This window comes from Cynocephalus volans, chromosome 12 (genome assembly GCF_027409185.1).
Source record: "Cynocephalus volans isolate mCynVol1 chromosome 12, mCynVol1.pri, whole genome shotgun sequence".
Lineage (NCBI taxonomy): Eukaryota > Metazoa > Chordata > Mammalia > Dermoptera > Cynocephalidae > Cynocephalus > Cynocephalus volans.
This window is the reverse complement of record NC_084471.1, coordinates 104,743,466-104,815,554: the sequence shown is the minus strand read 5'-3', so window position 1 is coordinate 104,815,554 and position 72,089 is coordinate 104,743,466. Positions and strand designations below refer to the sequence as shown.

The window sequence follows — 72,089 nt, the reverse complement described above, 5'->3', positions numbered from 1 at the left end:
TTAATTTATTTAAGACTAAAAAAAAAAAAAATTTCACCAATATATCAGGTTATTTCCTGGCTCTGAAAATGTGAAAATGCTGTTTTCTTTGCTTTATCAGGTTGTCCCATTTAATTCCCCCTCTAATCTAGTGAACTCCTATCACCCTTAAAAGCTCAGCTTAGAGGTCATTTCCTAAAAAGGTTTTTTTCCTAAAACCCCCCATCCTATCCTCCGCTGTATGCTCTTTTAGCATACTATAATTCTTCTAACAGTTTCCACAAGATCATGTGTGCTTATTAAATAGTTGCTATAAGTTCACTAAAAAGTGGTTGAATAAATTTAACATTTTCAACATTTTCTTTGTAAAAGAATACTTTCCACAAGAATAATTTATTATAATTAATAAATTGTTAGTAATTTTATAATTCCATCTTACTCTCTATAAAGGATCATGTCTGACTTGCTCAAGGTTTTATCCCCTGCATACAGCACACTGCATCACATCTACTCTGTTCTCAATTAATACCTGTTGATAGAATGAACAAATAGCCAGTTGGTTTTGACTGAATAAATTCATGTGAAAAATTTTTAAAATTCCAATATCATTAATCCTGTTTTACTTTCACTCTTAGACTCTAGCTGGTGTTCTTGCCCAGAGATTTTATTGAACGCAGATGCGACTGTTAGATCTTTGCTAATAAAGAGGGAAGTTCAGCAGTGAGCTGCATTCTCTGCTTCTAAGAATTTCAGTAAGCTTCACCTGGGAAGCAAGAACAACGTACTTGATCCTGATTTCACACATTTTCCTTTAGTAGGCAGCTTGATCTAAGAAACCCACTAGACATGTAAGTTGAATACTTTGACCTAGCTCCTCATTTAGGTATTTTTTAAAATTTTTATTTTATTTTGTCAATATACAATGTGGTTGATTATTGTGGCCCATTACTGAAACCTCCCTCCTCCCCCCTCTCCTCCTTCCCTCCCAGCAACCTCATATCTGTTTGCTTGTCGTATCAACTTCAAGAAATTGTAATTGTTGTGTCTTCTTCCCTCCCCCCAGTTTATTTGTGTATTTATTTTTTTTATTTTTAGCTCCCACAAATAAGTGAGAACATGTGGTATTTCTCTTTCTGTGCCTGACTCGTTTCAATTAATATAATTCTCTCTAGGTCTATCCATGTTGCTGCAAATGGCAGTATTTCATTCGTTTTTATAGCTGAGTAGTATTCCATTGTGTAGATATACCACATTTTCCTTATCCACTCATCTGATGATGGACATTTGGGCTGGTTCCAACTCTTAGCTATTGTAAAGAGTGCTGCGATGAACATTGGGGAACAGGTATATCTTCGACTTGATGATTTCCATTCCTCTGGGTATATTCCCAGCAGTGGGATAGATGGGTCATATGGTAGATCTCTCTGCAATTGTTTGAGGAACCTCCATACCATTTTCCATAGAGGCTGCACCATTTTGCAGTCCCACCAACAATGTATGAGATAATTTATGTATTAAATGGATACTTCTTTTTGAAAGATTACCTATCAATTCCGTGTACTTTGAAATACTCATTACAAAAAATGGCATAAAATACCTCAAAGATTTACGTAATAAAGATAAAAATCAAGATGCCAGATACACTACAGGAAAAATTCAATAACCACTGATAAATTATCATTTATACACATTTAAAGGTATATGACACTGTGATTCCATGAAAGTAAAATGGTCTGTTATTAAACATATTTATTTTATGTCTGCTGATGTTATTGATATGACATGTGAGGAACTTATTAGCTGCATTTTTTTCCTAAGGTGATTATAGATAAAAACGACCACATAATTTTATTTATTTTTTAAATTTTAACGTTTACTTATACATATTCGTGGGGTAACATGTTGTTTCAATACATGCATATACTGCACAATAATTCGCTTAGGGTAAATAGCATAGTCTTGTACCCCTAGTCTACCACTTTTCTTCCCCCTTCATCCCCCCTCTCTTCCAGGCCTCTGGTAACTATTATTCTACTCTGTGGTTCTATTAGAACCACTTTTTAAAATACCATATTTGATTGATGTCATGTATTTGTCTTTCTGTGACTGATCTAATGTTTATAGACTAAGTGGGCTCTGATTCACTCTACTTGTTATTTATCATTTATCTTCATGTTTAGTTTTAATTTTTCTTCTTTATTATTGATACTTTCTCTTTCTAGTCCAAATTCCAGTTTATTGATTTTTTTTTGTCCTACTTCCTACCAGCATATCCATATGTGTTTCCTTGTGTGATTCTATGAGGGCATTTCAAAGTGTTCATGGCAAATGAAATTGAAAGATAAAAATAAAAATATAAACTTTATTTCTCAACATAAGCCCCATCAAGTTCGAGACGCTTTTGAAGCAATGATACCAGCCATTTATTCCAGCCCTGAAGAACTGAGGGTCCTAGGAAATTAACCATGTCAATGCAGTCTTTTTTACATTATTAACTGAAGAAAAATGGGTGCACTTATTTAAACATTTTTTTTTAGATTAGGAAACAAAAAATCATGAGAAGCCAAATCAGAATTATAAGGTGGATGTCTAATTATTTTCCATTGCAACTTCTGCAAAATTGCCCTTGTTTAATGAGAGGAATAAGCAGGAACATTGTCTTGGTGGGGAAGAACTCTCTGGTGAGGCTTTCCAAGGAGTTTTGCTACTAAAGCTTTGACTAACTTTCTCAAAACACTATCATAATAAACAGAGGTTATCATTCGTTGACCCTCCAGAAAGTCAACAAGAAAAACGCCCCCAAACTGTTGCCATAACAACCTTTTCTCTTAACCAGTACACTTTAGCTGGACTGGACCAGTCCCACTCTCAGCAGCCAGGGCTTTCATTGTGCCTGGTCTTCAGGATCATGCTGGTAAAGTCATGTTTCAAGTCCTATCACAGTTCTCAAAAAGTACTTCAGAATCTTGATCCTACTTTTTAAAAGTTTCCATTGAAACCTCTGCTCTTGTCTGTGGCTGATCTGGGTGTAATAGTTTTGGCATCCATCAAGTGGGAAGTTTGATCAACTTTAATTTTTCAGTCAGAAATGTGTAAGCTGAACCAATTGAGATGTCTGTAGTGTTGGCTGTTGCTTTTGCTGTTAATCGTGGGTCCTTTTCAATTAGGGCACAAAAAAGATTAATTTTTTCCTTGCAAATTAATGTGAATGGTCTGCCACTGTGGGCTTCCTCTTCAACATCATCTTGTCCCTTCTGCTGATTTCTTTGGGACACTGTTCCCATAAACATTTTGTAAAGCATCAGTGATTTCACCATTCTTGCACCCAAGCTTCATCTTAAATATGGTGTTTGTTCTTGCTTTAATTTTAGCAGAATCCAAATTGCTCTTAAGGGCTCTTTTCAAATTGAGACCTTATCCTTCTTAGTGCCTCAAGCAAGGCCATGTTCAGATAGTTATAACAAGTTGGTATGAATTTATTTTGGTGCAAAAAAGAAATTGTGATCCATGCAGAATTTTTTCCCTAATGCCCATTTCCCATGAACATTTTGAAGACCCCTCATGCATGTGCAAAAGCAAATTTAGCAAGACTCTGAGAAATACTGAAATACCAGTACCCTGAATTCCAGTTTTAATTTCCACAGTTTAATATAGCAATTAATAGCATAGCTTCTGAAGCTAAACTGCTTGGATTTGAGTCTTGGCTCTGCCACCTGGTTGATCTTAGATTTAGTTATTCAAACACTCTGTTTCTCAGTTTCTGCTCCTTTATCTATAAAATGTGATGAATAATAGAAACTGCTTCATAAAGTGGCTGTGAGCAACACATTAACTGATAAATTTTAGAATGTGCAAGGTGTCTGGCAATAAAAAAAGTCAATAAACGTATTATCCTACCTTCCTTCCCTCTTCCTGTTCCAACCCCAAATCTTAACAGTATACTAACATTAGTTAAATAAGTCCTTAAATATATGAATCCAATTTTAAAATATGATTTCTACTATAAAATCTTTAGAATAAAATACCCCATTTTTTTCCAATGTGCCCACACTTTGCAGACATAATTTTCCGACACAAGTCCTGCACTCAAGTTAAGACTTTAGATTCTCCTAGAATTCTAAGTGATTGAGTATTTCATCATATTTCATAAAACTTTTCCTGAATTATTCTAGTTTTTGTTGATGTATTTAAATATTTGATCTGTTGTAATTATTGCCTATACTTCCTAGTATAGAGGACTCTAACCTTTATTATAAAGGAGCAAGCTAAACTTTTCTAATGAAAGTGTTAATTATTATTGATGACTCCAACAATTTTGTTATACTGTATATACTGTAGAACTTGTTTACCAAAATGCTAATACATAAAAAATACATAGTAAATCCCAGAGAAAATGGGATATATTAAAATATTCCCTGAGATCAGAAGGATGATAGCCACAATTAAAGGCATTGTTATCATTCCCAATCCCAGGTTTAAATTTTGAAAGATACTTAATATATTCTCTATTATTTATATTGTTAGAGAGCTGAGAAAGTGGCATTTCTGCTTCTTTATAATTATATAAAAAAATAATGAATTTTTGAAGTACAAGTAAATTTGGCGTTATTAATAAAAGGTATTTTCTCTTCTAGGCTTCAACTTGCATGAGAACGCTAATAATAAATGAATACATATAAAATATGGTCGGATAATTGCTGAAGATTGCCAACGTAATAGCTATTGTATCTGTAAGAAGACAACATATACAGATTAAATAAAATACATTAGAAAGAAAAATGTGAACAGCTGAGATTTCTTGGTGTGATGACTTCAACTATGTGAAATACTTAGCTAAAAATAGGTATCATTAAACATTGAAGTACATATATTATTCTTTATTCTTTAACTTTAAATATTATTTAAATATGCCAAATTTTTAACAGGAAAATGCAACGAGCAAAATATTAATAATATAGGAAACAATACAAAGAAAATAAATGCTAGGAAACATTACTTGGGCAGAGATATTAAATAAATCTCTTGTAACAATAATTTTCAGAATTTCTAATCTTTCAATACTTTCAAAATAAATTTTGTGACTACAGCCTCATACTTATGTCTAGGTTTATATAAAATACTGTTCATTTTCTCATTATGGTTATCTATGACAAGAATGAATGGTTAGAGTAAGAAGAGAAAGTTGTCCGATAAAATAAATCTCCAAAAATTTTACATTTTAGATAAGATAAAAAATAATGGTTTGAAAGAGGTTATAGATAGCAAGGAAATATTAAAACTTTATTAGGTACATAAGGTGTAGAGAGTGTGAAAATGGGTAGTCCCCACTGGAATTTAATTTATTCAACATCAAGAATTTTTTTTCTTCTCTTGGTGAGGCACTGAGTTTTAAGTGCTGGGGATAAACAGCTGTACGAATCAAAGAGCTACATGTGTTTTTCATGGAGCTTACAAACTAGAGGGGAAGGCAGACATTAATAAGGTAATCACATTAATAAATACACAATTACAAATAAGGTTTCTCACAAAGAAGGACAAGATGGTTATCAGACTATAACAAAGAACCTGATGTAGACTGAAGACTTTCCCAATATAATACTATTTATGGAGAGATATGAGAAATGAACCATTTTATCAGCAAAGTAGGGAAGAGATCTAGGAGGTAGGAGTGTTTCAGAGAAAGAAAAAAACCAAACAATAAAATAACATATGGAAAGAAAGACTTTGTTTCAAAACAAAGATCTAAAGTGATTGGGTCTCAGAGTTGGAAGGAAAATGGTATGATACAATCCTGGATAGGAAAAAAGAAACTAGAAAACAGAGATCTTTGAAAAATGTAAGAAAGACTTTTACTTCTTTAGGGTACTCTGAATCCTTAAACTCACTCAAACTGATATAAGATAAAATTAAGGCTTTATGCTATTCTCCCCCACACAAATCCCAAACAGTGTTGCTAAAACCACCGGGTGATTTTGGGCCACAGACAAAAAAACAAACAACAAAAAAAAACAGCAACCAAAAAACAAACAAACAAACAAAAAATAAAACTACACACCTAAGGAGCACAACTCCTCTCAAAGAAATACAGCAAGATAAATTTTCTATTTTATGTAATGTAGTAAATACTACATATTTAACAAAAATTTTAAATAAGCATTCTAAAAAGTCCTCAGTGATATAAAGAACATTTGTAATATAAAACAGGGAGTGAATCGATAACATTTTTGCTTCTAGATAAAACATGGCAAAGAAAAGTCAAAACAGGAAAAGAAGAATATTTTTTAAAAGTTTTAAAAATTAACTTTTAAGGCATCAAAGGTCTCTCAAACGACAACCACATAACTTTAATTCCAGGGAAAGGAGAACAAACCATCAATCTGCCACTGTTGTTCTTATCGGTTTTCATGGATCAGAGACTGGCCAAGGCAGAGAACCTATGTTTGGGGGAAGAGAATCTGGTAAAGCTTTCAATGGTTATGTAGACTAGAGTGACAATGCTGGAGATTGGTAGGTCCTTGCTATGGTTTGAATGCTTGTCTCCTTCAAAATTCACGTTGAAATTTAATTGCCAATGTAACAATATTGGGAAGTGGGGTCTTTAAGAGGTGATTAGGCCATGAGAGCTCCACCTGATGGTTGGGTTTAATGCCTTTAAAGAAGGCTTCAGGAATGGGTTCCCTCTCACCTTCTTACCTTCCACCATGGGAAATACAGCACGATAAAATTTGCAGCAAGAAGGCCCTCACCAGATGCCAGCACCTTGATCTTGGACTTCCCAGTCTCCACAACTGTAAGCTAATAAATTTCTGTTCATTATAAATTACCCAGTATGTGGTATTCGGTTATAGCAAAACACAAAATAGACGGACATAGTCCTCAAATCTTCACTTTTCCCATAAGGCCTTTGCTAAGTATAAAAAAAGGACTACGGAGGAAGGCCCAAAGATTCTAAAGTAAATAAATAATTAATTAATAAAACCTCCCAAAGTTTTCTGATTTTTAGGAAACAAAGACTAACCAGAAGGGGAGCTATAAACAAACAAAATAAACAACAGTCAGTGAAAGCCATGGATGGAGTAGTGGCTGACACTGGAGATCTAAACTATAGTCACACCTGGTGACAGTGACTGATCCTGGGAATGGCTGGAAGCTATGAAACCAAGTTTAGCCCTTGGTGGAAGGCCATGGTTTCAATACAATCTGATGGATATTTTACTGTTCACCCTGCAAAATCGTGATAAAACTGGAGAAGAGAGGGGACTTAAACACATGGCTGGAATCACCCTCAAGACATTTTCCAAGCTATGTTGCTGTGTGTAGTAAGATGTTAAATAACTAAGATGAAAATATCTCAAAACAAGAACTGAGTTTTCCATATGTTACAGGGCTAGGGTACCTCAGTGTTGCCAAATCTATTAATCCCTCATTTTTAATCCCTCTATTTTCCTCATTAAGTGATCCCCTCCCTCCTTATTCACTTAAAAGGAAAGTACTGTAGGAGATAACTTCATTTGGACCTCTAAAAAAAATGAAAGAATTGCAAAAAGGTAAGAAAGTACTAGTGATAATCAAGGAAAAAAAAAAAAAAACACAAACAAGAAACTTAGATATACATAATATCCAAATAAGGGTTTACCAGACAAGGACGTTAAAATAACTATGATAAATGTGTTCAGCAATTATAGAAAAACAAGGACAAAATAAATATGAGTTAAAAATTTCACTGGAAATTTAAATCTCTATCAATGACAAAGTGGACATTCTAAAACTGAAAAACTGTAATATCTGAAATTAAAATCTCAATGGATATTAAATAGAATGTTGAAACAAAAGTGGTAGTGTTGGTGAACTCAAAAACTAGTCAGTATAAAGATACATGAACTGAAGCATAGAGGCAAAAAAAAAAAAAAAACCAGAAGAATAAAAATATATAAATGGACAAGTGAAATGTGTTGCATACTCAACAGGAAAATGGATGTGTAATTGAAGTCATGGAATTAGAATAGGAAGAGTGGGAACAAAAGAGAAAAATACCTGGAAAACTCAGCATAGGATAAGCAGGAACAAAACCATACCAAGGCATATTTTAGTCAAAATGCTGAAAACAAAGATGATGAGATAATCTTAAAAGTGGCCACAGAAAGAGAAAGACAACAATAAACTAGGAAGCTAACTAATGAACAGAAACAAGGGAAGCTAGAATTCAATAGTATTTCACTTAGAAAATGACAAACAAAATTAACTGTCAAAATAATACTCTTGCCCAGTAAAAACATCCTTCAAATATTAAGGTAAAATGATAGTATTTCATGAAAATAAAAATTTTGTAATTCACCAGCAGCATCAGGCCAGATAGCAATGAAGGTGATAAGAAATAAGTAGACTCTGATGTGTCCATATATATATATATATGTACATATATATATATATATATATATATATGTACATATATATATATGTATATGAACTGGATTTGCTGACATATTGGATGTAGTGCAAGAGAAAGAGAAACTTCAAGAATGATTTCTATTTTGTTTGCATATTTGGACTTTTTATTTTGACATAATATCAGACTTACAAAAAGCTTTAAAAGAGTAGTTAAAAAGGATTATCGTAGGCTTTTGCCTATCTTCTCTCTCTCTCTCTCTCTGTGTGTGTGTGTGTGTTTTGTAATTTTTGTTTTGGTGTTAAGGGAATTTAAAAGATTATTTGTCAAAATTCTTTATGAACTGGGTTGAAGATTTTTTTGTTTGTTTCTTTGTTTTCCTTTCAGAAAGTATGAGTATTGTTAATATACAGACTATTATTAACCTTGTAGCTTTTGGGTGGTCCCAGTTTTAGAAATATAACTTGTGTTTAACCCATCAGGTTAAGTGTTTCCTAGGTTTTATGTGTTCCCAGTGCTCCATTACAACTGTCAAAACAGAAACCAAGGTTCCCCAAATTTATTATAAACTCTCAGAATGAAAGCCAGTTTCTGTTGCTTTTTCTATTGCAATTTCCATTTTTCACTTAATTCTGAGATTCTACAGATTTTTACCTGCTTGTTAGTTTAGCAATGTTTTTCTCCAAGTTTTAATATATTGTACAAAAATATTATAAAACACTATTTGTTATTTTCAATGGGACCAATAGTCAGGTTATCTTCCCCTCCTTACTCTATTTAGGCTACTATAACAAAGTACTATAGACTGGGTTGCTTAGAACCAAGATAAATGTATTTCTCACTGTTCTGGAGGCTGGAAGTCCAAGATTAGGATGTCAGTATTGTTGGGTTATCAAACCAGATATGGGTGAGATTCAAGATAGTTTTAATCCTGAAGCAAAATTCCTCTCCACCTGTGAATATGTGAAGCTAAACAAGTTATGTACTTCCAAAGTACACTGGTGGGAAAGGCATAGGACAGACATTCCCATTTCAAAAGGGAGAAATAAGCAAGAAGAAAAGGTGTTGGGTCCAAAGCAAGTCCAAAACCTAGCAAGGCAAACTTCAAGAGATCGTAAGGCTTGAGAATAATCCTCCTTAGCTTCATACTCTGCCCTCCAGGTCCATGGGAGCAGCATTCCTGTCTTCTTGACTCAGTGTGGGTAGAACTACCACCTTCTGGACCTGTTGGGGTGACATCACCCCCACAACTGGGCAAAGACCTGCCCACGCCCTGGCTTTCTGCCCATGCAGCAACTATCTGTGGAGGTGGGGGTTGTGTCCCCAGGGCTCCTGTAGGGCTATCCCTCCCTCCCTTCTCCTCTGGATGTTGTCCCCAATCCCCTTTGCAACAGAGGCTGCCCTTCTCCACCAGCCACTCTGGGCCTGTGGTGGGAGCCTTGATGTTCCCTGAATTACCTTCAGGGTCCTACTTTGTTTTGTTTTGGAGAATAGTGCATGTTTGCAGCTGAATAGTTCTACGGTCCAGTCCTGGAGGGCCTAAGAAGTCTGACAGTTTTTTTTCTATTTTCTCATGTTTTTTCTGTTTTCTTTAGTTTCAAATGTCAGTGTTTCTGCTGGAATAATTCGCTCTCTCTTTCTGGCTTTTGTTGAGATGGTGAGATGGTTGATTGAGTCCTTATACAATCCTCTGCATGCAGATATACGTGTTTGGATTTAAACAGTTTTCTGTATAGCCTTTAAAACTTGAGCCATAGACTGCACAGGTTCCATTTTGCATTTCAATCATTGTTAGTCTAGATTAGAAAAAATTACAAATTACATTTACAATGTTTAAAGTGCAAGAATATAAAAATAAAATAATATTTATTAGACTTCAAATATAGGAATTTAATATCATTTCAAGAGATTTGGGGGCCATGTCTGACCCTTCTAATTCACAGATATGCAAAATATAGCCAACTTACATAATCAAAGTAAAAATTACATTTTATTGTAAATTCTATGCCACTATTATTTTTCATACACTGGAAATTAGTCAGTTCCAAAGTCTGATATCTCCTGTATATGCATGTGAATGAAATGAAACCTTAAGGTATTTATTTAAACACAAATATCTGAGTCAGAAATGAATTCAGAATTCAACTTAGAATTTAACAGGTGCAATGTTTTGAGCAAAATAAAGAATTTTCTTCAGATACATGCCATTTTATTTGTTGAGGAAATGAAAATAAATTTTAAGATTCTCATATTTATATACACACACACGTGTGTGTGTGCACATGTGAATGTTTAGGAATTTCATGTAGAGATAGTTATGTCTATATCTGTATGTGTAATTTACTCGGGGATCTTGAGTATTTTGGAGTTATATATTAATATAATAAATGGTGATTTGTTTTCTTCCAAAGCAGTGGACTAACAGGTACAAAGCTATCCTGTCTACCCTAAGTGCATCATTGTGCAGCATACGCATGTATTGAAGCAACATACTGTACCCTACAAATATATACAAGTAAATGTTAAAATGTTTTGAATAAAAAAAATAAATTAAAACAAAAAGGTTTAGAGGAAACAGTACCTACATATGGTCTGGAAGCACGCCCATTTTTCCCAGTCATGTTATAAAACCTCATGTTTCACAAAGAGTTGGATAAATCACATAGAATTATCTTGCATCAATAGTGGGGAATAATTAACTCCAGACTAACTGTCCAGATTAATAAAACTTAAAAGTGAGATCAAAACAGATAAGTAAAGCTGCTTAATAGAGACACATAAATAGCTTTGTCCTAGGAAAAAAACTCACAGATTTTTTGAGGAATAAAAAATATAAATCACCAAAGAATGTGAAATTTGTAGCCTATGTAATTCTAAACAATAGTAACTGCTAAACAAAGAAACAGAATAATATGACAATAATGAGGAAGAAAATCAATCAATCAAAATGGATCCATAATTAACACAGATGTTGGAAAGAGCAGATAAGGATATTATAACAGCTATTATAACCACATTTGTATGCTTAAAAATTTAAGCACATACTTAAAATATATAGAAATATCAATCAAATCAAATTCTGAATGTGAAACCTTCAGTGTCTGAGATGAAATATAGATTTACAGGATTACTGAACTATTAGACATTGAAGAAGGAAAAATCAGTGAACATTATAACAGAAATTATCCAAAATGAAACATGTGAAAAGAAAAAAATGAACAGAGCTTCAGTGAACTTTGTCACAACACAGGTGTAAGTGGAATGCCTAAAGAAAACAGAGAAATGGGGGAGGAAAAATATTTGAAGAAATAATAACAGTACCTTTTCTAATTTTAATGAAAAATGTAAAGCCATAGAGTCAAGAACTTCAACAAAACACAAGTAATAGAAAGACAAGAGAGAATGAAGATGGCAGAATAGATGGTCTCCAGCATCACTCTCTCCCACAATCGACCAATTTACTACTATTAAAAAGCAAAGACTGCCAAGCTGGGGCTGCTAGAGCTCAGGGGAAGAGGAAGAGAGACCTACGGAGTGTATGAAGGTGGGAGAAGCCGCAATGAGAGAAAGAAGGGACAGCTCTGACTGTTTTGAGCCCTGGCCATTTCAAGCCTGACCGTGATGAGCACACGGAGCAAGAGCTGGCAAAACCACAGCTGTACCCTTTGCGTGAAGTTGCTTGGAGACTGCAGGGGAGAAGAGGGACTTGGTGGCCCCAGACCAACAAGACAGGACCCACGAAGGAACGAGGGGCCACAGACAACTGAAAAAAGGAGACACTCACAGTAGTTTGGCAGTTTTTTGAAGAGTTAAACACATAACTTTTATATGATTCAGCCATTCCACTCCTAGGTATTTATATAAGAGAACTGAAAGCCTATATTTATATGAAGACATACACAAACATTCATGGCAAACAGCTTTATTTGTAATAGTCAATATCTGGGAACTACCTAAATATGCATCAGCAGGTGAAGGGCTACTGAATTGTACCACTCTCAGGAATAAAAAAGAAATTCTCTTAATTCATGCTATGAGATGGCTAAATCTCAAATAATTCTGCTGAGGAAAAAAAAAAGTCATAAAAGTGGTACATACTGCAGGACTCCGTTTATATTAAATTCTATGCTAGGAATTGCAAACTAATCTGTATTGACAGAAAACAGTAGAGGTGAGTAGGGAGGGTTACAAAGGAGGGATTACAAAGGTAAGATAAAGTTTTGCAGGTGATAAGTATGTTTATTATCTGATGTTATTGATGGTTTAACGGTGTACATATTTGTCAAAACTTTTTAGATTGAATACTTTATATATGCACTGTTTATTGTATGTCAATTATAGCTTAATAATAAATTAATAAAAAGAATATATGTGATGCTTAACCTCCTTGCTTGTCTCCTTACTTGTAAAATTGACGTAATATTAGATCTACCTTCATAGTACTTGGCACATAGAAAACATTTATGTTACTAATTATTATTTGTGTTGGCTGCTCTGCAACAGACTCTCCTAAATTTAGGGTCTAAGAATTTTTTGCTAAGTATTTTAGAATATGGGAGTGTCCTGAGACTGTGTGGAAGGAAATGTCATAGATGAGTGATCGTGGTGATCGTAAGGACAACTTAGGAACAAATCCTCAGCTAGAGACCATTGGGCTAGAAACTTACTGGCTGGGCGAGAGAAAGGACCCATCTTCCCACTGCCAGGATCCATTTGTTGGAATTTGCACTAGTCCCATCCAATGATATGACTTCACCAATTTAAGGAAATCCTGTTTAAAACCACAAATAAACTACAAATAATATCAGTGTTCAGAATTTTAGTAAATACAAGGCCATAACCATTTAATAATTTCTTCCTGCACTTGGGAAAAACTGCATTCCGTTCCTTAACTAGCATTATTCCCACCGAAGCAACACATACATAAAATGTTTAAATTCTGTGCTTTATTTATTTTTTTAGTGAAGAAAGATTTGGGGGGTATTAGAATATCTAAGTCTTAGTGACTCTCTTGTGTTCCAGGTTCATTTTCCATTAAATTGCCTTATATGTTAGGATTAAATATAGGAAGGGAACCAAAACAAATACTCAACCTGTTCCACTCTGCTGTAAATCTTCAGAAGGCTGGAATTTTGAGACATACAAGAAGCTTGGCTCTGGTACCAGTTTTTATTCTCATTAAAAAATTGATAGCAGTTATTTCTATAACATATCCAGTTTTTAGGACATGGGCCACAGTAACTTTCTAGAAAGAGAAATGTGTTATTAATTCTACACATCTCCGAGCATTCTAGCAGATTTTGTCCAGACAAGTTAAATGCCTTTCCCATTCCAACTCTAAAATTCCAGATAATTAAATCTTTATGGTCATATCAAAGATATGACTCTACAATTAATAAAAGGATGCCAAAACTAAATATCTTCTACTTTTTACATGTACTTCTTCATTACTAAAAAAAAAAAAAAAAAAAAATTACAGTGAAATACGAACTAGAATTAATCATTTTTTTTCTCCCTTCTTAACCACATGGGATACATACCTACACCCTAGTATATATAGATACATGCAATTTGTGCTTCAAAATATTAAAAAGCATTCACTTACCTTTCAAAGAAACTGGAACTTCTTGGTTGGATAATGCTATTAAAATAATCATAATTATTAAAAAGGTTTATATTGTTAATAATTTAGATTCCAAGCAAAAGTTGTTTACAAATTTCTAGACTAATAACAAAAATATGATAAGGATACCTATTCAATATTGCTAGTTTATCTTTCTGTGTTTCTGAATACCAATCCAAGTATTGCATTATAATTGCTAAATCAACAATGTTGCACCTTACTTCTCTGCTGTCACTTACAGTGTATGAATATGGCACTCCATATCATTGCCATAACAATGAAACGGATCCCCATAGCCACAGCGATGAAACGGCTGAGATAAAATGAAGATGCTGTCAAAGAAAAAAACAGAGAGAGAAAAATCAGGAAAAGAAGGGTGAATGGTTCCTCTACCTTTGTGTTTAATATAAATGTTACAGTTTTTGTAATGAGGAATTAGTATCAGCTTTTTCTGCTTTGATAGAAATGGTTAATTTTTCTGTGGTTGACTTGATCGTACTTTCCTTTATGGCTTATGCTTTTTATATATGTAAATAAAAATGGCTTCATTATTCTGATTTCATAAAACTAATGATGCCTATGTGCCATTATAATGTTACATATGTTTTTCTTTTTTCTCTTTTCTTTTTTTTTTTAATTTGGTCCATCTGGTGTGCGTGTGTGCAGAAATTCAAATTTATAAGTTTTTCTTTTGCAAACAGGCTCTGGATTTTTTAATCCTATTTAGTGAATAGACTAATGTGCCCTCACTGATATGAAAGGCATATAATACGTTCCTATAAGTATTTGCATTTATTCCTATATTCTCTAATATGTCTTTATATGTACAATTTACCTCGCCTTAGAAAATGCTTGAATATTTGATAGAGCATTATACAGTATTATAGTACTTTTTTTTCCAGAATATTTTGGCTATCATTACACTTTATTTGTGCCTTACGAACTATAAAATGAGTTTTTCAAGAACATGCCACTTCTCAAGTATATGGCATTGGTCTTCCAATAGAATCACATAAAATGCATAGATATACAGAGATAATTTATATCTGCAAAGTGTTGTATTTTATCTTTGAGTAGTTTCTATTTCCAATTGCATATCTTCTGTTCATCCATAGAAATACAAATTAATAAATTTACTTCTAGCTTTTTAATTAAAGTTTATTTCTATTTTTTCCCCCTGATTTTTGGTCTCTAAATATGACATTTTCCTCCCTCACAGTTTCCTTACATTTCTAGTTAGGAAGACAATTGACTTTTATATTTTAATTTTCAATCAAGTCCACATACCAGATTTCCTTCCTGTTTGTAATATTTTGGAGTGATGTGTTTGTGTTTTTAAAAATATTTTAAATCATTTATTTTGCAAGTAATGTTAATTTTGCCTCTTTATTCTGATTTTATGTTATTTATTTATTCCTTATCTTGATTAATAATGTCAGCTAGTACCAGCAAAACAATCAATATTAAGCAACAGTAATTATACTAAAAATGTTTGCCTTTTAAAAAACTATAATACAAATGCTTCTAGCATCTACAAGTGAGCAGAGTGATTTTTTTCTCTTTCTATATGTGTGTGTGAATATATATATATCAAGGGAAATATTTATATTTTAGAGGTTTTTAAAAGTCAGGTATTTTTAATTAAGAATTCATATTGAGTTTTATCCAATGCCTTTTTAACATTGTACATACAATCATGTAATCTCCTTTGATTATTATATACAGCACATTTGCAATTCTACAGTTCCACTTGTATAATGATGCTATTTGTTAGTAATTTGTTTCTTAGTGTTTAATCAAAATTCTTAGGTAAGGGTGGTCTGTTTTCTGAAGTTGTATTATCAATAACATTCAGGCTTGGATAAAGACATGTGAGTCCATATCTTCATCACCAAACTCAGAAACATTTTTGCAAATAATAATCAATTTTTTTTGCTTTTATACTGGTTAAGATCATAACTCAAGGATTTAAAAATTTTCTTTTCTGTTTTCCATTTCTACTTACTCTTACTTAAAGCTAGTTACTCAGTGATCCCTTAGAAACTTCTGTCTCAGCTGTCATCATTATGATAAATAATCTCATCAATTTTTAGGGCAAGAAAAGACCTTAAACAATAGTTCCTCTTAATTTTATTATAGATTCAAATACTATATTAGAGTTTATGTAAATTCAGTTTCCTCATGAAGGTAAAATAGTGAATGATTGTCACTGATTTAATCACAGAGTTTCAAAGATTCATTTCAGTACACCAAGAGAAGACAAATATGATATAGGACTTACAGTTTTCTCTACGTTTGCTTGTAGCTGGTGTAAATCTTTGTTCTCTACGTTTGCTTGTGACTGGTGTAAAACTTTGCTTTTGATGTCGTGTAGAGGTATCACGCTTTGCCAGTTCAAAGTTATAATCATGGGATTTACTCATCTCTGAAGGAATGTAATTCACATCAGTGTGAGTTATGGCCTTCCTGATACTTGGGGAATAAATTTTTAAAAAATCAACCTGCCATTTCCCTGCACTTACTTTCCATGTATAACATGAACTTACTTTTGTTTTATATTACTACATTCTCATGATGTTCATACTTTGCTATATACATAAAATTATATTTATTCCATGGGAAAGTACCCTCTGCAAAATCCCATGCACTAATAAAATTAGTTAATTTATAATATATAATGAAATCTGGCATTAAAAGAAAGACACTTGACATAGTGCAAAAGGTCTAGAAAGACAGACGTGTTTAAGTTATAGATCCGCATTTACTAACTAACTTGATATCTTTGCAAGTAATGTAACTTTTGCATCCCAATTTCCTAGCTTACAAAAAAAGAAAAAAGAAAAGGATATCAATACAATCCATTATGGATATTTAAAATTGAAATGAAATTAAATATTATAAACTCAATGTCAATACTGTCATATACATAGTAAACATTTAGTAAATGCTAATGTGTCTAATTTTCTTTATAGTGAAGAACATACAGAGGCTGAAATAGTAGGATCTAAAGTTTTAAGATAAAGACAAATAAAGAATCTTGCCTCTAATTAAAACAAGTAAAAAATAACTTTGCTCTCTTCATGAAAAATTAGTAATTTATTGAATACTTAAAAGCCTTTTGTAAATAAAATAATTATTTTCATATCTGAAAATTAGACTTAAACATTGCACATATAATATATAACTCAATTATTAAACCTATGAAATAAAAGGAATAGGTATCATTTTATGGATGAAAAAATTGAGTCTTAGATAGGGCCAAAATCATATTGTTTATCTAATATAATGTTACGAACCATGAGTGATTTATAACACTTTTAGGACAAAAAGCACTTTCAAATATATGTCACTTGATTTGAATATTATAGAGATTCACTGAGGTACATATGACATATTTTGTATCTCTGTCTGATAGAAAAAGATACTAAAGTGCATAGAGGCTATGGACTGCTCCCATCTCAAAGCTAGACAGTGGTAAAAAATTGTTAAAATGTAGTTCTTCGGACTCTAAATCCTAATACCATTTTATTATTCCAAGCTGCCTCAAATTGTGAATGACTTCTCTAAGTTGTTAATGAAAAAAAGAAAAAGTTTTCAAAGACTTGATTTAAAATATAACATGAACATAACATGAAATTGCTTTTCTTTGCCTTATATGCTTGTACGAAATTCTGGGTATCTTAAAATTCTTCAGAAGCAAAACTACACATTCGTGGAGAAAGTACATACCGGAGCTGCGATGAGCCTTTCGGTCACGAGTCATCCTGTCCTGTGGTTATGACCGTTCATCTGCTTCAGAGGTGAGTCTAACGTCTACAACTCACAAAGAATTCCTGAGTAAAACAAAATTGGACGTTCATTTATTTTTTCTTTTTTGTTTTTCCTTGAGATGTGATGAAATATTTTGATTGCAAAAGTGAAATATAGAAAAATTTCCCCTGAATCATGTCTTAACAGGCAGAGAGAATGGAAATAACAGTTCACATAAAGCAGGTAAAATTAATTTTATAAATTTCCCTTGGTTGTAAAATAACGACCAATTATTTCAAAATGTCATAACCAGATAATGAGTAATTTTAATTCAGCTACATTAAGATGTTTAATCAAAAATATTTTACATCACTGATATTGAGAAAAAACGCATATAGTTTTCTGTTTATAGTTGTTTATTTGCTGATTGATTTCTTTACAGACTAAAGTCAGGTAAGATATATGAATTTTTATTGAATGCTTTTTTCTCGTAGACTTTAACTTCTGTTCATATCATCACTATCATCATCATCAACAGCATATTATCATCACCATCATCATTAACAAAGAATCTCACATATATTTATATAGTAACATCTTGCAGTGCCTTGAAAGCTATTTAATAAATATGCATAATGCTTAGATTTTAAAAATAAAAGCACTTTCATATTTTATCATGGTTGTTGGAAGGAACAGATACAAATTGTATTATCTTTGTATGTAAAGTTATGGATCACAGAAAGTAAATGCCTTCCACAAGTTCAGAAAACTTGTAAATGTAAGAATTCAAATTGATAATTCTTCTAATTCAAAATGTACAGACTCATTCTTCTAGTTTTGTTTAGAGACAAGATTTCTTCTTATAGGAATATCATAACTTCTGATTCTTCAGTATTTTCATTACCTATCATAGGATACAATAATAAAGAGTATATCTCAGAAGTGACTAGCATTCCCTGCCCTCAGTAATTCTGTACACACACTTAAGAAACAATTAGAATTACCTTATAGTGTAAATGCTTTCAGGAACCTTCTTGAGGTTGAAATATAGTTCCTCATTTCCTGAATAACAGTTGTTAGAAACACACACAGAGTCACACATGCGCACACAGAGACACACACCTGCTCAGAGAAGGAAGATCCTGATTCCTGTGGATAAAATCCTTCTATAGAACTAGAAAATTTAGACATGTCTTGAGTTCCTAATTTAGAACTGAATGTAGAGATGCTTTGTTAAGTTCGATCTCTGAGAAAGACATGACAAATGGTATTCTAATCTCATCTGCCTGTGAAAAAACATGACAGAGACCACAGAGAAATTTGCTGGTTCAGTGAATGAAGTGTGCCCACCCATTGTTGGATAAATGTCAGGTCTTAATAACATTTTAGGACTTGAAAATGATAAATTCAATAAGAAGTAGCACAGTGTTTTGAGATACAAATAATGGGATTATATAATCTTTATCTGAATCAAAAGTGAAAAATTATTACAAAATATGATTATAGGAACTGTGTGAAAATAACAAAGAAAATTCAACAAAGTTCTTAGTCACCCTATGCACAAGCTGTTTTAAGTTTGAGTGAAATCAAGTATGCTGCATCATATAGGTTGGAATGATAGAGAAAGATCATTCATAAACACACACACACGTGTCTGTATATATAGGAACTTTTAATTATGAAAGTATACAATGCATACAAAATAAATAATTCCATTATGAGCCATCACACACCTACCTTAAATAATTATCAATTTATGGTCAATATTAATTTATGTGTAATGTGTGTGGGTGTTTCAGATCCATCTTTGCTCTTTTCTTCTTTTTCCTTGTGGACATCACTCATTACATTACTCACTCTTTATTTCTCACAACAAAAGCACCAACCCCCATGCCAAAATAGCAACATAGTCAACAAATACCCTAATGTTCTGCTTTTTAGCTAACAAATTATTTGTATTACACTAAAAAAATGATAATGAAACTATCATAGCCCAAAGGAGGCCAAAGAGATATGACAACTAAATGCAACATGGTATTCCAGATGGCATAATGGAACATAAAAAGAACATTAGATAAAAATTTAGAAAATCTGAATAAAGTATGTACTTTATAATAAATTATCAATATTGGTTCATCAGTTGTGACACATACACCATACTAATGTCAGATAGGGAAACAAGGAAAACTTGGTGTTGGGTGTATGAGAACTCTCTGTACTATCTTTGCAACTTTTCTGTAAATTAAAGACTATACTAAAATAAAAATTTATTTAGAAAATAAGTAATTTTAGCTTCTTTAGAATATTATAATAATAAGATAGATGGGTCCTATAGAAAAAGGAAACAAAAAAAATCCAATATATAGAGAAAAAGCTAAAATGGCAGTCACTCATATTAACTCTCACTGAATATGTTGTTATAAAAACAAAACTTACATAAATAAATCCACAGTCAATTCAATTAATAAGGAATAATTATTGGACAATAATCTTCAGCTAACATAAAAATTAGACACTGTAAACTATGTACTCTGTATAATATGAACCAGAGAGAAAACAAGCATAGACAAAAGGTGATCCTGCAAAAGTTTAATAAAGTTGATAACCTACTAGTAAGACTGTTTAAGCCCCCAAAAATATGAGTGGGAGAGAAGAAAAAAACGTGAATTAGCACAATCAGAAATGAAAAATAAGACATCAAGACAGATGCTATGCACATCACCAAAATAATAATAACATGAACAGGATTTTGTGAGTTGATACAAATAACGTTGATAATTTGGATGAAATTTGCAAATTCTCTGAAAAATACAATTGCTTTTAATACATGTTAATAGGAGATTAAAAACTTCCTGTTTGTGTTTTAGAGATGTTCTCCATGCATCACTGTGAAAAGAATTAGAGGCCAAAAAGTTAAAAAAATCTTTTTGAATAATGCAGTGGATAGATGATTGTTATCTGAATAAGGGTCGTAACAAAGGGCTGCAGAGAAAACAAAAATAAAATCGAATTAATGATGAAAGACAGAAACTGCTACTTTGTAATGACTAATAAAATATACAAACCTCTGGTAAAACTCGTCAAGAAAATAAAAAGGAAAGTTACTAGGACTGAAGAATAGGATAGAAATGCAAATAAAAATGAATCAAATGACAGGAAGTACTTTGGTAATTTTATGACAATAAATTAGAAAACATATGAGAAAGAAAAATTGATAGAAAAATATAATTTATCAAATTTGATCTAAATATATATTAAAAAGTAGAACAATTTTAATAAAATCAGTAGGTCATTTAAAATCTTTCCACATGGATAATGCAAAAGCCACACAGTCGTACAGGAAAAATAATAACTTTTTAAGAAAGCGATCATTATAACCTTCTATAAACTGTTCTAGACAGAGAAGAAAAAGAAAAAGAAATAATTGCTATTTCTTTCATTCAAGCTAGAAATTCATGTCTAAATAACATGAGAACATGTTAAGAAAGGTAAAGTCGATCTTATGTGTGAATATTGTTGCAAAATCCTAAAATAGTAGCAAACCAAATCAGTGTATAAACTACTATACACAATCAAGTTGGTTTATTGCAGGATTGTGGTATTAAATTTCTTTTGGAAGAAAAATCTTTAGTTGCAATTTGCTACCAACAATAGATAACAAATAGAAAGAAGATGACCACATCAAGATGAAAAGCACATTTGCTATAATTCAGTACCTATTCGTGGTAAAATAGTCTTTAGCACACATACCGGGACCTGAATAAACATCATTCTTGACTTTACTATATTTCTAGTCTTTTAGAAAACGAAGAAGACAAAATGGTGACTAATACCACTTCTTTTCAATATCATTCTGGAGATTCTTCAGCACATCAAGAATATCACAGGAAATTAAAGAGATAGGATTTAAAAAATTGTTGGCCAGTACATTTATCTACATAAAAAATAAGTAATTTAATGACCACTTAGTACAAATGGTATAAGTATAACTGAATGTAGCATTACTTTGAAAAAACTGATATATTTCTAAAGGTCAGAATGAACAGTAAATAATTTATGAGTGAATCTAACAAAAATAGACAAGATATATATGAACTTATACAAATGCATATAAAAACTTAAAAAATAACTAAATAAATTTTGATAGGGCTACTGACTATCATAAGGGTGTCAATTAATCCTTAAATATTTTAGAGATTCAATTCAGTTTCAATTAATACCCCAGGTTTTGTTGTGGGACTTACAAAGCAGAATCCTAAATGTGCACAAAATTGCAAAAGCCAAGAGCAGGCAAATCACTATTGGAAATGAAGAAAAGGTGAGGCCCTTATTCTATTAGATATTAAAACCTATGTTAAAACTGTTAATTAAGACAAAATAATATAAGAGCATAATAGACATATTAAAAAGAAAAAAGATACAGACAAGAAAAAGTCATGTGCATAGATAAAAAAATGAATGAGATACACTGCCGAGAAAGTGGGAAATGAGATCCTATCCAATAATTAGTGTAGGGAAATTTTTTTATATTAACATAAAAACATGAAACTGGATCTCTGCCATAAACTTTTCATATGCAGAAGAATTAGAAATTTAAATGTACACCTCCGGTGTACATAAAATATAAGTAAATATATGGGAGTTGATACCAATTGACAGGATTAATTAAATGTACATTTTATTTATATTTATTTATTCATTACACAGAAATAAGATATAAAATAAGTAAAATAAGATAACGAACACATTATTAATTTTCAAGAAAAAGCAAAGTAATCAATTTCAAAACTCAAAGATATACTAAGGTAGAGAAGCAGCTTTTTGTGTGGTGATATGTTAAAGTTGGACAGTAAACAAATTTATTCAACACATTTATTTTTAGTACATGCTAATAGACACTTTTCTAGGCCTTGAGAAGTCAAAATAAATGACCCAGACAAAATTTACTGCCCTCATAGAGTTTATATTTTAGTTTAGGTGATAGAAAATGAATAAGTGTAGAACAAGTTCGTGAATAAGGTAAGTGAATATAAAACAAGCTGAAGTAAAAAAGAATAAAGTTAGTTTCTGAAATTCTTAGACCAATATTCTTTTCAGCTAATCAACATTTTCCATTAACTATTGTGTATAGTAAAATTAAATCTATATAGAGGAAACACAAGCTGATATTTTCTTACAACCACCTTTTCACAAATATTTGGTTTAAAACAGGAAATGAATAGATGCTTAAATGTGGGCTTTTTATGGGGAAACCCAAATCACACCTGAAGAGTTATTTTTATATGTGTTGCTTTAGATTTAATTGAGATTACTTATTTCTTGATACAAGATTGAGAAAAGGAGATATAAACAAGGTAGGAACAGGGTATTTGAATATCCTAATCATTTCATTTAGCCCAAATAGCAACTTACAACCTATGGGTAAATCACGAAAACCTACAAAAAAGTTCTTTAAAATAAATACTGTGACAAAGCTAAGCTTGGGGAGCTATGATGTCTTTTATAAAGGTCCCTAAACAAAACTGATTGAGTGTGGAAAGGATTCTTAAAGAGAAAATCTCTAAGATTAATACTGAATAGTGAGTTAAAATTAAGCAAAATGTTTAAAAAAACTCCAGTTTCTTTCTCAGTGCTGAGCATATACACTGCAACCATTGTGATGGAGAATTTATTGGGAAGCCTGTAAGATAAGTCCGGTATTTGCTAAACATTCCTAATGGTTTGCAACATGCAACTGCAAACGTACATGGCACAGCTCTCAGAAAGCATACTTTTTAATGTATGGAATAAAACCAAGAAGAATGAATTTATGCAAAAATAATAATTTGACTACAAAAGCACATGCATGGGCTTCATATGGACATATTTATTGACCTCTCAAATTTGCTGTAGAAGAAAAGTTACAATCCTTTACAAACACTCTGGATTCAAGTCATTTGCAAACAAGCACCATCCCAACAAATTATTTAAAAATTACTTTCGTTAGTTGAGAATTATCAGCAAAGCCTAATCAATTGCCCTTCTTGGCTTGTAAGCCACAGGCTGCCCTATATGACTGAGCATGTATCAAGCACCTCCTGTGTACCACAAGAGGAGGAAGTGACAAGACCACAGTGCAACTTTGTGGTGAGAACAGTTCTCTTGGCCAGATTCTCATTTCTAGCCGTGACACTAAAAGTGGATGTGGTCAGCGGTGTTTACTGGACAGTTGCCCAGAAATGAAAGCTTAAGATGTGTGGTTATGGCCAGGTGAAACTTTTGCAATCTTGACTTCTTTTAAATGTGTTTGAATTGGTAAAAGACATGTCACAAAGGAGAAATTTTAAAATTCACATAGATAATGAAGTTAACAAAAGGGACTGGGAGAAATAGAATAGAGTCTTTCGGTACCCGTGGGCATATTGAAGCAGAAGTGAAATGATGAGTAATATAAAGTAAAAAATATGGAAGCACTCTTGAAAAAACACTTATTCAGAACCTATTATGCATTCAGCTAGGTATCATGTACTGGGCCAGACACATATAATGTCCACTAGTACATTATAATAGGGTGAACCCAAGGCAAAGATGTCATAAATCATGAAAGTTTACTTCGGGGGAAGAAAACAGGTCACCACATTGACAACTAATTAATACTCCATGGTTCAGTTTCCTGAGCCAAGAATGGTTAAATAATTTCTTGGTCCCACCTCAGCTGAAACTGGCTATAATTCCAATAATTCTAAAAATAAGCAATTCAGATGGGATGTCTTTTCTTGACAAAGAAATATGTTTAGTATTAACTTAGTCCATGCTAGGAACTTCATTTTATTTCTATTTATTTAATTGCAATCTATACATTGTAATGGAACAGAAAAGTTTTTTTCACTGTGATATTATCTTAAAACCTGAATACATAGCCATAAATAAATAGTAACTGTTTTCAAAATTGCTTTCAAATGAATCATATGCATACCTTACATATTAGATGTCCTCAAATTTTTATTAGCAAACTGGTTTTCTTTGATTGTTTCTTTACTTGTTTGTCATTTAACCCTACATTTCCTGCCACAGTAGCAATTTCCACATTCATAAGTGGAATAATGCTTTTAAGAACTGAATCTTACATCCACATAGGTTTTGTGTTTCCTTCAGTATTTGAAATATAAAAGAATCCTAGAATTTTGATGTCATAAATTTGAACATTACTTACCCCAAGAGCCTAAGGAAACAGATCTGGGGATAACACAGCTAATTTGCAAAGGAAAATTTCTCATTAGTTGCAAATCTGGCTAGAACCAAGTTCTCTCAAGCCACACATTTTTTTTTTTTCTGTTATGCCTGTAATAGCAGGTGCTCAAATTTTAATTGACTTATTTTTCCTTCCTTTATCCCCAGTAATTAATTTGTGTACATAGGAATTAAAAAAAATGCACGTGGCTTAAGCTCTACAACTTCTATATTGCCTTTTTGGAGAGTGTAAGACAAACTGCTAAAAGCTTGCAGCATTCCTTCTGGGGCTCTAGCCAAGAGGCCCTGGAGTCTTTCCATACTGCACTAATTTTTTCTCTGTTATTTGACATAGAGTTAACAACACCAAAGCTCAACAAAAGTAAACAAATGATAGAAGATTGCTTATATTTTCATGAGGACTCTATTGAGCCACTAGGTATTAAGGATCTCTATGTGGCAAGCATATCATTTGGCAATGGATATACAAAGTTGAATGAAGTATAAAGCATGGTCCCTGCCATCTACTGTTTTGCAATCTATTTAGGACATAGACAGAGCATATGGTTTTAAATAAATATATAATTTGCAGTGGTAGACACAAACACCAGGTATTTAGGAGATAGTATCATAGATGACAATTTCTCAATGGGTTGCTAATATTAACTATGAGAAAGTGGTGCTAGAGAATGTGTCCTGGGTTAGAAACTTTTTGTAGTTATTTTTTTCTTGAATACATTAGATATTAAGGTGAATGTGGTTTAAACATACAAAGAACTGAAGACAGAAATGTCAAAGACATAGAACAAAAAAAACAATAAAATAAAATAGAGCTATAGGCAGTCCAGTATGATTGGCTTATTAAGTGGTGTTATGAATTTCTGGGGATGAAGATGGAACCTGAAATAAGCTGGAACCACAAAGAGAAGAACTTTGTCCTGTTTGTGGATGCAACATTAGCACTTAGAATGACGTATGCTACAGAGTAAGTACTTAACAAAGTTCAGTAAATGAATAAACAAATATAAATTTAGGTCAATTTCTTTTTCAGAGATAATGACTTTTATAACAGGCATATAATATACATGTACAATATGCTATATAAATATATACTATATGTAATAATCTACATACATATGCTTTAGCATATTATGTATTATTAAAATAATTAATCATATTATTTAATCATATATAATTAATCATGGGCATACCACAAGTTTAATACAGATAACATATTATCTAATGTTTTTAAATAACACAATATCCCAAAATATGAAGTAACAAAATTTATTTAACTTTTTCCCTATTGAGATTGTTTTCACCTTTTTTTTAAATCAGAAACAAAATGGGTAATTAACTAGGTTTTGTTTATCTACATATATTCTGATGCTCCTATTTCCATAAAATAGACTCTAAAATAAATAACTGCTCTGCCAAAAGATAAATCACATTTAATTGTATTTTTTTTTATTGGTTATGAATATTCATGAGATACAAAGCTGATTGTCACTCCTCATGCCCATGATGTGAGGGCTAGATTCATACTGGCAGTATACCCATTATGACAAATTGCATTTGTACCCCGTGTCCCCCACCCAATTATCCTCAACCTCCCTCTCCTCTCCCTTTCCCCCCCACCCCATTATGTAGCCCAAGGAATGTTCTCTCCCTGTGCAAGACCAATGCGCTACTGTGGTCTTTCTTTCCTTCCTTCTTTTTCTCTTAGCTACCATATATCAGAGAGTGCATGTGGTGTTTATCCCTCTGTACTTTGCTTATTTCACTCAACATAAGTTTCTCATCCATGTTGTTGCAAACGGGAGTATTTCATTCTTTCTTATGGCAGAATAGTATTCCATGATTTATATAACCACAGTTTCCTTATCCAGTCATCCATCGAAGGACATTTAGGTTGGTTCCATGTCTTGGCTATTGTAAGGCAGCTATGCTCACTACTATACCACCAACTCTTGTCTTGGCTATTGTAAACAGAGGTGTGAATAACAGGGAGTGCAGGTATCCCTTCGACACAATGATTTCCATTCCTCTGAGTATATACCCAGAAGTGGGATTGCTGGATGGTATGGAAGATCTTATTTCTAGAAGAGCAAAGAATGCTCCTCTCTTCTTATCCAGAGTGGTGGAATTCCTACTAATATTGTAAATAATAAACTACTCAAATAAGTATGTACTTTATAATGTTTTAATTGGCATTTCCTTGAAAACTAACGATTGCATAAGTTTTAATTGACATTTGGATATAGTTCTGTAAGAATTTATATACTTATGAATTTTTTTTTTCTATTGAGTTATTCACATTTTTAAAAACCACATTGAGATATCATCTCACCCTTGTTAGACTGGCCATTATCAAAAGGAGAGAGAATAATAAATGCTGGAGAGGATATAGAGAAAGGGGAACTCTCTACACTGTTGGTGATGCTGTATATTAGCACAGCCATTATGGAAAACAGTGTGGAGGCTCCTCCAACAACTACAGATAGAACTTCCATACGATCCAGCAATCCCACTGCTGGGGGTATACCCAAAGGAGTGGAAATGATTAGGTCGAAGGGATACCTGTACTCCCACGTTTATTGAAGCTTTATTCACAATAGCTGAGAGAGGAAACCAACCTAGATGTCCATTGACAGATGTGTGGATGAGGAAAATGTGGTACATAGACACGATGGAACACTGCTCAGCCATATAGAAGAATGAAATTCTGCCACTCACAGCAACGTGGATGAGCTTAGAGAAAATTATGTTAAGTGAAATAAACCAGGCACAGAAAGAGAAATACCACACGTCCTTACTCATAGGTGGGAGCTGAAAACAAACAAACAAAAACAAAGAAAAAAGAAAAAAAGAAAGATACAACCACAGTAAATTCTTTGAATTTTCAATAGGAGAGAACAGAACTGAGCCCATCTGAGGTGGGAAAGGGGGAAAGAGAGAGGGATTAGCAAGAAATTGGTAAAGGGCCAAAAAAATATGATTACATTGTACACATTAATTGTTCATTAAACATATTATCTCTTTAGTATGAGTTTTATATAGTTTTCCATTATTGTTTTGGCATAACTGTTTGGTCATATAGTTACATACTTAAACATTTTTAGAATTTCATTTACTGATTTTGAGATTTAGTGAATGGTTTATAAAGTTTTCTTTAAGATTATGCAAATATTCTATCTATGTACTATCTCTAATTGACCTATTTATATACTTCTGCTTAAAGCATAATATGACACTAATATATCCACCATCAAGCTTAAAAAATATAATATTATGGGTGGATTTGAAGTCCTTGTGTGCTCATTCCTGATTTCGTGCCTTCTTTTCCTTTTAAAAGAATCCTTATTAACTCTATATTTATATCATCTCATGCATAAGGCTATGTCTTTCCTATATTTTAAAAATTGACAAAAACAAAGTGTAGTGTTTGTGCATTTTTGCAATTATTTACATTTGTTCAATTTTATGTTTGGAGATTTATGAATATTGATATGCTCTGTATTGTGCTATTATATTCATTTTTCTCACAAAATATAATCTATTCTGTGAGCATAGTACATTATTTTTACCCAGATATTTTTTAACAGATATTTTTTCTCAGATATTTTTAAACAGATGTTTAGATTCTTGCTTTTTTTTTTTCATTTCACCATCACCAAAAATGCTTTTATAACACCTCTCAATTACATGTTGGGGGGGCTTCTCTTGAGAATGTACTAAGAAGTGCAATTTGGGGTACCGGGATAAAAATATTCAAAACCTCACAAATACTGGCAAATTGATTTCCATACTTTTATATTATTTTGCTACAAGAAGAAATATATGAGAGTTTCTGATTTTTCACATCATTCCATGATTCGGTATTTACAATCTTTTTAATTTTCCTAATATAATGGATGTAAAATTTGATTTGCATTTCTATAATTATTACTCATGTTTAACATTTTAAAACTATGCTTAAGAAATATTTTGGTTTACTTTTCCACTTACCTGTGAATTTTCTCTCTCCATTTTTGTCATTTTACATTGTTTTTTGCCTTCCTATTCACTTATAGAAGTTCTTTATACATTCTGGGCAGAACTTTATTGTCAAGTGAATCCAGTGTAAGTTGGAAAATGTTTAATAAGCAGCTCTCTGTGGGGGACAAAAAGAGACCTCATTTGTAGTGTTTACCTGAGTGTAAATACTCCGGCCATGGTCAGTTTAAAGCCACCAACATGAACATTTTGATGATGTTAATTTTTCCAACCCATGAACATAGGCTGTCTTTCTATTTATTTGAGTTATCTTTAATTTTTTTCACCAGTGCTTCGTAGCTTTCATTGTAGAGGTCTTTCACTTCCTTCATTAAATTTACATCTACATATTTAATTATTTTGTTTGCTATTGTGAATGGGATTACTTTCTTGATTTCTTCTTCAGCTATTTTATTATTGGTGCATAGGAAGACTGTTTTATGTGTGTGTTGATTTTGATTCTGCCACTGTACTGAATTCATTTCTTAGTTCTAGTAATTGTTTTGGTGGAGCCTGTAGGGTTTCCTATGCATAGGATTATGTTATCTGCAAATAGGGATACTCTGACTTCCTCCTTTTTGACTTTGATGTCCTTTATTGCTTTCTCTTGACTTATCGTGCTGGCTAGAAATTCCAGTAATATGTTGAATAAGAGTGGGGAAAGTAATATGTTGAATAAGAGTGGGGAAAGTGGGCATCCTTGTCTTGTTCCAGATTTTAGAGGAAAAGGCTCCAATTTCTGCCCATTATTACTCAAAGCAATCCACACATTCAATGCACCCCTATCAAAATCCCAATGTCATTCTTTACAGAAATAGAAAAAAAAAAAAAAACTGTCTTAAAATTTGTGTGGAACCAAAAAAGATCCTGTATAGCTAAAGCAATCTTGAATAAAAAGAACAAAGTTGGAGGCATCACACTTCCTGATTTCAATATTTACTATAAAGCTACAGTAACCAAAACTGCATGGTAATGGCATAAAAAATAGACGTATAGACCAATGGAACAGAATGGAGAGCCCAGAAACAAACCTATGCATTTACGTCTAACTTTCAACAAAGATTCCAAGAATGTACAGAGGGGAAAGGACAGCGTCTTACATAGAAGGTGCTGAGAAAACTGGAAAACCACATGTAGAGGATTGAAACTAGACCCCTGTCTCTTACCATAAACAAAAATAACCTCAAAATGAATTAAAGACCCAAATTTAAGACCAAAAACTATGAAACTACTAGAAGAAAACATAAGAGATAGGCTACATGAAATGGAAGTGGGCAGAGCTATTTTGAAGGAAACTATAAAGGCACAGGAAACCAAAGCAAAAATACACAAGGAGATGTATATTTTGCAAATATTTTCTCCCACTCTGTTGGTTGTCTTTTAACTCTGTTAATTGTTTCTTTTGCTGTGCAGAAGCTTTTTAGTTTGATATAATCCCATTTGTTTATTTTCCTTTGGTTGCCCGTGCTTTTGGGGTCGTATTCATGAAGTCTGTGCCCAGTCCTATTTCCTGAAGTGTTTCTCCTATGTTTTCTTTAAGAAGTTTTATTGTTTCAGGGTGTATATTTAAATCTTTAATCCATTTTGAGTTGATTTTAGTATACAGTGAGAGGTATGGATCTAGTTTCATTCTCCTGCATATGGATATCCAGTTATCCCAGCACCATTTGCTGAAGAGACAGTCCCTTCCCCAGTGAATAGGCTTGGTGCCTTTGTCAAAGATCAGATGGCAGTAAGTGTGTGGGTTGATTTCTGGATTCTCTATTCTATTCCATTGGTCAGTGTGTCTGTTTTTATGCCAGTACCATACTGTTTTGGTTATTATAGCTTTGTAGTATAGCTTAAAATCAGGTAGTGTTATGCCTCCAGCTTTATTTTTTTTGCTCAGCATTGCTTTGGCTATGTGTGGTCTTTTATTGTTCCATATAAATGTCTGGATAGTTTTTTCCATTTCTGAGAAAAATGTCTTTGGAATTTTGAAGGGGATTGCATTGAATTTGTATATACATCTGACAAAGGATTAATATCCAGAATATATAAGGAACTCAAACAACTTTACAAGAAGAAAACAAGCAACCCAATTAAAAAATGGGCAAAAGAGCTAAGCAGGCATTTCTCTAAGGAAGATATACAAATGGCCAACAGACATATGAAAAGATGCTCAACATCACTCAGCATCCGGGAAATGCAAATCAAAACCACGTTGAGATACCATCTAACCCCAGTTAGGATGGCTAAAATCCAAAAGACTCTGAACGATAAATGCTGGCGAGGTTGCGGAGAAAAAGGAACTCTCATACATTGTTGGTGGGACTGCAAAATGGTGCAGCCTCTATGGAAAATGGTATGGAGGTTCCTCAAACAATTGCAGATAGATCTACCATACGACCCAGCTATCCCACTGTTGGGAATATACCCAGAGGAATGGAAATCATCAAGTCGAAGGGATACCTGTTCCCCAATGTTCATCGCAGCACTCTTTACAATAGCCAAGAGTTGGAACCAGCCCAAATGTCCATCATCAGATGAGTGGATACAGAAAATGTGGTACATCTACACAATGGAATACTACTCAGCTATAAAAACGAATGAAATACTGCCATTTGCAACAACATGGATGGACCTTGAGAGAATTATATTAAGTGAAACAAGTCAGGCACAGAAAGAGAAATACCACATGTTCTCACTTATTGGTGGTAGCTAAAAAATTAATATATAAATTCACACACACACACACACAAAAAAACAAACCGGGGGGGGGGTGGAAGAAGATGTAACAACCACAACTACTTGAAGTTGATATGACAAGCAAACAGAAAGGACATTGTTGGGGGAGGGGGGGAAGGAGAAGGGAGGGAGGGAGGCTTTTGTGATGGGGAGCAATAATCAGCCACAATGTATATCGACAAAATAAAATAAAATAAAATAAAAAATAAAAAAATAAAAAAAATACACAAGGAGGACTACATAAAACTAAAATGGCTAACAAGCACAAGAAAAAATGCTCAAAATCAGTTGTCATCAGGGAAATGCAAATTAAAACCACAATGAGATATCATCTCACCCCAGTTACCCTTGCTGGTTCTGTAAATTAATACAGACATTATGGAAAACAGTAAGGAGATGTCTCAAACAACTACAGATAGAACTACCATATCATCCAGCAATCCCATTTCTGGGTATGTACCGAAAGGAATGGAAACCATCATGTTGAAGGGACACCTGCACCCCCATGTTTATTGCAGCTCTATTTATAATAGCTGAGAGATGAAACCAACTTAAATGTCCATGGATGGACAACTGGATAAGGGAAATGTGACATATATACACAGTGGAATACTACTAAGCTATAAAAGAGAATGAAATTCTGCCATTCACAGCAACATGGATGAGGGTGGAAAAAATTATGTTGAGTGAAATAAACTGGGCATAGAAATTACTAAATGTCCTTACTCATAAGTGGGAGCTAAGAAAGAAAGAAACAATCAGAATAATGTGTTGAACTTTCAGAAGGAGAGAAGAGAACTGTGGATACTGGAGGTGGGAAAGGGGGAGGGGGTTAGAGAGAAATTGGTTAATGGACACAAATAATGATTACATTTTGCAATGATGAATATGCTAATTATCCTGATTTGATCATCATATATCATACACAAATACCGACAGTCAACTCTATACTTCACAAATATGTATAATCAATTATGTTTCAATAATAAATAAATAAATAAAGTAGAATGGTTGTTCTCAACACGACAGAAAATAGCAAATCCTAGCAAGGATGCAAAGAAAAGGGAACACTTCTACATTGTGGTGGGAAAGTAAATTGGTACAGCCATTTTGGAAAATAGTTTGGAGGTTCCTCAGAAAACTAGAAATAGATTTACATGACATTCCAGCTATCCCAGAACTGGGTATATACACAGAGGAAATGAAATCAATGTATCAAAAAGACACCTGCACTTCCATGTTCGTCACAATGCTATTCATGGTAGGCAAGACATGGAATGAACCTAAATGCCCATCAAAGGATGAATGGATAAAGAAACTATGGTATATACACATGATGGAATGCTATTCAGCTATAAAAGGAAATGATATCCTATCATTTGCAGCAACATGAATGGAACCAGAAGCCATCATGTTAAGTGAAGTAAGTCAGGCACAGAAAGACAAATACTGTGTGGTCTCACTCATATGTGGAATCAAAAAAAAAGTGGCTCTCATAGAAGTAGAGAGTAGGATAGTGGTTACCAGAGGCTGGGCCGGGAGGCGGGTTGGAGGGATGAGAATAGACGGACTGAATGAAGAATTGGGAAGAGATCTATTGTAGTATTTGTTTTTTTTTTTTACAAAAAAAAAATGCTAATGGAAGTATTCACCTTATCTTTTAATTCCATTTTTCTGCAAGCTTTTTGAAGTACCCTGCTACAATAGTATTTCCACCATTCAGATATAATAGATATAAATAATTTCATAAGAACAGCAAATGTAGCAAAATAATTTGAAAGTCATAGTTTTGAATTACTTTTATTGTTAATATAATTTACATTTTTATGCTTACATACTTAAATTTTAATGACTATGTGTAATAATTGGCTCTTAAAATCCCTGAAAGTTTAAAAATCATCTCTGTGAGCAGATGTGAGCTCAATCCACCACACCACTCAGTGATTGCATAAATTTTGCAATCTGGTTGCATCTTTTTTATTTTAAAGATATCCTTTCTTGTCCAGAAAATAAATTTTATTTACTTATTCAGTTATTTATTTGTTCATTTATAGTGTTATTTGCCTTTATAATTAGGCATTTTTGAAATTTGATTGAGAAATGCATCCTTATTCACGGGTCTTGAGTTATTTTACTATATTTTCTTTTATATTTAGATCTTTAACATTCAATATATTTTCATAATGATTTTTTCCAGCTTCTTTATTGAATAGTCTATGCTTTTCCCAAGATCTGCAATGCAACCTCTGCCACCAGATATAGTGAGTCAATACATCCATAGGAATATAATACCAAAATATCTCATCATGTTCTTCTTTAACATTGTCTTGACTGTTCTTGGCATTTGCCACCACTGTGGTCCACATGTCTGTGTCCTTCCAAAATATATTTGTTGAAACCTAATCTCCAATGTGATAGTATTAGGATGTGGGATTTTTGGGAGGTGAATATGTCATGAGAGTTCCATCCTCATGAATGGTATTAGTGTTCTTATAAAATAGGCCAAAAGTAGCTTGTTGACCCCTACCACCATGTGAAGACACAGTTAGAAGGTGCCATGTATGAACCAGAGAGCAAACCCTCACCAGACACTGAGTCTTCTGGGACCTGATCTTGGACTTCCCAGCCTCTAGAACTTTAAAACATGTCTGTTGTTTGAAAGCTATCCTGTAAGGTAATTTGTTACAGCAGCTTGAACAGGCTAGCACAGCCACTTTACTATGTTTAGAACTGACCTACAAAATTCTACAGACATTTTATTTTCTGATTTTGATTAGCATTTCATTTAATGTATGGAATAAGTTGTGAGGACGACTGTGAATAATGACAATTTATTGGGTCTTTCTTAATTATTTATCTTTTATTTTCATTTGTTTTATTTTTTAACTTTTATATTATTCCTGACTAAAGAAGTTTCTAGCTGCCTTATTTTTCTTGACAATTTTAAAGATAATTATTTTAATGTTTCTTATTAAATATTGCCATACCATACAGATGTGGGGGAGATTTCATTTGTTATATTAAGATTCTTACCTCCTAAGACTCTAGATATTTTCCTTAGAAATGTATCAAATTCTTTTACTAAATCAACCCAGAAAATCATGATTTGTATTTTTTCTTTAGGCAGGTAACTTGTTGAATATTATCAAGTATATTCTAAGTTTGAATCTACCTTGCATTCCTGAATTAAAAACAATTTGTAATGGATTGTCTTTTTAATGCATTTTTAGTGTACATGTACTATGTTTCATTGGAGATCACAATGGTTTTATTGCAACAGTTATTATTATTACTATTTACCCCTAATATTATCAATTTCAACTCAATCTGTTTGTTCAGATTCACCCATCTGTAGAGGTTCTTGATCACTATTTCTTCTTTTATATTAGATCTTTTGAATTCATTCACCTGGGTACATACAACACATTTAGATGTTTACTAGCGATAAAACTCAACATCTTGTTTTTAGATATGAATATTTAAAAATTTTACCCCATTTCACTGTGATATTTGGACTGGAAATAAAGATATTGAGTAATGAATAATTCCTACTAGCATTTAGAAGATATTTGCCGTGGTTGTAGACCACTTATCTTTATTCTCAATGCCTTTAATATTCTTTCTCTTTATTTTGATTTGGTTAGTTCAGTCATTCATTTAATAAATAACAAGTTCAAACAATCTGCAAGACATGTTTTTAACACTGGAAATACATTAGAAAACAACACAGAGATATCCCTTTCACAGAGTTTACATTCCAGTGAAAAGAAGCAAAAGAACATAATTAAGAATTAAAATATATGAAACGTTATAAAGTGATAAATGCAATGTGAAACATTTTTGAACAGAGTAAGAGGGATTGTGTCATCTAATATAGGGAACTGCAACTCAGTTGGAATTCATTTGGAATGTAATAGGTGGACAGACGAGGTAGGTGAGGAAACTAGAAATGCAGATAAATGGAAAAGTCCATTTCTAATAGTGCAAATAAGTAATAAAAGTTCCTACTAGGGAAGCATGCCTGACATATTTGACGATCAGCAAGGAGGCTGGTATAGTGAGCCAAAGTAATAGTGTTAGATCATGCATTCTCAGCAAGGGTGAGATCACCCACAAGGGGACAAAAATTGATTCTTGACATAAATAAAATATCGTATTTTACATATAAGGTACAGATACACATAAAGTACATAAGGAGAGGTGTACTATACTTGTTGTTTTAAATTTTCATGCGGGTGGATTTGGACAACATGTCTACAAAAGCTCCTCAGTGGGTTGAGATTGAAAAAAAAAAGTTGAGAAACATTGTATTAGAGATTAAGATGCAAGTTATGGGATGCTATAGACTGAAAGTTTGCATCCGCCCCCTGCCAATTTGGCCAATTCGTATGCTAAAACCTAAAACCTAGTCCCCAGTGTGATCATATTTGGAGCAAGCTGTGGTAGGTGTTGAGGCATGAAGTTGAAGCCCTTATGAATGAAATGAGTGCCCTTATATAAAAAGAGACCCCAAACATACCCTTGCCCCTTGTGCCATATGAAGTCACAGTGAGAAGCTGGCCATCTATGAAACAGGAAGCAGGCACTCACCAGACACTGAGTTTTCTGACATCTCTCTCTTGGACTTCCCATCCTCCAGATCTGTTGGAAATAGATTTCTGTTGTTTACAAACCGTCCAGTCTATGGTATTTTGTTACATCTGTCTGAACAGACTAGGACAGGCACCATTCTAGATGCTGAGGTTACAGCAGCAAAACAAACACAAGCAAAAATCCTTGCCTCAGTTTAAATTCCAATGGAGGAAGATGGAAAATAAACAAAACAAGTAAATGATATTATATATGATAAGGTGAGAAATCCAGGGGAGATAAATAAAGCAGTGACGGAAACAGCAAGTGCCAGGGTCTGGAGGATTTAAATTAAAAAAAAAAAAAAGGGAATTCAGGGAATGTCTCAGTGTCTAATGTAGCAACACAAGTGGGTTAAAACAAGGAGTTGGAGCATCCAGGCTGTTGTTAAGACTTTAGCTTTTTCACCGAGGAGCATGGAGAGCCGCTCGTGGTTTTGAAAGATGAGTGACATGATCTACCTGTATTTTCATAGTATCAATCTGGCTGTTGAAATAAAATACAAAGATTAAGGTTGGAAGTAGGGAGACTCAAAATAATTTAGTCAAGAGAGAATGGTGGCTTGGACCAGGGTAAATAGTGGAGACGGTGAGTGAGTGGATTCTAGCATATTTTTATTAGTTGGTTAGTGCTAACAATACTCTTTAACATAAAATGTGACCTGAGAACACAAGGAAAGGAGTCGAAGATGAAGCATGATTTTTATCCTGAGAAATTGGAAGCATTGTGTTTCCATTAAATGAACTGGAAAAGATTATAGATGAAGTAGGTGTGCAATAGAGAGATCAGGAGTTGGTTTTTGGATTGCCAATGTTAAATACAAATTATCTGTTAAATATACAAGTGGAGTTGTTGACTAGGAATTCAAACATCTACGTCCTGAGTTAAATGGTGAGATTTGGGCTAAATTGTATACAATTGGGTTTTCTTTTAGCTTATGTGAGGTGTTTAAAACCAAGGAAATCGTACAGATATAAAAAAGAGAGACTGAGCCCTGTGGAACTCAAATGTTAAGAGTTGAAAGGGTAAAACCAGCAAACAAAACTGAAAAGGAGAAACAGAGAGCCAGGAATAAAACCCGAGGAGTGTATTACACTGCTGCCAACTGAGGAAAGGGTTTCCAAGAGGTGTAAATGACCACTTGTGTCCAATGCTGCTGCTGATTCAAATAAAATGAGAATTTATGATTGAATTTAAAAATGGGGAATAGTTTCAGTATGATACTAGGGCATAAAACTGATCTGGGATAGGTTTAAGAAAAAAACGGAAGAAGAATTAGAAATAGTTTTGCTATGATGCAGCTAGCCGTTTATTAAACGTGTTTTTTCTGATAGTGATGAATCATGCTTCTTGAATCTGAGTTTTCGTGTCTTATGAATCCTAAATACAATCAGTTATGGTCTCTTCTAATATCACCTCTCCGTAGTTTCCCTTTTTTTACATTCTGGAATAATTATCCTGTGTCTTAGTGTTTTTTATGGTTACTATCTTCCTTTCTTTTTCGTCAATTGTTCTTTCAATTCACCTTTTTTCTCCCTTAATGCTTCCAAACTGTTCTTTAATCGTGCCACTGATATTTCATTTAAATGATTTGTTTTTATTTCTGTTTATGACTTTTTAAAATTCTCTGGCTCTTCTCCGTCACCCAGCCCTCATACAACAACTTCTTTGTTGTCGTGTACATTTCCATCTTTTACCCTTGGATTCACTTTAAATATTTATACATTATAATCTATATTTGAGAATTTCATCATTTGGTGCCCTTTTTTTTTTTTGCATGACATGGAATTTTGACTAGTGGCCTCCAAATCCTATGTGGCCTGAGTTGAAAATATCTTCAGAAGCTTTCTATATAATTATAGAAATTTTTATATTTATAATTTTGTATTTATATTTTGCCCCTACGTCATCACAAAATATCAGCTCTTCTGATGTTCTTAAAGAGATTTCTCATCCCCTATACCTTGTTTCTTATTTCTTTATTCATAATTTATGCTGAATATCTCTGAAGGGGAGAGGACTTGTTGTTTTATACCAGATAGCAGCTGTTGAGATGAAGAGGGAATTAGCTATATAGTCAGCCCTCTGCATCTGCTGATTCCACATTGGCAGATTTAATGACCTATCGATGCAAAATATTCCTTAAAAAAGAAATACAATGAAAAGTAATACAAATGTAAAAACAGTACAGTATAACGACACTGTACATAGCATTTACTTTGGATTAGATATTATAAATAGTGTAGAGATGATTTTAAGCACATGGGATGACGTACATAGTTTATGTGGTAATACCTGTTGCCAGCGCCCAAGTTCAGGTGCTCTCCAATCAGAAACAAATGACTCATAAGTCCCAAATGTTGGTGCAAGGTAAGAAGCTTCATTAAGGACTGAGGAGACAGCCAGGCTAAAACTGTCTCAAAGGCTCAGATTTACTGAGGGGCTTTTAGAGGGGGGATTGAGGGAATGTAATGTGGGAAGTGAAAAGCAGGAGGGAGAGAGACTTGCAAGGGGCCAGGTTCAAATTCCCACCAAGGCTCCATCTGGCTTTTATTCTAGTCCTTGGTGTTATCTTAGGGTACCGCAAGATTTTGATTTCTTTCGGGTGGAAAAAGCATAGCTTTATTGATGACTTCTGTGGTTTCCCACAGTCTGGATAGTGCATGCCTCATGGCAAGTTTGCAGCTCCAGGCTGACTGGAAAACTTAACATTTATATAAATAATGTCATCCTGCCCCTTAACCAAGATTCAACATACCAAGTAATTGTGGGGAAAGAGGGAACTCAGAGAAATGCTTTCTAAGAAAAACAAAACAAAACAAAACAAACAAACAAACAAACAAAAACCTGGCTTTTTTTTTTCTCTAAAGCCCAGACAGTTTTAGGTTCCGACACGGCTTCAGTCCTGCTCACTCCAACACACCCTTCTATATGAGGAAGTCGATCATTCACAGATTTTGATGTCTGAGGGGTTTCCTGGAATCAATCCCCAGAAGATACTAAAGGAGGACTGCATACGCAAAAAACACCATTGCCCAAGATTCTACCAGAAAACTCTGATTTATTTTTATTTGGAAATCTTATCTTTGATTGTTTAATTTCTATGTACTATTAGTTATCCAAATCACTTAATTTAGTGACTTTTTCCTTAAAAGTTTGTTGATTTCTTATTTGTCTATTCGTACTGGTAACTGGTATGTTAAATTTGAGCAATGTTTATTTACCACGAAATTTTGTTTCTATTCATTTTTTAGTTAATGCAGATAATGTACAAAGAAGCTTATCTCTGCCAATATGGAAATTATGAGAGGAACCATGTAGCTGTACAAGGTATAGGGATGTCTTTTACTCTGCTTCAGAGAGTGCACAGTTCCTGCAGGTGATCACTGCTGGTTGGAGACTATCTTCTGCACCACATTTGGCATCCAGTTTGGTATATCCTGTGCCAGAAATCACATTCCAGAGTCCCTTCCTCTCAAAGCCATAATGGCAGGGCAAAATCTATTGATTTTTGTATTTTCAAGGCACAAAAAGAGGCAGAAGAGGCAAAAGAGTCTGGATCATCTTTTAAGGCAAATTAAAAAATTTAATGAAGGCTTTTAGTTACTTGCTCTGATGAAGGTACGAAGAATCCATCCAATTGCTTTTGTTTCCTTTAAGCTTGTCTTATCTCTCTCATTTCTGTTTTATTTGCCATATTTGCCCTTTCAATGACATAATTTATAATTTAGTTTTAATTTAATTTTGATTTATAATTTAAATTGACTTATAATTTATTTTTTTGTGCTTTACATTATATTTCTTTTACAATTTCACAAAATGTATTTTTTTCAGTATTCAATTTATATTGTTTTAAGGCCTGCCAAAAATTGCTTATTTTTTATAAATTCTCTTCTATAATTTCAAGAGATTTGGTACAAGGAGTAAAGTAGCTATATATGCCAAATCTACCCAACTTGATCCAATAAAGGGGTCATATTTTAAATGGAAAAAATTTTGTTAATTTACTTTTATTCTTATATTTAAATTGCAAAAGAAGTGCTTTTTTACCACGTCTTCTCAATATAGCTATGCTTGGTTTCTAAAAACCATATGGCAATCCTGTTTTTGGGAAAACATGTATATTGGAGATAGTATTAAAAGTAAAAATTACTGCATGGAAAGTTACTGAGAAAACCAATCAGGGATGGACAATTGTCTGGGTCAGCAATCAAAAGGAAATAAAAAGCAAATGAGGCGTTCAGAACCATTGTATCAATCAAGACAGGCTAGGCTCTGCTGCAGTGACAAATAATCCCCAAATATTAGAGGCTTATATCAAAAAATCTATATCTGCAACAAATGATCTCTTTCTCATTCATGCTCTACAGCTCTTACTCTAATCACCTTCATTCCTGGACAAAGTTTTATGGAGAAGTCTCTGTCTGGATCATTGTGGGTTCTTGTGGCAGAGAGTACTTCATCTCAAAAATGTCCCACATGAGCTCAAAGTTTGAAGATGTATAATCCTCTCACCAAGAACATCAATATACCAAGTCTAAGCTGAAATTAATTGTTATAAATTCAACTAGCCTGTCTAAGCAAGTGAAATAAATAAAACACTAGAAGAATATAATAGTGAAGAAAAAATATGTATATACATATATAAAAAAACAGAAATAAATACTAACAAGGCCTACACAATTCAAAAGTTGTGAAAAGACAATATCAGGAAGACATGGAGGAGTCATCATGCCTAATCATGCCTCTAGACTACATTTTAAGCATGAATATTGGTTTCATTTTAGGAATACACTGAAGATGACTTTTCCAGTTGCAAATATTGTGAAAGTTGTGTGAAAACCTTTCGCAGAACACAGAATTTTTAGACTTAAATATTTCTAAAACAAAAGGTAATAAAAGCAACCAGTGGCAGATAGGACTAAAATTGTCAGTTCAGACAGAATGTAGAAATTATGTCACAAGAAATGACCCACACTCAATGTTCTGAGTTCCAGACATACAGAGATCAAAGGAAAGTTTAAAATTCTTAGATTTTTGAATGTGCAAGTAAGGCACTTGAAGTAAGAGTTGGTAAGATGAATTGAAAACTTTTACATTACCAAATTTGCAGAAAAAGAAGTATGTCTAAAAAATGACAATATTAGAATTTTATTCTTGATATATAAATATACTGTCATAATGAACTTTCTAAAGATTTCTCCCAATTAAGTAAAAGCTCCTATCTCAAGGAAGTGGGCAATTAGCCATTGATAAAAAGCAGTCAGCCAGAAAAGTCAAGTCAAGATATTATTCTTTCCTTGGATATCATTGGGCCTGACATCTCTGGCAACAATGTTACCTGGTCTTTGGGAAAATAACTTTGCCTATGATAATCTTCTAAGGAGGAAGTATTTTTTATTTATTTATTGTTATTTTTATTATGTGTTATCAGAAACTGGTGTTCTGATAACTTTATATCCTCATACATATTTGCAGATTTAAAATGAGGTAATATAAGTTAAAAACAAAACAAAAACCAGTTTTTTTGTGGTCTGAAAAACACTACAATGTTAAACCGAATCTGCTGAAAGAATATTAACTTAATCAAGATGTTATGCTTTATGGTGAAAAATAAAAGGAATAAGAATTTGGGGTAGATAAATTATTTTCTTAATTATTTTTGGTCTTTTATATTATGTAAAAGTGTTAATTTGAAAATCAAGTAATTTTGGGCTTACGATTTCTTTTGTTCTTGTGCCCTCTGTTTCACCTTCTTTTGTATGTTTTTATTTTTATTTTTTTTTAGAATTCTATTTCAATTAAGGTATTAGCTTCTAGGCTATCCCTGTTTGTATTATATTTTTAGTGGTTGTTCTAAAGATTACAGTATACACCCATAACTGTTCAGGTTTGGTTAGAGGTAATTTTGTACAATTTAAGAAACCTTAAAACTGTACACATTATTTATTACCTCTGCTATTAATTATGGTATATTTGCTGTATATATTACATCTTATATGCATTATAAACATCAGAAGATGATGTGATGTTATAAATTTTTGTTTTTAATAGTCATATGTATTGCAAAGAAATTAAACAAAAATAGCATTTCACACTTACCAAGTATTTACAATACTTTACGCTTTTTTTACCTTCTCAGGTAATTTTCAATCTGGTGATATTTACCTTTAAACCTGAAGAACTTGCTTCTGTTAACATTTCTTATAGTGCAGGCTTGCTGATGAAGGATTTTGTTTGTATTTTTAAAAATATATCTTTAATTTACCTTCATTCTTGAAGAATCTTGTTGATATAAAATTCTGGGTTGACAGATTTTCTTTGCTGTTTTTCTCCCTTGACATGAATATTCCACTATCTTCTATCTTTGATAATTTTTAATAAATTTTTGGACACATAAAGTGTCATTATTCTCTGATTGCTTCCAAGATTTTCTCATTATCTCTTTCAGAAGTTTAACTATGACTTATTTACTTATGGCTTAGTTTTTGTTTAGTCTCTTTGGGTTTTTCTGAGCTTCCTGAATCCAAATTTAAGTCTTTCAACAATTCGAAATCATTTCAGCCATTATTTATTCAAATAGTTTTTTTCCAGAAGTTTTTCTTTCCTTGAAATTTTCCAATTACACATGTGTTATAGTATGATGAGAATGATGCCTCAGCTTTCTTCTTCTTGCTCAAGATTGCTTTTGCTATTTGGGGGTGTGTGGTGTGTGTGTGTTTCTACATAAATTTTAGAACAGGTTCTTCTATTTTGTGAAAAATGTCATTGGAATTTTGAACAGAATTGCAGTAAATTTATAGATCATTTCTGGTAGTATCAATATTTTAACAGGATTATTTGTTCTAATCCATTAGCATGAGATATTTTTCCATTTATTTGTCTCCTTCAATTTCTTTCATCACTGTTTTATAGTTTTCAGTGTACAGATATAACATCTCCTTGGTTAAATTTATTCTTAAACATTTTATTTTTTGTAGCTACTGTAAATGGGATTAAAAAAATTTTTTCAGATAGTTGTTAGTTTATACAAATGTCCCTAATTTCTGTATGTTGATTTTGTATTCTGCAACCTTACTGAATTTCTTTGTTAGGTTTAACAGTTATTCAAACTAATTATTTATTTCTGAACAGTTATTTGATAGAGTCTTTTGGGTTTTCTAGATATAAGATCATGTTGTCTGCAAACAAAGAAAATTTCAGTATTTCCGTTCTAATTTGAATGCTTTTTGTTTTTTCATCTTGCCAAATTGCTCTGGCTAGTCACCATACAGTAAATCATAAAAGGTCATCATCGTTTTTTTTTCTGAAATTACTACATCAATGAGTACTGTCTAACTTTGAGGACAAATATGAGTCCATTGTGTTCTATACCTAATGTGCACACTCAGAAAGTTTGACAAAGCTATCATTTTAATTTTTATATCTTTGACTCCTTTGTGGTTTTTTCAATTCTAAGTTAATCCCTTGGTTAGAATTTTCCTAATAGTGTGCATGCACACACACACACACACACACACACACACACACACACACACACACACACACACACACACACACACACACACACACACACACACGGTAGATACGGAGAGATATGACCTAAGCTTGGGAGAAATTGGAAGGTTTCCCTCATTGGAATATATTACAAAACTTCTCTGTTACATTTCACCATTTGCAGTGATGAGAGATGCATAAGTAAACTGGGAAACTTCAGTGGGCATAGCAGTCTTTTCTTCCCCTAAGGACCTGTAATATGTTCATGTGGCTGAAAATATAGAAATGATTAAGGTTGTCTTGACAACCAGGCTCATCCACATTGCTGCAAATGATGGAATTTCATTCTTTTTATATGGCTGAGTAGTATTCCATTGTGTATATATACCACAATTTCATTATCCAGTCATCCATCAATGGACATTTAGTTTGATTCCATTGCCTGCAGAGCTGCAATAAACATGGGAGTGCAGGTATTCCTTTGACCTGATGATTTCCAATTTTCTGGGTATATCCCCAGTAGTGGGATTGCTGGATGAGCCTGGAGAAAATTATCCTAAGTGAAACAAACTAGGTACAGAAAGAAATATACCACATGTTCTCACTCATAACTGGGAACTGAATCCATACATAAACAAATAAACAATAAAGAGATAGAGAGAGAAAGAAAGAAACGACAATCAGAGTAATACATTGAACTTTTAGAAAGAGAGAAAAGAACTGTGGTTACTAGAGGTGGAAAAAGGGAGGGAGGTAAGAGGGACAGGGGCTAATGAGGAATTGGTTAATGGACACTGTTGGGAAAATAGAATAATTTAATCAGGTCCCCTTTAGGCCCAGTTGGGAGTGGTGTGGCACATTCTTTGTAAACAAGTTGTGTGCGGGTGGCGTTAGTGTGCATGCGTGGTGCCATAACTTAGCTGGCAACTGCCTCAGATGTCCTTCCCATGCAGCCATGCTCTCCAAACTATGGCTTCCAAGGACCTGTTTGCCTGTTATCTAGCTCACAGACCTGTGTGTGAGGGGTCTGGTGATCCAGCCTGGCATATGAAAGGTTTGTGACCCAGTCTGTGAACAGGCTTGAGAGGTCTGTAAGCTCCAGACCCAGCACTAGCTCGACAGTTGGCCCAGTTGGCAGGATTACGGGCAGGTAAAAGAGCACAACAGACACAAAGAACGATTGTGTATAGTAACGATGAATAAGCTAACTATCCTGATTTAACCATCACACATTGTGACAATTATTGAAAATCAATGTTGTACCCCACACACGTGTATAATAAATTATCTTTAAAAAAAACAGTGAAAAGACAACCTACAGAGTGAGTGAACATTAAAAAAAAACAAATAACCCAATTAAACAATGAGCAAAGTCACTGAATAGGCATTTCTCAAAGGAAGACATACAAATGGTCAACAGACACATGGAAAAATACTCAGCATTATTCAGCATCAGGGAAATGCAAATCAAAACCACATTGAGACATTATCTCACCCCAGTTAGACTGATATAATCAAAAAGACAGAGAATAACAAATGCAAGGGGGGAAGCAGAAAAAAGGGAGCTCTCCCACACTATTGCTGGGACTGTAAATTGGTGCAGCCATTAAGGAAAGCAGTATGGAGGTACCTTAAACAAGTACAGATAGAACTGCCATATGGTCTAGCAATCCCACTGCTGGGTACGTACGCAAAGGAACGGAAGTCATCATGTCAAAGGGATATGTTGCACTGCCATATTTATTGCAGCTCCATTTACAATAGCTAAGAATTGAGAACAACTGAAATGTCCATCATCAGATAACTGGATAAGGAAAATATGGTATATTTACACAATGGAATACTATTTTGCCATAAAAAGAAATGAAATCCTGCCATTTGCTGCAACATGGATGAACATAGAGAAAATTATATAAAGTGAAATAAGCCAGGCACAGAAAAAAATACCACATGTCCTCAGTTATAAGTGGAAGCAAATAAATAAATAAATAAATAGATAAATAAATAAATAAATAAACAAACAAACAAATAAACAAATAAAGAAAGAACAATACAAGGGAGATGTCCAGCAGGGGAGGTGGAAGCTCTGCAGAGACCAAATGCCCTGCAGTGCTGGCACGCAACCCAGCAGGTAGGCCTAACCGCCGCCACCCAACTCCATCCCCAGCCTGGCCCAGTGTGCATGGAGCAGGGAGATGTCCAGCAGGGGAGGTGGAAGCTCCGCAGAGACCATACGCCCTGCGGTGCTGGCATGCAACCCAGCAGATAGGCCTCACAGTCACCAACAGACTTCATCCACAGCCTGGCCGAGTGCATGCTGACCAGAGAGGCCGCTCCCCAGAGAGGTCCAAGATCAGAGCCAACCACACATACAAGGCAAGAGTGGACAACTGTGCAGACACTGAAGCAACCATACCAAATTGGCAACCCCAGAAAGATCCTAGCCAGACAATAGTGTCAAACCAGTGGACTGTGAAACCCCCTGCCACAATGACTAAATATTAAAGGAAAGACAACAGAAATATGAAAAATCAAGAAAGTACACCATCAAAGGGTCATGACGCTCAAGCTCTAGATCCTATAGAACAAGAAGCCCTTGAAATGTCTGACAAGGAATTTCGAGTGATAATTCTAAGGAAACTGAATGAGATACAAGAAAACTCAGCTAGACAACATGATGAAATGAGAAATAGTATACAGGACCTGAAAGAAGAAATGTACAATGAAATCAATGCCCTGAAAAAAAATGTAGCAGAGCTTGCTGAGCTGAGCAATTCATTCAACGAAATAAAAAACACAACAGAGACTTTAACCAGCAGGCTTGCAGAAGTAGAAGAGAGAACTTCTGACCTTCAAGATGGGCTGTTTGAAATAACACAGGCAGACAAAAAAAATAGGAAAAAGAATTAAAAACATTGAAGAAAATCTAAGAGAGATATCAGACAATATTAAGCACCCAAATATCTGAGTCATGGGTATTCCAGAAGGGGAGGAAAAAGGAGATTGCATTGAAAACATATTCAAGAAAATAGTGGCAGAAAACTTCCCAGGTATAGGAAAAGACACAGATCTTCAGATTCAGGAAGCTCATAGATCCCCAAATGTATTCAACCCCAAAAGGGCTTCTCCAAGACATGACATAGTCAAATTGGCAAAACTCAAAGACAAAGAGAGAATATTAAAAGCTGCAAGAGAGAAGCATCAAGTCACCTATAAGGGAGCCCCAATCAGACTGACATCAGACTTTTCATCAGAAATACTAAATGCCAGAAAGGAATGGGATGATATATTCAAAATATTAAAAGACAGAGATTGCCAGCCAAGAATACTCTACCCTGCAGGGCTATCTTTCCGAAATGAAGGGCAAATAGTATATTTCGCAGACAAACAAAAACTGTGGGAGTTCACTACCACACGACCACCTTTACAAGATATTCTCAAGGGAGTACCAGGATTGGTACTGGAAAACTGACCACCACTGCCATAAAAACTCAAGAAAAATCAAAACCCACTAGTAAAATAAAAATGGCAACAATGAAGAGAAAAAAAAGTTTATCTACAACGCAAGGGACCAACAAATACAGAAAACAATCAGTAAATCCGAAAGAAAGGAAAAAGAGATACCTAAGACATCCAAACAAAAATCAATAAAATGCTAGGATTAAATCAGCACTTTTCAATAAGAACTCTTAACATAAAAGGCTTAAATTCCCCAATCGAAAGACACAGACTGGCTGACTGGATTAAAAAGAGAACCCAACTATATGCTGCCTTCAATAGACCCTCCTCACCCATAAAGAATCACATAGGCTAAGATTGAAAGGACAGAAAATGATTTACAATGCAAACAGAAATGAAAAACGAGCTAGAGTAGCTATTCTTATATCTGATAAAATAGACTTTAAACTAAAAACCATAAAAAGAGATAATGAGGGCCACTACATAATGAAAAAAGGATTGATCCATCAAGAAGACATAATAATCATAAATACGTATGCACCCAATGTTGGAGCAGCCAGATTTATAAAGAAAACTCTATTAGACCTAAGAAGGAAATAGACACTAATACCATAATAGCAGGGGACCTGAACACCCCAGTGTCAATATTGGACAGATTATCTAGGCGAAGAATCAGTAGAGAAACACAAGATCTAAACAAAATACTAGACCAATTGGACTTGGCAGATATCTACAGAACATTCCATCCAACAACCTCAGAATATTCATTCTTCTCATCAGCACATGGATCATTCTCCAGGATAGATCACATGTTAGGTCATAAGTCTCAAAAAATTCAAAAAAATTTTAATTATCCCATGTATGTTTTCAGACCACAATGGATTAAAATTAGAAATCAATAACAAACAAAATTCTGGAAACTATACAAACACATGGAAATTAAAAAGCATTCTATTTAATGACATATGGGTCCAAGAAGAAATCAAATAGGAAATAAAAAAAATTATTGAAACTAATGAAAATAATGATACATCATACCAAAACCTGTGGGATACTGCAAAAGCAGTACTAAGGGGGAAATTTATTGCATTAAATGCTCACCTCAGGAGAATGGAAATATGGCAAGTGAACAACCTAACATTTCACTGTAAAGAACTAGTAAAACAAGAACAATCCAAACCCAAAGCTAGCAGATGGAAAGAAATCATGAAGATCAGAGCAGAACTTAATGAAAATGAAACCCAAAAAGTAATACAAAAGATCAATGAATCAATAAGTTGTTTTTTTGAAAAGATAAATAAAATTGACAATCCATTAGCATGGCTAACTAAAAAAAAAAAAGAGGGAAGATCCAAATAACAAAAAGTATAAATGAAAAAGGTGATATTACAACTGATACATCTGGGATACAAGGAATCATTTGAGCCTACTATAAACAACTATATGCCAACAAATTTGAAAATCTGGAGGAAATGGATAAATTTCTGGACACACACAAGCTCCCAAAACTGAGCCAAGAAGATGTAGAAAATCTGAACAGACCAATAACAATAAAAGAGATTGAAGCTGTTATCAGAAGGCTCCCAGCAAAGAAAAGCCCAGGACCAGATGGATTCATAGCAGAATTTTACCAAACATTCAAAGAGGAATTGACACCAATTCTTTACCAACTATTCCAAAAGATTGAAACAGAGGCAAATCTCCCAAACTCATCCTATGAAGCAAACATCATCCTGATACCAAAACCAGGTAAAAATACAACTAAAAAAGAAAACAACAGGCCAATATCCTTGATGAACATATATGCAAAAATCCTCAGTAAAATATTACCTAACAGAATACAGCAACACATGCTCAAAATTATACACCATGATCAAGTGGGATTCATCCCAGGGATGCAAGGTTGTTTCAACATACACAAATCAATAAATGTGATACACCATATCAATAATATCAAACACAAGGCCCATATGATCATCTCTATAGATCCTGAAAAAGCATTTGATAAAATTCAACATTCATTCATGACAAAGACCCTCTATAGGTTAGGTATAGATGGAAAGCATCTCAACATAATTAAAGCCATGTATGATAAACCCATTGCCAATATCATCCTGAATGGGGGAAAACTGAAAGCTTTTCCTTTAAGATCAGGAACTAGACAAGGATGTCCACTCTCACACTCGTATTCAACACAGTGTTGGAAGTACTAGCCAGAGCAATCAAAGAAGAGAAGGAAATAAAGGGCATCCAGATTGGAAAAGATGAAGTCAAAGTGTCCCTCTTTGCAGATGACATGATCCTATATATTGAACAGCCTAAATCCTCTACAAAAAAATTCTTGGAGTTGATAAATGATTTCAGCAAAGTAGCAGGATACAAAATCAACACACAAAAATCAGTAGCATTTCTATTCTCCAATAGTGAACACACAAAAAGAGAAATCAAAAAGCTTTCCCATTTACAATAGTCACCCCCAAAATAAAATACTTATGAATTGAGTTAACCAAGGATGTGAAAAATCTCTATAATGAAAACTACAAACCACTGCTGAGAGAAATTAGAGAGGATACAAGAAGATGGAAAGGTATCCCATGCTCTTGGATTGGAAGAATCAACATTGTGAAAATGTCCATACTACCCAAAGTGATATACAAATTCAATGCAATCCCCATCAAAATTCCAATGATATTTTTCTCAGAAATGGTAAGAACTATCCAGACATTTATATGGAATAACAAAGGACCACCCATAGCCAAAGCAAAGCAGAGCAAAAAATAAAGCAGGAGGCATAACACTACCTGAGTTTAAACTATACTACAAAGCTATAATAACCAAAACAGCATGGTACTGGCATAAAAACAGACACACTGATCAATGGAATGGAATAGAGAATCCAGGAATCACAACACACACCTACAGCCTTCTGATCTTTGACAAAGGCACCAAGCCTATACACTGGGGAAGAGACTGCCTCTTTAGCAAATAGTGCTGGGAGAACTGGATATCAAAATGCAGGAGAATGAAACTAGACCCATACCTCTCACCATATACTAAATTCAACTCAAAATGGATTAAAGACTTAAATATACACCCTGAAAAAATAAAACTTCTTAAAGAAAATATAGCAGAAACACTTCAGGAAGTAGGACTGGGCACAGACTTCATGAATACAACCCCAAAATCACAGGCAACCAAAGGAAAAATAAACAAATGGGACTATATCAAACTAAAAAGCTTCTGTACAGCAAAAGAAACAATTAACAGAGTTAAAAGAGAACCAACAGAGTGGGAGAAAATATTTGTAAAACATAGATCTGACAAAGGATTAATATCCAGAATATACAAGTAACTGAAACAACTTTATACCAACAACAAAAAAGTAACCCAATTAAAAAATGGGCAAAAGAGCTAAATAGGCATTTTTCAAAGGAAGATATATGAATGGCCAACAGACATATGAAAAAATGCTCAACATCACTCAGCATCCAGGAAATGCAAATCAAAACCACATTGAGATACCATCTAACCCCAGTTAGGATGGCTAAAATCCAAAAGACTGAATGAAAAATGCTGGTGAGTTTTCAGAGAAAAAGGAACTCTCATACATTGTTGGTGGGACTGCAAAATGGTGCAGCCTCTATGGAAAATGGTATGGAGGTTCCTCAAACAATTGCAGATAGATCTACCATACACTCAGCTATCCCACTGCTGGGAATATACCCAGAGGAATGGAAATCATCAAGTCGAAGGTATACCTGTTCCCCAATGTTCATCGCAGCACTCTTTACAATAGCCAAGAGTTGGAACCAGCCCAAATGTCCATCATCAGATGAGTGGATACGGAAAATGTGGTACATCTACACAATGGAATACTACTCAGCTATAAAAACGAATGAAATACTGCCATTTGCAACAACATGGATGGACCTTGAGAGAATCATATTAAGTGAAACAAGTCAGGCACAGAAAGAGAAATACCACATGTTCTCACTTATTTGTGGGAGCTAAAAATAAATAAATAAATACACAAAAATGGGGCGGATGAAAACATAACAATCACCGTTCATTGAAGTTGATAAGACAAGTGAACAGAAAGGACATTGTTGGGAGGGAAGGGGAGTGGGAGGGGGGAGGGAGGTTTCAGTAACAGGCCATAATAATCAACCACATTTTATATTGACAAAATAAGATTTGGAAGAAAAACAAACTAACAAACAAACAAACAAAAAAAGAAAGAACAACAGAACAATCAGAATTGTACATTGCACTTTCAAAAGAAGAAAACAGACCTGAAGTTACCAGATGCGGGAAGGGGGTAGAGAAAGCGTGTTAAGGGAGGAATTGATAAGGAGACACAAAAATCTATTGCACTGCATAATGTTGAATATACTAATTATTCTGATTTGAATACCACATATTGCACACAGGTACTGACATTCAATGCTGTAGACCACAGATACGTGCAATCAACTATGTTCCAATAAGATAAGTTAAAAAAAACATACAACTGAAAAAAAACCCTACTATAGATACAACTTTCTTTTCTGTATAAAAGAAGAGGATATACTTTTCCCTTTTCCTCACACTAAGCACAGGTAAAAGCATTGGAAATTATATGTGTATTTAATACAATTATCAAAATTTAAAATATAACAATTACTTATGTATCTTATGTGCATGTACAAATATGTAAATAAAATAAGTTTATTGTAATATAATTGTAATATAATTGTCATTTAACTTGGGTTGAACACTAACAATTTTTTACACTATACTTCTTCTCTGTTTATTATTTTTTCACAATAAATATTTTCGTTCTTCACTTTCCACTCTACAAACTGGTTAATTTAATATGAAAATATTTTTATCTGTGTCATATATTTTACACCATACATTTTTTACTCATTAATTTTTAACAAATAGAAATTTTACCTCCTCTCCAAGCTGAAAGACCTAACTGTCCTCTTTTATTGACTGCTTATGCTGTTTTTGCTCCCTGAATTCTAATATAAATATATATTTTAAAATTTGAAACTTTGTCATTCAAATTTTATTTATTCAATATCCATTTGGATGTATCCACATTTTTCTCTGCTTCAATTCTCCTGCCTGAAAATCCAAGTTTTCATCTAGAATAAGTATTTCTTCTCTAGAAAACACTTAAATATTTTCTTTAGAGTCCATTGGTAACTAAATCTCTCAATTTTTTTAAGTTTCTTGAAAATGAATTCATGTTTACCATTATATTAAAATAATTATTCACTTGTTATTGATTTCCAATTTATCATGTCTCTTAGGATACTAGATATTGCCATTGTTAAAAATAATGACAGTTATATATATTTAAGTTTTATATATATTTATGTATATATATTTTTATATGATAAACAGTAAATTTAAGTGATGGTGAAGCTTTAGGCTTTTAAAATATTTTTTCTAAAGATCTCATTATTTCATTAAGTTTTCTAGAAAAAAATCAATTTTATTCTATACTGTCCCAATTCTAAATAACAAATAGAAATACAAACTAAGAAACTAAAATTATTATGATTTATTTAGATATTAGCTTTTATAAAAATTACTTTAATTTTTTAGTTACGTAATACTAAAACAGAACAAGCCTTCCCTGATAACAAGAACCCAGAAAATTACATAAATGGTTTTGAGAGTTCTTATATTAATACAGTTTATATTTTGTTTCTATCTTAAGCCATGGAAATCTAATAATAGTTTTTTGGGGGAAAAATTATAAAATTTAGCCATAAATGTTTATAAATAAAAATTAGAGAAAGTCCTTTTTGTTTAACCATAAAAAAACATATTTAAAATCACTGTACCCTCTTTTTGCCAATTGGTTCAAATTTCCTATTGCTATATTAAGATTATAAATAAAATATTATCAATTAAAATACAATAAGTGTTTGTATTAAAAAATGCTTGCTGTCTTAATGATACAAATTTAACATAATTTATAAATAAAGATGAAAATAAAGACAAGAATAAAATACCCTATGCTTCACAAACTGGTAGAAAACTGCTATAATTAGTGTAGTGTTAGAATATAAGGCAAGAATCACAATTGGAAATAAAGAAGCATGTTTCACAATGACAGATTTATTATCCAAACCATTAGAAATAGTGTTAGTAATTTGTATGTACCTAATAATACAAGTTCAACATAGAATTTAAAGTGAACAAATAAACAATAATAAATGGGGATTTAAACACTTCTATCTCACTTATTATCACACACGCAGATATATCAGTGAGCCTCCAGAAAGATTAAACTAGAAAACTAACCAACATGCACGCTTGTGCACACACATACTTTGTACTAATACAGAATACTTACTTTTATTTTTACACTCACATAAAAAATTTCCAAAAGTACACTATATTCTCATATTTACAAGCATGTTAAAGTATTTAGAACTATGACATGAATGTAGTAGACACTGGCCAAGTTCAGCCAGTGGACACTTGAAACATAGTTATTCGAATTTAATATTAAATAGTTAAAAGTAAATAACATTTAAAATTAGTTTCTCAGCATAATAGTCACATTAATACATAAATGCAGAACATTTCCAGATTCACAGAAAATTCCCTAGCTCCAGTCTACCTAAAAATACAGGTCAATAACCAAAAATTTGAAAACCTTATGCAGTTAGTAACTCAGTCATATATTTCTAAATAACTCATTAGCCAAATAAATTATAACAATGAATGTTTACAATTTTTATATGAATTACAAGGAAAATAAGGCAAAGTCTGTCTTGTGAAAAATTGATTGCTTAATATATACATAACAAGAACAACAACAACAAAAAAGCAAAAATTAAATATTTTGAGCATGCATCAAAAGCAATATACCAACAACCTGGGAAACCTAGAGATAATGGATAAATTTCTGGACATGTATAACCTACCCAAGACTGAACCAACAAGTTACAGACAACCTGAACAAACCAATAATGAGTAATGAGTTTGAATCAGTAGTCAGCAGTCTCCCACAAAGAAAAGCCCAGGACCCAACGGCCTCACTGCCACCTGAAGTCTACCAAACTTTTCATGAAGAATTAATACCAATTCTTCTGAAACTATTTTTAAAAAATCCAAGAAGAGGGAATTCTTCCAAACTCATTCTAAGAGGTCAGCATTACCCTGATATAAAAATCAGAGAAGGACACAACAGCAACAACAAGAAAGAAAACTGGAGGTCAATCTTCCTGATGAACATAGATGAAATATTCTCAACAAAGTGAAATAAGCCAGGCACAGAAAAAGAAATGCCATATTTCCTCACTCATCAGTGGGAGCTGAGAAGTAAATAAATAAACTACAACAAAAAAGGAAAGATGCAACCATCACAATAATTCCTTGAAGGCTTAAAAGGAGAAACAAGACTGACATCAGAGGTGGGAACGGGGGAGTGACAGAGGATTGAGGAACAAATTGGTAAAGGGCCACAAAAAATATTTACACTGTGTAATGAAAACAAAATTTTAATTAAAAATAAATAAACAACAACAACAAAATCCCATCATAATCAAGTGGGATTTATCCCAGGAATGTAAGAGTGGTTCAACATACGCAAATCAACAAATGTGAGACGTCTCATCAACACTTCAAGACTTGGGTCTGGGAAAAAATTTTACAGAGGTCTTTAAAGTGCAGGCAACAAAAGTAAAAATAGACCAATGGGATTACATCAGACTAAACTGCTTCTGCATAGCAGTCAACAGAGTAGAGGCAAATGGAACAGTGGGAAAAAATATTTGCAAAATATTCATCTGGGATTATACGGAAAAGCTGAAATTAACTGAAGTTAAACACAAGCAAACTAGAAGTAAACAACTCACCACTATGCAAAAATAAATAAATAAAATAACCCAATTTAAAAAATGGGCAAATGACCTGAATAGACATTTCTCAAAAGAAGATATACAGATGGCCAAGAGGTATATGAAAAAAAAAATACTCAACATCTCTAATCATCAGGGAAATATAAATCAAAACCAGAGTGAGATATCATCTTACTTCAGTTAGAATGGCTGTTTCAAAAAGAAAAAAATAAATGTTGGTGAGGATGCAGAGAAAAGAAAACAATTATGTACTGTTGGTGGGCATGTCCATTAGTACAGCCATGATAGAAAACAGTATGAGGATTCCTCAAGAAACTAAACATTAAACTACCACATGATCCAGCAACGCTACTGCTGGATATTAACACAAAGGAAAGGAAGTTAGCACACACAAGAGATCTCTGCATCCCATGTTTATTGTAACACTATTCACAACAGCCAAGAGATGGAATCGGCCTAGGAGTCCGTTGAATGAATGACTAAAATGCGGTATATACACAATGGAATGCTACTAAACTATTATAAATAATGAAATCCTGTCATTTGCAGCAACACGGATGAGCCCGGAAGACATTATGTTAAGTGGAATGAGTCAGGCACAGAAAGATAAAGGCTACATTTTCTCGCTCATATGTAGGAGCTACAAAAAGTAAGTTTATACAAGTAGAGAGGAGTATTGTGGTAACTAGAGGATTGGAAGGGGGAAAGGAGAAGGGACTAGGCAGAGGTTGGCTAACAAATACAAAATTACAGTAAGATAGGAAAAATAAGTTTAATAGTCTACAGCAGTGCTAGGCATGTAGAGTTAACAGTAATCTATTGCATGTAGAAAATGGCTAGAAGAGAGGAACTCGAATGTTCTCATCACAAAGAAATAAATTTTGCAATAATGGATATGCTAATTAGCCTGATTTGATTTTCACACACTGTATACAGGTAATGAAATATAAACCTGTACCCCATAAATATACACAATTAATGCATGCCAATTAAAAAATAAATTTTTAAAAACAAAATATAGAAACAGAAAAGCTGAAATTACCTGAAATTAAACACAAGCAAACTAGAAGAAAGAAAACAATAAATAGTACAAAATTATGACAAAGAACAAAATTACAGTAGAGAGGATCAACAAGGCCAAAAGTATTTTCATTAAAAAGACTTATTTAAAATGATGAAAGACTATTGAAGAAAGAATTTGAGAAGGCATAAATATTTTATTTGTGGATTAAACAAGGGAACACCATTATGGTTTTTACATTTATAAAACCATATTATAAGCACATTTTAATACCATAAAAAATAGAAAATTCCTAAAAACACAAATTACCAAAATGCAGTACAACAAAAAGAAATCAGAGTAAATCCTACATGTATTAAAGAAATTAAGTTTGTTATATAAATCTTCCAACGAAAACATTGTACAAACTGTATGTAATCACTAGTGAATGGCAACCTTTAAAAATAAAATAGTACTCTTCATATACATCTAGGTTTTATACATACATACATATATATATATGTATATGTATATATATGGGATGCCTCCCAATGTAGACTTGATAGCAAAATCTGTCAGTTAAACATAGCTATAAATCAAAACAAATTTCCTTGTGAACACGAAGGAAGAAAAGAGTCTTACTCTTTGTATATTACATGCACTGATTTTCCTAGACGGGCAGAACAGAATGACAGGTTTCATTTTCTTTTATAAGTGCGAGAGCGGTTTGACATTTGAAAGAACAAGTTTGTATTCTTCACAAACATTACACAGAGAAAATGTATCATTCCAATTGGTGGAAACATAATAAAAATGCAGTATTGATGAAATCTATTAGAAAAACAGGAATATTGTTCATGTGCTTCAACATGACAGAGGTATGATTTTATAAAAAAAACTTTCTAAGTCTGGACAAAATGTTGAAGTCTTTCCCTCTAAATTAGGAAATGATATGGATGACACATGTAGAACTTTTATTGTACATTTTATTCATCATTGGAAATAAAACCCACGCCAGTGAAAATATCACAATCCCCCTCCCCTTACCCTTCTTAGACTCTCGTAACCGTAATTCTGCTTGGTACTTCTAAAAGTTCAACTTTTCCTTCTTCTTACTATGATTATATTAGCTCTCACATGAGTGTGAACATGCAGTATTTACCTTTCTGAACCCGACTTATTTCCCTTAACGTAATATATCCAGGCACATAAATGTTGCTGCAAATGACAGGATTTCATTCTTTTTCATGGCTGAGTTGCATTCCACTGTGTATATATACCACATTGTCTTTCTCCATTCATCTGTCAGTGGACACCTATGTTGATTCCATATCTTGGCTATTGTGCACAGTACTGAAATAAACATGCAGGTGCAGCTATCTCTTCAGTATGCTAACACTCTGCAAGACATCAGCACCAAAAAATACAAACATGATACAGAGAAATTAAAGAAAGATTAATTCAGTGAAGGACATAGAATAATATTGATTGGAAAAATCAATATTTGAAAGAGGACTAACCTTTAAAAATTACTTTAAAGATTAAATATAGTCCCAAATGTAATTCCAGGAGAGTTTTTCTTAACACCTTTATTGAGGTGTAAGATTCATCCATTTAAGGTGTAAAAGTCAGTGATATTTATTATATTCACACAATTGCAACCATCACCACAATAAAAATTTAGTAAGTTTGCATCAGCCCAAAAAGAAACACTATGGCAATTAGCACTCACTTCCTATTCCAACCTCCCCTCAGCCCTTGGTAAACACTGATCCACGTTCTGTCTCTATAGGGTTTACCTGTTCTTTGTATTTCATATAAACAGACTCACACAAAATGTGAACTCTTAGAAAGACAGATGCCACAAACGTAACACTGAACAAAAAGAGCCAGACAAAAAAGTAATTGTATTTGTACTTCATGGTGTGTGTATTATATGTCCAAAATCAAATAAATTTCTTAAAAACATTAGAACAAAAACCAGAATTTATTTAAAGACTTATGCAATTATAATATCACTTACATTTCATGAGTTATAAAATTACCTGACAGACTCAAAACTCAGGTGTTTTAATTCAAACTTAAGCTTACAACTATACATATTTAAAGATCCACAACTGTCTGGTTTAAGACCACCTGAATATAGCACAGCACAGTTATGATTATGATCTGCTGATTCTTTTATCCTGTAATGAAGAAAAATGCACAATTCTGTTATATTTTATTGGGACAGTACATGAAACAATAGCATTTTCTATGTACAGTAAAAAAAGAATATTGTGAAAATAGTAACATTTTTCATATAATATTGATGAGTTCTAGGAAAACTGAGTAGACCATTATTTAATGTTTACATCATCATATGACTGACTTTCATCATCTTCATGTCTATCATTCAAGTTAAGTTTATTAATATTATTTTGAATTTATCGTATCTGTATTTATTCTTTTATGTAGCATCATTCAAAAAAACTTACTTTAGTTTGAAAGTTGGTCCATTTATTGACGTCCATGGACGATCAGTGCTGTTACGAAAGACTCCAACCCATGATACAAATGATAGGGACATCAGAAATTTCTACCAGAATATAAGGAAATTTCATTTAAATAATCATTATGAATATTTTTAATAATTTAAAAATATATAAGTAGTGTAGTGTTTCATATGACCTTTAATTTAAAAAGCAAAATGAAAATACTCAACAATACAATAAAGTTGAAAACCACTTTTAATATTGCCAAAACTTTCAAAAATATTTGTAATTTTGATTTAAAATGAACTTGTATTTATACCTTACTATAGACTTAGTATTTCATTATTCTTCTCACATTAACTAGGAAAATTGTGATTCATATAATTTAACAGTTACCCATGTTGTTAAAAAAAAAAAAAGCCTGGATTTAAATAAGTTTCCAGATATTGTGCATTCATTTTCCAGATACAGTGACTAAATGCATGTATTTTTCTATGTGTTACTCAGAGATTGGGGTTTAGAGAGAAATTAATGGGTTGCCATCGAGGAAATCAAGGACAAAATTTAGTTTTCTTGACATAACATTGTTTTTTAACTAGATAAGCCCCCACCTTTGTTTCTGTGTTTGTGAAATACCAATGGTCCAGAAAAAGTGGCAGAGACTTGTTTCACTCTGCTATTACCTGTTAAAAATAACTATAAACTCTGGAACTAATGACAGAAAAAAGGAAAAGGGAACTCTGAAAATTGGAAAGAGAAGGTGAAAAGGTTTTGGACCACAGGATCAGGGATCAACAGAGTGGCAGGGCATTTAAGTCCCACAGACAACAGAAGAAAGTGACCTAGGCATGCTGTTACCCAGCACCAACCTAGCAAGAAGAGGTGGCTCAGGTAAGCTCAGTCCTGCCTGCATTGAAAGGGAGCCCTGCCAACAACACCAGGTAAGGCTGGTCCCACTAGCAAGGGGGGGTCTATCAGGAGACCTGCTAAAAATCGGCGGCCAGAGGAACTGTTTTTCCCCTACCCAGAGACACCAGGGTGGGTGTGGGTGTGGGGTATCAGCACAAGGATCTAATGACTGCAAGTGCTTCAGCCAGGATGCCTCTTTGAGCTGAGTTGTGACACTCACCTTCTCCATCCAGAGACAGCAGATACAATAGATTTTAATATTTCATATTCACGTAAAATATCAGTGAAAATCAACAAACTGCAGCTAACTGCAATAATAATGTGGGATTACACACAAGTAAATGGGAGTGAAAGGAGATAGATGTAAAATGCATAAACAGTCCATTGATATCAATTCAAAAACAGAGAAAGCTTATTTGTAATATCAAAAGTCAATATAGTGGTTTAGGGAGGAGGCAGGGAAAGTGATGAGAGCACACATAGGGACAAGGCTGCTTGGCCTGGAAACTCCTATTTTGTGACCTGATGTACACATTATATTGGTCAGTTCATTTGGGATCAGTCTGCACCATCAGGAGATGCTTAGTTTTCTTTCCATGTGGTAAAATCAAATAGCAAAGTATTATTTTAGGAGAAAAGCATTTGTAGGAGCATGATTTTCCATGAAAATCAAGAAGTGGAAATAATTAAATGTGCATTAGCAGTATTCAAAAATAAATAAAATATTGGAAAGTCAAACAATGGAATTTGTGCAGATTTGAAAATGAATAAACTAAAAATCTATACAGGAATATGGATCAATTCTATAATTATAATGTGTACAGAAGTCACTCTTAATATAATGCTTAAAACATATAAGATCTTACCATTTCTTCTTCATCATCTATCTGAAGGAGATTAGAGTTCATAGAAGCACAGGCCATCAAACTTTCATTCCAAGATTTTTTTTCCATACTAATGGAATAACAATTGTTGGAATACGTGAACGACTCCTTCGGACAGTAACCACAATGATATGCTGAAAAAAGATTATGAATTACTATCCAGACACAATATGAATTTTAAAAAATGAAAATGAATTTATATATTTGCATAGGTATAACCAGATATGTACATAACATATCTGTGCACCCTCACTGGCTGGTACATATGAAACAAAACACAATCGCTCATACACACAAGTACAGAAAAGGGTCAGCCTCTCATCCCCTAACATATGTGTCAATATATAGCAAACAAAGAAACAAACAAATCTACACTGTACTTCATCCTGAAAAGCACTGAACAAAACCACTATTTTAGAATGGTAAATTTATTTACCTCTTATTATAATATAGCAGTAAAAAATTAAAGCCAATCAGTAAAAATAGTGTATAGTAATTTTAAATGAGTATTTCTTTGTATTGAAAAAAGGAATGCCCTCCTATAATATTTATTCATAAACATTTATTGCACATTTTTCTAGTTTATTTTTCCCCAAAAATTTATGATCATTTTTTGTATGGCTTAAGTTAGAGACAAAATATAAATTGCACTAATTCAAGAACTTTTAAAATCACCATGTACCTTTAGGGGTTCTTCTTAGGGAATGATTGCTCTGCTCCTGTATTACAGTAGCTAGAAAAATTAAAGTAATTCTTATAAAAATAATATCTAAACAAATCGTAGTAATTTTATTTTCACAGTTTGAAATTTGTTGTATTGCTTAGAATTAGAATAATGTGAAGTAAAATTGATTTTACCAGGAAAAAATAATAAAGTAATGAAGGTATTAGGGAAAATTATTTCAAGAGCCTAACGGATCAAAATACACCACCTTTTACAGTATTTGATATAACCACATCGGATTTGTATTTCTCAATAAGATTTTTCAGTATCCTAAAGCATATCTTTGAATGATGAAATAAGATCATATACATACAATTAAAAACAAATGCTCTCTACAATATTTCTGTTACTTATACTTTTGACAAATTCAGAATAGCCTTTCCCCAGTTAGTCCAAATGTATACATTAAATGAAAGCTCTGTTTCCTGATATTATGAGATGTTTAAAAGCACTTCCAATCATTAAAGTGAAAAGTTCCCCTATAATCTTTCAAAAATATACCTACAGGGAGTAACAACTGTCATTGTTATCACCACGGTGGCCATTAAAACAAGGCACATGGTTCCCAGGATCCTAGCAATGAGAGGAGGTGATGGTAAATCTGCAGGGAGAGAGGCAGAAACACTGAGAAAGGAGCTGGAGACGGCTGTTCAAAAGGTTTGCATTCAAGAGAGCCCTGATGCGCAGAGAATAATGAACATAAACCTGGACCCCAATTCCACAGCTACCATTGTGATCTGTCTCTAGAATACGCCGTTGTATTTGTAGTAAATATAGTGCTCCATGAGTTCTGGGTCGAGGACACACATTTCAACAGTTTATGAGTAAAATTAGACTTCCTATTTCACGTTAGAATAACATCTCGACTTAGAGCTCCTGTCCTCACACATGAAAAATACGGAAACTTATTCCCTGTTCTCTCCCCACACCATCGCATCCCAGCTGCACACCCTAGAACAGCTCAAAAATATCACATGCTTTACCTTTGCAGGGAGAGCGCTGGTCATTTCCTTGAAGATCCTGAGAAGCGTCTGGAAGGTTTAATTCCACATAGATTATTTCCTGTTCAGTGACCGAAATGGAGCTTTTTGTGCTCTTAGGTGTCCTTTGCTGTTTCTTTGGGTCCTTGGCCAGACTCAGTTCTGAGTAGGCTACTCGTTCGTCATTCATCTCTGCAGGCGAGTGATCTCACGAGCTGTCCTCTTACAATTGTCCTCAAGAAGTTAATGAACGGTGTGCACAGGACACGACCCCGAGTGCAGTCACAATGGGCGGGGTGACGAGTGAGTGTCGTGCTCGTTTGCAGCTGGAGAACCTTAGAGTCTGGGACCTTAGAGATGCGAACCAGGGTCTCACAGTCAAATAAGTGAGTTTAAAAGATATTCTTCTTCTGACAGTATTTTATTAATGGGACGATGAAAAGCAATAAATTAGTGTGAAGAGTAAAGATGTTCATAAAAAAGAATATCTTTGATAATGTCAGTTTCCACAGAAATATTTCAACACCATGAGAATACCTGCACTAAAAATTAAAATGCCACATTAGAAAAAATTATGCACCAACTTTAATGATAATTTTGAAATTCAATAATGTTTTATATTGAATGCTCTGAACATGGGAAATAGGTTATACTAATATCAATAATTATTTGTTGTGCTAGATTACTTTTATTTAGTAGCTTACATTTGTTTATTAAAATGTATTATGGGTAATTAAATAGTCTAACTTGAGTGAAGAGTTCGGAAAAATCATTACAGATTTAAGGATATTTTTATATGTTGGAACATGCTATATGACACAATAAACTTAGGTATAACTTTAACAATTTTGGAAACATTGCAAAAAAGATTTTTTAAATAATTATTTTACAGAAGTAATTGGGATTGATTTAATGGCTAAATTATGAAACCATAAGTGATAAGTAAGAGGGGACCACCTATGGAAGAACACTGTTGGTTCAATCTTTCAGAAAGGTCCTGTGATTGTCAAAGTCAGTGAGGGTCGCTTTGGTTGTGTAAGTAATTGTAATAATTCAGATAATGTAATTTAATAATTCAGTCAAAGGACTCTCTAGTCAGTGAGATCTAGAGTTAATTCTGTCTTTGGAATTTATACTGAGTGACCATTAAAAAGTTACTCAGTGTCTAATGACCTAGTTTATTAAATAAAAATGTGACTAAGAACATACACAATGTTACTCATGTGAAACGCTTACCACTCAGACTGGCACTTAAAGGTCTCAATAAATGTCAGCTATTTAAATTTTTATTTTAGACACAATTGCTATATTATTCTTTCTGAATGATAGCAGTTATAACACATAAAATAAATTAGCAGACAGGAGTTTCTTATATCAATGTGGTATATATTTATTTGCTGTATTTTGATGAATTTTAAGGTCTTTTAATTATTGTTGTTTAATATTTTATGTTATCTACCTCATTCTTATTTTTATTAAAAATAAAATGACTTTTGTTTAATCTTACTGCCTGGGTGCAGCCTCTATGGAAAATAGTATGGAGGTTCCTCAAACAATTGCAGATAGATCTACCATACGACCCAGCTATCCCACTGCTGGGAATATACCCAGAGGAATGGAAATCATCAAGTCGAAGGTATACCTGTTCCCCAATGTTCATCGCAGCACTCTTTACAATAGCCAAGAGTTGGAACCAGCCCAAATGTCCATCATCAGATGAGTGGATACGGAAAATGTGGTACATCTACACAATGGAATACTACTCAGCTATAAAAACGAATGAAATACTGCCATTTGCAACAACATGGATGGACCTTGAGAGAATTATATTAAGTGAAACGAGTCAGGCACAGAAAGAGAAATACCACATGTTCTCACTTATTGGTGGGAGGTAAAAATTAATATATAAATTCACACACACACACACACACACACACACACACACACACACACACACACACACACACAAGAAAACGGGGGGGGGGGGAAGAAGATATAACAACCACAATTACTTGAAGTTGATACGACAAGCAAACAGAAAGGACATTGTTGGGGGGGAGGGAGGGAGGGAGAAGGGAGGGAGGTTTTGGTGATGGGGAGCAATAATCAGCCACATTGTATAACGACAAAATAAAATTAAAAAAAAAAATCTTACTGCCTGAGAATTATGTTTAGCCTTTATCATTCAATTAATTCCTTTAAAAAATCTATTCTTAATGGCTGGACTAAATATGAATTAGTTAATTATTATTCAAAGATGCACAGTGTGCTTGATTGCATCTAAAATTAATTGTTCATGGTCATGATTCCTAAGGATTCCACTTTAAATTATAGTGCTTAACAAACCAAAATATGTGTCTATGCACTTGGCTAATTCTGAGCAGGCAATAATTTGAATCCTTATAGAAATCCTTCAACATATTTGATTTTATTTAAGTTAGGTTTTTACCCTGAATTCTTCCAAAAGGAAGTCAATATTCTGCTTTGACTTTACTATATATGAATTTTACCTCAGTGGCATCACATCTAGCATTTATAATCCTCCAGTAAATGTGGTGGGCTAGTAGAGAGACAGTCGAGCAGCAACACATACCTTCTGTCACCAGTAAGTCATGTGTCCTTCAGTGGGGAGGCCTGGCTATTCTCATGAAAAGAACTGCTATGGCTGAGTAATAAGAAGAGAGATTTAAAGACATAAATCTAGGACAAGAACAAATGATGTCTGTGATCTTCACAGATTGCTTTGTGAAGACTAAGAGTGAGTCAAGAGTGGCAAAAACTAGATTTATCATCAATGTGTCACTTAAGGCTTGAACAGGAAATTCTCACACTTGGGCTATTTTGAAATCAGTTTATCTCATCACACACCACCAGGATATAGGAAACATTGGGCTCTTATTGAAAAGACAAAGTGGACCTCTAAGTGTGTCATTTAGTTTGTCCTTTTCCAAATGCCTATAAAAAACTTATTTTATATTCCACAATATATAGGAGACAGAATCTTGACCGTCCATGCAGTTCACTTATCTTCATTTCAGTCACAAACATTGCCAACTATAACTGTATTAAGAGTGTCTTAAATGTTTATGTCCTACTTTTATTTATTTGTTTGTTTATTTATTTATTTGACATCTGGCCAGTACAGGGATCAAACCCTGGCCGTTGGTGTTATCAGCACCACACTCTAACCAGCAAGCTAACCAGCCAGTCACTATGTCCTACCTTCAGACTAGGTTGCTAAATCTTAGTATAATATATTTCTTTTCCTCATATTCTTCTTATGCCATTCTAATAATTATTAGTGACAGAATAATTATCCTGAGAAATTAGTACATTTTCAATTTATTGTACTGACAAAAAACCATCATTGCCTGACTTATCTTCTCAATTTCTCTGATTTGGTTCTTAAAACATTCCTACATATAATTTATTTTAAAAAATAAATTATTCAATTTTCAGATCTCTCTTTATAAAAATAATTGTATCTTGCAAATATAAAACATTAAACAATATCAAACTATATCAGCATGCTAGAGATTGACATATTAAATAACTAATCGTTATATTATTCATTCAATCTCTCATTGTATGTATTTTAATAGGAATGTTTAGGTGTAAATGACAGAAGCCCAAGTCAAACCACGTAGGGGAAAAAAAGTTATTTTAAAAACTTTCACCTAAGAGGTGATATCAACAAGTTGGTGAAATAGGAGGTCCCCCACTCATATCCCTCCACGGGCACAGTAATTTCGCAACCACCCATGGACAAAAGTGACTTTGTGGTATTCAGTTAGGAGTTTATGTAATTCCAGTACAGCCCAAGACCAAGGAGAGTTATTCTGAGAGAGTAGACCCACACCCAGGTCCCAGACGCACCAACTGTAATCTCGTCTCCAGACCTAGACACAGTTCCATTCCCATGTGACCTAAGCTACAGCCCTATTTGACCTTGACCACACTACTCAAAACTATCCACAAGGGACCCAGGAGGAGTCACACACACTAGTGCCTCAGAAGACAGGTCTGTTGACCTCAGTCTCAGCTGCAGACCCTGAGACAAACCTTAGTCCCACAGCACATCCTGCAATGGCCCTGATTCTCAACTCTAGCCCCTCTCAGGTACGGCTTGAGAGCAGTCCTGCCCAGGCAAGAACTCAGAGGCAGATATGTTTGGCAGTGAACTTGATATCTCACCTGCTGAATTTGGTCCCACTATGGATTGTAAAACAGCACAGTAATTTGGCTTCAGTGCCTCTCAACTGCAGCCTGAAGCAGACCTGCCCACCCAGGGACCAACCAGGAGACATAGTCATCTGTGCCCCAGAGACAGGCCTGCCTGAGGTCTTTAGTCTCAGTTATACATCCTGAAAGAGTCCTGTGACTTGGTTTCAGCCCCTCTCAGTCATGGATTGGGACAGTACTGTCTGCCTAGGACCCATGCATGATCCTGCAGGAGCCTTTCCAGGGATCCAGAGCAAGTCACTCTCATTCACATGCCTAGTGGAATGCCCACCACCTTCAAACACTGAAGCAAACCATCATCCCAGTCTCAGCCCTACAGTCAAGGTCCTGGAGACAGTCCAGTCCATTCAGGGACCAGAAAGGATCCATGCACACAGGAGCCTCTGGTAATAGCCCCACCAACCACAGACCCTGCTGTGGACCCAGCAGCAGCCATGTGACCCAGCTCCAAGAGAATTAAATAAAAGTCATCCAAATTGGAAAGGAAAAGGTTAAATGATCTCTTTTCAGACTTCATAATCTTATATAAAGAAAACCCTAAAGCCTCCATCAAGCAACCTTTGTGAGTAATAATCATATTCCATAAAGTTATAGAATACAAAATTACCATACAAAAAAGTTGCATTCTATATACTAACAACATAAATCCAAAAATGAAATTAAGAAGACAATCTGATTTAAGATAGCTACCAAAAAAAAAAAAAAAAAACTTAGGAATAAATTTCACCAAGATGGTAAAAGACCTATACATTGAAAACTATGAAACACTGGTGAAAGAAATTAAAGACACAAATAAATGGATAGATATACCAAGTTCATGGATTGGAAAAACAATTAGTTAAAATGTCTGAAAGTGATCTACAGATTTAAAGCTATCACTATCAAAATTTCAAGGACATTTGAAATATATTTAAAGATACAGAAAAAAAATCCTAAAAAATGATATCGAACCCCAAACAGCCCTGACTAGGAAAGGCAATTTTAAGCAAAAAAGAACAAAGCCAGAGGCATCACACTACCCAACCTCAAAATATACCATAAAGCTGTAGTAATCAATACAGCATGTTACTGGTATAAAAAGAGACATATAGACAAATGGAACAGAAGAGATAGCCCAGAAATAAATCTACACATTTATGTTCTGTGGAGGGTTAGAGATCTTGATTCTCATTTGATTTTTAGAATAAGGTTTTTGGGTAAATACATGTATGCAGCAAAAGCCCTCAGGTAGGAGGTGATGGCCTATAGCCAGAGGGCAACAGCCCATCTAATCAACTCTAATCACTGCTTAGGTATGGACTTGTATACTTTAATGATTTTAGAGCTAACAGGTGGTTGTCATACAGATCCTGTTAAGAGAATTTAAGAATTGCTGAAGGGAAAGATGTGAAATAAAAATGTTTGCTAGAGGCAAGCTCTCTGTTGGTGGAAACTTTAGAGATAATTATACTAGATTTTATCATAAGGATGAAACTTTTGCTTATATCACTTAAGGAGAGGTTATACTTTAGATAATGATTTACAGTTTGACCGATTTAGCTTTTCACTAATTGTACTTTGGAATGTCACATTGTTAATTTTACTGATGTTACTAGTTTCCATTGTTTAAGCTATGCTTAGCCATAGATAACTTTTGTGACACTACCCATGTCTTCATGTCCTTTTGTAATGATTAAATCAACTGATTTTTCTTGTGAAACTTCGTTGTCTTTACGATAAAAAACAGAAGCTCACTTTGAATCAGGGCTGTACCCGAATTTCTCCTAACAGAGTAGTGCTGAGGTGCGGTCCCTTCAAGCTTCTCATCACTTTTATGGTGCTTTAAGTAATTCTTTTTTGTGTCTCCGTTACACAGTGAGAAGTGTAACAATGTTCAATGTTTTGACAAAGATGACAAGAACATACAATGAGGAAAAGACAGTCTCTTCAGTACATGATGCTGGTAAACTGGATATTTATGTGAAATAAAATAATATCCTTATCTCATACCATATGCAAAAATCAACTAAAAATGGATTGAAGACTTAAACATATAGCCAAAAACTTTAAAACTAACAAAATAACGTGGGGGGGGGGCGGGAATCTATGTAACATTGATCTGGGCAAATACTTTTGAATATGGCCCCCCAAACACAGGAAACAGAAACAACAATAGACAAATTGAATTGCATCAAACTAAAAAGCTCCAGCACACCAAAGTAAATAATCAACAGAATGAAGAGAAACTGAAACGATTCAATATGAAGAAAACAACCCAATTAAAAATGGGCAAGAGGCTTGAATACACATGTTTCCAAAGAAGACATATATATGGAAAACAGGTACATTTTAAAAATGCTCAAAGTCATTAGTCATCAGAGAAATACAAATTAAAACCACAATGAGATTTCACTTTACACCTATTACAAAAAGACAAAAGATTACAAATGCTGGTCTGGTTGTGGAGAAAAGGGAATCCTTGAACACTGTCGGTGGATGTAAATTAGTACAGGCACTATGAAAAAGATTATGGAGATTTTTCAAAAAATTAAAAACAGAACTAGCATATGATCCAACAACCCCACTATTGGCTCTATGTCCAAAGGAAAAGAAATCAGTATGTTAAAAAGATATCTTTACTCCCATGTTCAATGTAGCATTATTCACAGTAGCCAAGATCAACCTAACTGTCCATCAGCAGAAGAATGGATAAAGAAAATATGGTATACATAAACAATGAAATGCAATTCAGGATTAAAAAAAAAGGAAATCCTGTCATTTGTGACAACATGGATGAAATTGGAGAACATTATGTTAAGTGAGGTAAGACAAACACTGCATTATCTCACTTATATGTGGACTTTAAAAAAATCTAGCTCAAAGAAGAAAAGTGTACAGAGGTAGTTACTACGGGCTGCGGTAGGGAGGGTTTGGGAAGAGATTGGTCTAGGGACCCCAAATTTCATTTATTCAGGAGGAATGAGTTCAAGATATCTATTGTACATCATGGTCCAGTAGAATAAAAGAGCCAACCCAACTGTATGCTGTCTTCAGGAAACCAGTTTAAATTATAAAGGCAAAGATAGGGTGAAAAATAAAAAATTTAAAAAGATACACCATACAAGCACTAATAAATAAAAAAGCTTTAGTTGCTGCACTAATATCAGACCAAGTAAATCCAGAACAAGGAATATTACCAGTGACAAAGGGGAGTATTACATAATAATATAGGATTGCTTCACCCAGAAAATATAACAATTCCAAATATTCGTACACCTAATAACAGATTTTCAAAAGACATGAAGCCAATCTTATAGATCCGAAAGAGTAATAGCCAAAATTCACAATTATATTTGAGGCTTTATAACACTGTTTTCAGTACTCAATACAACAAATAGAAAAATATTAAGGTAGTAAGTATATAGGAGACTTAACACCATTAACTAACCAACTTGACCTAACTGACATGTATGAAACACTCCACAACAACAAAGAATACACTTTTTTCACACGCACACAATACATTTACCAAGATAGACCATTTCCTGGGCCATAAAAGAAAGTTCAAAATTTTTCAAGGATTAAGATTATTCAAAGCATGTTATTTGAACACAGTGCAATATAATTGAAAATATATAATAAAAACGCATTTCGAGATTCAATATGAACCAAGACATCAAAGAGAATGCCACAAGAAAAATTATTTAAAAAATGAACATGATAAAATAAAAACAGAGCATATCAAGATTTGTGAGATGTAGCTAACTACCTCTTACAAGTAAATTTATAGAATTAAATGACTAGTTTATGAAAGAAGAAAGGTCTCAAATCAATGATCTAAATTTCTACTTTAAGACAGTACAAGGAGAAGAGAAAATTAATACCAAATAGAGAAGAGAGGAATATATAAATTTAAGAGGACAAGTCAATGAAAATAAAAATTTAAAAAGAATGAGTATAGAAAACCAAAAGTTTGTCCTATGAATGAACAAATAAATTGATAAACTTCTGCTCACACAGATCAATACAAAGGGAGAAGACACAAACTTCATATACAGATATGGAAAAGAAGACATAACTACAGATCTTCAAAATATTAAAATATAAATAATTATAATTATTAATAATAAATAAACATTTAAAAGGTATTTTAGACTTTGTAGATGACACATTGTAGAGACTCTGTTTTCTGTTATGTGTCCAATGTGTCATGGACAGTGTAATAAACCTTCAGAGAGAATGTTGTCTCATTTACCTAAGACAAGTTTAAGAGAATTGGAAAAATATTGTAAAAACATTGCAGATAGGTCTGTATGAATGACAAGGCACAGGCTCCAAATGTACAGCTACTGTGTATGAATTCCACTTAGAGATTGTCTTGTACAAAAGTGGGGAAAAAACGCCAACTCTAAGGTTAAAACTCCAAACAGTCCATCTGGTTTTCACTGTTTTATGTGTTGCAGGTTGATCAGAGCATTGGCAAAATAACATTATGTTGAACAGCCCTCTCAGAATAAGAAAGGAATGTGAAAGTATTTGCATCCTCCCCAAATCCTCAGCAGAGCGAATCCACTACAGAAGAAATGCTCAATAAAGAACTCAACAAGATGAATATCTTGGAAGTTTCCTATAGGCTTTTGTACTCCATGCCACAGAATCATGATTTAAAGAAGAGTTATCATAGAAGCTGCAAAATATAATTAATATATAAAGATTCTCAGTTCCACTTGCTATTAAAACATGTTTTTGTTATATAATATCATATCATTTCAAATCTAAAATATTGGTACAGATTTTTAAAAATCCAAATATTTTAAAATGTAAGCGAAATGAGTAAATTAAACAGACTTTCATAATGATGATTACAAAGTAAATATAGTATAACATAAAAGTAGAAGTGCCCAGGTCTTCCTCAATATCTATCTCCACAAGGGGGGATTTGGTTTCACACAAGCAGCATGACATTTTTTGCCAGGTTTTGGGTTGATTTGAAAGAAGATATTTGCTTAGTGTTTTTACATTTCTTTTTTCATTGACTTATTTCCAAATCCAATTGGTTTAAACAAAGATCACAGAAACATTCCAGAAAATGTAAGCATATTAAAATGTGCTCTTTGTATTATTAAGAGCTACTATTAACACAATTACTAGATTTAATGATGTGTGTTATAATACAGATGAATATTAAAAAGTACCAATTAAGAGTTTTTGTATCACTTCTCAGCCATCTTTATAGAACCTATGGCAAACAATATTTTTATATATTAATTATACTTTCAAATTCTTGTTTTATAGTCATCTCATTCGTATCCTTTGCCCCCACCCTCACCTTACCGGTTGTATTTTTTCTCTTTTCCTTTTCTCTCCCTCACAAAGTACTGCTATGCATGGGTTCTCCTTGCAGCTATCCCAGCTTAGTGTGTGGCTGCGGTTGAATGTCCTCCCCAAACTTATGCCCCTTGTCCAATCTCTCCCCATCCCCCTCTCCCTCCCTCTCCTCCTCCCCACTCTAATTACCCTAGATTTCTTCTCTCCTGAAAGAAAATGGTTACTCGGTTGATTTGTTGCCTAGATGATCTGTCCAATGCTGAGGTGTGATCAGGTCCCCCAATATTATCATAGAACAGATGCTGCTTCTGTCACTCTGAAATCTTCTTTTCTTTGTATCTGCTGGTGAGTCTCTTGGTGTCGATGTACTCCAGTGGCTGGCACACCGTCTGTGTGGTGGTTGTGGA

At 33.6% G+C, this 72,089-nt stretch overlaps 2 protein-coding genes across 2 annotated transcripts; both read right to left on the bottom strand.

Annotated features, from left to right (window-relative positions):
• Positions 1-10,043: 10,043 nt before the first annotated feature.
• KLRK1 (killer cell lectin like receptor K1) lies at positions 10,044-16,411 on the bottom strand. The gene is made up of 6 exons (XM_063076130.1): positions 16,270-16,411; positions 14,228-14,320; positions 13,967-14,006; positions 13,459-13,606; positions 13,033-13,136; positions 10,044-10,161 (listed from the first exon to the last, which is right to left on the bottom strand). The coding sequence occupies exons 1-6, from the start codon at positions 16,409-16,411 to the stop codon at positions 10,044-10,046; spliced, it is 645 nt and encodes a 214-aa protein (XP_062932200.1).
• Positions 16,412-36,742: 20,331 nt separating this feature from the next.
• On the bottom strand, positions 36,743-62,323 carry LOC134391838 (NKG2-A/NKG2-B type II integral membrane protein-like). Its single transcript, XM_063115750.1, has 7 exons — positions 62,137-62,323; positions 61,659-61,754; positions 61,112-61,162; positions 60,412-60,563; positions 58,640-58,740; positions 58,208-58,348; positions 36,743-36,824 (listed from the first exon to the last, which is right to left on the bottom strand). Exons 1-7 carry the CDS (start codon positions 62,321-62,323, stop codon positions 36,743-36,745), a joined length of 810 nt encoding a protein of 269 aa, XP_062971820.1.
• Positions 62,324-72,089: the final 9,766 nt, after the last annotated feature.

Bases quoted from the DNA above. Each gene is read 5' to 3' on its own strand.
- KLRK1 (XM_063076130.1), bottom strand. From the start codon at position 16,411: ATGAGTAAATCCCATGATTATAACTTTGAACTGGCAAAGCGTGATACC. The intron at 13,607-13,966 runs GTGAATGCTTTT...CTTTCTAGAAAG, and splicing joins CCAGTTTCTTTGAAAGGTAA to TTACTGTGGCCCATGTCCTA. The intron at 10,162-13,032 runs GTAAGTTTCTAG...TTTCTAATCTAG, and splicing joins TCCTTTCTCTCGCCCAGCCA to ACTAACAATGATTGAAATGC.
- LOC134391838 (XM_063115750.1), bottom strand. From the start codon at position 62,323: ATGAATGACGAACGAGTAGCCTACTCAGAACTGAGTCTGGCCAAGGAC. The intron at 61,163-61,658 runs GTAGGTATATTT...TAATTTTTCTAG, and splicing joins AATGACAGTTGTTACTCCCT to CTACTGTAATACAGGAGCAG. The intron at 58,349-58,639 runs GTAAGTTTTTTT...TCTTCATTACAG, and splicing joins GGACCAACTTTCAAACTAAA to GATAAAAGAATCAGCAGATC.